The sequence below is a fragment of the Hyalella azteca genome, unplaced genomic scaffold, assembly GCF_000764305.2.
Source record: "Hyalella azteca isolate HAZT.00-mixed unplaced genomic scaffold, Hazt_2.0.2 contig16424, whole genome shotgun sequence".
In the NCBI taxonomy this organism is placed as follows: Eukaryota; Metazoa; Arthropoda; class Malacostraca; order Amphipoda; family Hyalellidae; genus Hyalella; species Hyalella azteca.
Genome location: NW_025946248.1, coordinates 27,159 through 99,247, shown reverse-complemented (window position 1 = coordinate 99,247; position 72,089 = coordinate 27,159). Strand labels below are relative to the sequence as shown.

The 72,089-nt window shown below is 37.5% G+C and overlaps 4 protein-coding genes across 4 annotated transcripts in view; 2 read left to right on the top strand and 2 right to left on the bottom strand.

The window, feature by feature from the left end:
* Positions 1-6,715, bottom strand: part of LOC108664506 (putative carbonic anhydrase 3) — a 15,388-nt gene extending 8,673 nt beyond the window's left edge. The window contains exons 1-2 of the mRNA XM_018151101.2: positions 6,664-6,715; positions 4,282-4,311 (exon numbers count right to left, since the gene is read on the bottom strand). Coding sequence (XP_018006590.1) covers positions 4,282-4,311; positions 6,664-6,709 — 76 coding nt within the window. The 5' untranslated portion in view covers positions 6,710-6,715. The remainder of the gene's footprint in view (positions 1-4,281; positions 4,312-6,663) is intronic.
* A 7,229-nt stretch (positions 6,716-13,944) lies between these two features.
* On the bottom strand, positions 13,945-19,831 carry LOC108664503 (putative carbonic anhydrase 5). Its single transcript, XM_018151098.1, has 5 exons — positions 19,804-19,831; positions 18,947-19,085; positions 18,571-18,743; positions 14,560-14,720; positions 13,945-13,965 (listed from the first exon to the last, which is right to left on the bottom strand). Exons 1-5 carry the CDS (start codon positions 19,829-19,831, stop codon positions 13,945-13,947), a joined length of 522 nt encoding a protein of 173 aa, XP_018006587.1.
* A 25,814-nt stretch (positions 19,832-45,645) lies between these two features.
* Positions 45,646-53,731, top strand: LOC108664505 (alpha-glucosidase). The gene is made up of 12 exons (XM_047884892.1): positions 45,646-45,763; positions 46,041-46,159; positions 47,066-47,245; positions 47,364-47,524; positions 49,322-49,447; positions 49,995-50,224; positions 50,485-50,701; positions 51,011-51,131; positions 51,801-51,936; positions 52,017-52,211; positions 52,700-52,855; positions 53,216-53,731. The coding sequence occupies exons 3-12, from the start codon at positions 47,143-47,145 to the stop codon at positions 53,286-53,288; spliced, it is 1,518 nt and encodes a 505-aa protein (XP_047740848.1). The 5' UTR covers positions 45,646-45,763; positions 46,041-46,159; positions 47,066-47,142; the 3' UTR covers positions 53,289-53,731.
* A 5,647-nt stretch (positions 53,732-59,378) lies between these two features.
* Positions 59,379-64,126, top strand: LOC108664510. Its single transcript, XM_018151104.2, has 6 exons — positions 59,379-59,552; positions 59,980-60,118; positions 62,002-62,120; positions 62,338-62,429; positions 62,883-63,002; positions 63,317-64,126. The coding sequence occupies exons 2-6, from the start codon at positions 59,984-59,986 to the stop codon at positions 63,379-63,381; spliced, it is 531 nt and encodes a 176-aa protein (XP_018006593.1). The 5' UTR covers positions 59,379-59,552; positions 59,980-59,983; the 3' UTR covers positions 63,382-64,126.
* Positions 64,127-72,089: the final 7,963 nt, after the last annotated feature.

The window sequence follows — 72,089 nt, the reverse complement described above, 5'->3', positions numbered from 1 at the left end:
ACACTTACTTTAGAGTATGTTTTTTGCAATAATCAGAGATATTTTCAATAGTTCACCCGAATTAACATTTTAAAGACCGATATACATTTATATTAGTCTTAAACTTTTATACTTTTTAATTGGACTATTTTCAGATTTAAGCAGGTACTAATAAATTGCCGATTGAATGCATGCAAATTTCAATGGCCTGGTAATAGGATCCCAGTCGAATTTTACATTCCTTTAGGGGCCGTCCAGAGTACACACAGACGGATCAGAGGTAAATCAGGCGCCTATCGGCCAAATACTTAATTCAGCGTCTATTTAGGAGCCGATTGCGGTAGTCGATTGAACGATGGGCCGCTTATACGTAATCAGACCGAAAAGACCAGCTGCTCAGGCTACTCGGTCAGTAGCTGTTATTTGAGCGAACCATGACCATCTCTCGCTCATGATAGGGCGTCGATGTATGTTCACGCGTACGTTCGTTAAGGGGAGCGTCTGGGCAAAATTTTTTCTCAGCTGTTTACAGACGGATCTCTCTGAAACGTGATACACATAGACAGCTTTTATTCATGTTCATTTTTCGAAAAAATGAAAGAAAACGTGAAATTCTTAGAAAACGGCCAAATAAGAGGAACTGTAGAAATCTATCTCCTCCTAGAGTTTTGAAGTTACAGCGATGAGACAATACCATTCGATTCGCAATCAAGATATCTATCCCCTTAAAGCCCCGTCCACACGTTCAAACTTATCGTCGTCAGTCTTGCATGTCATGTCAGGTTTGACGACAAGACGGAGCGTGTGGACGCTCAAAGTTTGACGTCTTGCATGACGGGTGGACGGAGTTTGAGGTTTGACAAACCTGGAAAAGACGGACGGGCGAGACCTTTGGGTTCATGCAAGACTGACGATAAGTTTGAGCGTGTGGACGGGCAACCGACTAATTGGTCAAACTTATACGCTATCTCAGTCTATATTGATGATGAGAGCTGTGACATTGTTCCTCGTTAGCTCTAGTCTTTCATATCCTAGGATATCCGACACTGGTTTCACGAATAATTTTGGCGATTTCATTGAGTTATATCGTAGTTTCCCAGGTTTATGGTAAATTCAATCAAAAAGCTACAGTTACAAGAACAAGAGAGCACTGGCCCATGCGGCATTGATAGTTAAGTGCAAAGAAGTTGATTATACAGCAAACAAAGGTTTTGCAACGAAGAAAATAAACTCTTTATCGAAAAGAATGTGCCAAAATGGAGTCGTCAATGCTGTCTATCAACCCTCATTGTGGTATTTTTTAAAACCATTTTCCGGACCACCGCGTACGTTTGCATCACTTTAACCTAATTATGGTGGCGCAAACTGCGCTCACTGCAGCGAGCAGCACTGCCTCCTCCATTGTCGCGAACGCACTAAAAACTGAAGGAAAGTTTGAGCGTGTGGACGCTCTTCAGTCTTCCGTCAAAATCGGTCAAACCTGGCATGACATGCAAGACTGACGATAGTTTTGAACGTGTGGACGGGGCTTTAGTCATACGATGGAACAAAATGAGAATTAACTTCACAAATTTTCTTATCATACGTGGTAGTGATTCAGTATTTCCTTTACGTACATGACAAAAATCAGGAACAAACTTGCTAAAAAGCACATGACAGAAAAAATAAACCCCGTTAGCTCCATGAGGTAAATCCATCTGCAATCTGACATGTAATTCTAAAATAATATGACAGCGATAACGAACGAATAGGTGGAATAGGTAATAGGCTGCGACTGTACGAATAGGTGTCGCAGTCGCAGCACCAGCAGCGGCAGGGCAGCAAACCACCGGGCGAGCAAGAAAGCTTTCAAAAATGATTAGTGCATGCTTGCTTTGGCATTATTCAATTGAAAATAATCCTACTAGTGCTCGTCATTAATGCAATGAAGGGCCAGTTTATAATTTTTTGATTCATAATGCATTAATTTTATGAAACTGCCCTGAATTATTCAATTTTTTAATAACTGTAAAATTCATAAAAGAAATTACTTTTAAAAACGGGGCTTTGAATTTTTCATTGCTGTAAAAGTGAATATATAATCAAATTACTTAGATTTTATAATGTTAAAATTTTTTATCTTTTCAGCCAGGCAATGAAGACACCTTCTTGATGAATTAAATAAGATTAGTTGCTCCACCAAACCTAATTACTGGTCAATTCCAGCTATGAAGCGCTAAAAACGGCGAGAGTCTCACATTATTAATCGCATATTATAGGTGCTGGAGTTTTAAAATCTGTTAATGTCTCCTATGTTTATATACATAAATCAAAATCATCGGTCTCACATGACCAGCATGAGTCGCCACTGAACTGCTATAATTTATATGAAAACTATGAAACTGCATTTTTGAGGTTGCAATGATGAAAACTATTTTAAAGCCTCTGAAACATCCAGATAGTTCTTTTCTTTTTCAATTTCTGGATGGAGAATTTCTTATTATTTTCAACTCTTTGCGTTTTATAGCTTGGTAAATTTATTATTGTCAACTGGCAACCTATGTGAGACTTTTATTCAGACTAATCTATTTTCTCCAGAGGCAACTCGAGTTTTAAAATCATATGATGCCGACGTCTTTTAAAGTTAAAGCCTTTAGTTAAATCATTGACTTGAATTACTGTAGAAAGCAGAGTGATGCATATAACAAAAATTTTTCGAGGATTTGACGATTTAAATATTTATCTTAAATATTTATCCTTCCTCAATGAATGCACTCGCTGTGCAAGAAAAAAACGAACCGGGCCCGAGAGGAAATTTTTGCAATCTACCAAGCTACTTACGTTCATTCGCACGTACGTACTAACTACTTCACTCCACTTCGTCGAAACTTGAGAAAATGGACGATCGAGTTGATTACATCTGAGGTCTTGGTTGGTTTTGCTAGTACTCACAAACGAAATTGGAAGTCGACATATATTTATTGTTTCGAAACTTGCTATTAAAGCCGCAACCCCCCTCTATGCCTGTTCCCGTTTCAATTACTCGAGCAGTCGTGCAACGTGAAATAGTCTGTAAAAGCACATCCCATTAAACGCTTGACTTTGACTGTGTCTTACCGTAAATGTTTGCCACATCTATCAGTATAATGTAAAATGGAATTTATTAATCTACTTTGCGCTAGTAAACTCCTGAAAACCCTAATTCTATATAAACTTCGTATTTTCATTCACGAAGGTGCAGTCATTATGGAACGCATGGTGCTGGTGATATGGAAGAATGCATATTGCTGGTGACGTGGACGAATGCATGATTGTAGTGACGTGGTATAAGGCATGGTAATGGTGACGTGGAAGAAATAATGGTGCTGGTGACGTAGAAGAATGCATGGGGCTGGTGACGTAGTAGAATGCATGATCCTGGTGACGTGACGTGGTAAAATGCATGGTCATGGTGACGTGATAGAATGCATGTTGCTGGTGACGTGGTAGAGGGCATGGTGATGGAGACGTGGTATAATGCATGGTGCTGATGACGTGGAAGAATGCATGGTGCTGGTGACGTGGAAGAATGTATGGTGCTAGTGACGGAGTAGACTGCATGGTGCTGGTGACGTAGTAGAATGCTTGGCGCTTTTGACGTGGTGGAATGTATGCTTCTGGTTACGTGATAGAATTTTTGTTGCTGGCGACGTGGTAGGATGCATGGTGCTGATGACATAGGGAATGTTGGATTCTGGTGAATGTCGCTTGTTAGTTTCGGCCGTACCTCTCTGGAAATATCGCCTAAGCTCGCGTGCCCTACGATCTCCTCAAGCGCGCAAGGTATTCGACAATAATCTGATTCGGTGTTTATTTTACTCCGGCAACCGGAACCTAAAATGGACATAGAGCCGCTAATTTAAGCGCTAGGCGAGCTTGGGTCGTTTTTGTGCCAGCGGCTAACAGGAATAAAAAGTTTGAAAGGGATATATGCTCTTTGCTGCGTTCTAGGAAGCCAAGGTGATAGTGATGTCGACTGGCCGATCTTGCGATTGGCCAGTCTTCTCTATTGTTGATCTATTAGTTATTAAAATAAAAATTAAATTACGACTGCCCAAGTGGGCCATATGCGTTTGATGGTCCCCGAGTATATTCTAGCCTGTCTTGAAAAACTGCTCCTACGATGGTACGCTATCATGCTAGGTTGGTCTAACTTCCAGGAAATATGAGTAAAAGAGAACAGTCTCAAAAAATCTCCAAGTCATAACAAAAACGACTTAAATTGAATATATATCATTCAAGGCTGAGAATTGGATTTATATTTTCATTCTTAATTGTACTCACCGGCATAGCTCCATTCGGATGCGATCGCTCCTGTGCGGAAGAAAAAAATCGGAAATATATTCAAACGTATATATTCAACAAGGTGAAATAAAATAAAAATCATATCACAATACAACTTTTGAAAATCTGGATGCATTTACGTTGGAAGACAATTTTTCCATTGGAATCACAGAGATTAGAATGTAAACACGTTACTAAACTGAAATTTAAGTGATAGGTTGTAACTCAATGCCTTAGGCAAAATGGGTAATAGGTATAGAAAGGAATTAGAAAAAAGGAATCTTCCATTGACGATCTCAGAGTGACTCGAATTTACAATTGTCAGCGCTCTATACATTAAGCGCCACCTGATTACAGGGTTCGTTGACCAATTTAGTGAGGGATAAGTAAGACACCATCTGTCTAGAGAACTTATCTTGATACGGGGTGGTAATACATGAGTGGTACGATACAGGTATAACTAAGGCGTCGGCCGTTAAGTCGGAACAATTCTAACGCGAGTTACATCGCGGCGCGCCCAGCCCGTTTATAGAATCACGGCTATCGCGTGATGTATCGCGTGATGTTTCCAGACGCTGACTCAAGTCTGGTATTTTTCCACCAATCTCTATCTCGTCTCAATTATATTGATCGAATCTTATAATATGAATATTGAATATAATGAGACGCCAGATTGACACCGGATAAAATGTTCGAATTACTTTTCTAATATACTAATATTACTAATTACTTTTCTAATATTAATTACTTTTCTATACTAATTCTGTAGATTGGATATGAATTGGATATGGATGGGATATACTGTATTCTTTTCGTTGGATATGAAAATTCGAATTCGAGGTATCGAAAGGACATTTCAGACGTATACCGTATCGCAATAACAATTCTAATTATGGAGAGCAGTAGAACATATTCATACCGATTTTGGCTAAACCTACTTCGGCCTAATTTCCCCGCTTAACTAATTCACGTTTCTTAATTTTTCCACCTAAAATAAACCTGCACGGACCTCACTTAACCTCACTGACTGGGTGGAAGTTGAACCGTAGAGGCAAATGAGCAGGTAGAGCCAGAGTCTTTGACTGTAAGAAGGTTGTGAGGGGAAAACGTGAATAGGTAACGCGCGAAGAGGTTGGGTTGGAGGTGGTTCGGTCGTATGTAAGACGGCCTGCTTGTTAGCGAGCATGTAGACTTGGCTGAAAACCTACAGTGCTATTGACTTTATGCAATGTATTACTGATCTGAATTACGGTGTTCCAGAGTAAAATGCATTTACTAGTTCTCAGTTCGATTGTATAGTTATTGCATGCTGAAGCGCAGGGCTTATTGTATAGTTAAATTTGTAGCCCACGGTTACTTTCCCATTGAAAATATATAAATACAAAAGAAAAAGTATTACAATATGAGAGGAAAAATAATGTTTTATATCCTTACAAAATATTTGTCATGTACTTGTAAAATAAAGTGAGCAATGTAAGTGAGGGCAAGGTGGCATAGTGGCTACAATTCCGAGTACTACTGTAAGATTGGGAGGGAGAGTTGCTATATTTCAATCCCAGCTCTGTGTGACAGTTTCCGGAGGAACCGGCGAGGAGGCCGGGCGGTTAAGCACAGTAGAATTGGAGCAGTGAGTTGCGAGTTCGAGACCGCAACAAGCTGTGAATGTTCTGCGATGTTAAGAATCGGCGATAGGCTTACGGTCTAATAAACGTCGAAACCGCTATTACCATTATTATATATCGGTCGATGATGGATTGTGTCCAACTGCATGAGTGGCATAATGAAATAAAACTTAATTTCTCATAAATAAGAAATAATATTATATCTGTACCTTGTCCACGATCATATAGCCGATCATTGTTGAATGAAGGTGGATACAGGCGCAAATTTTGTGTGCCCTTTACTAATCACGGCTAAAATCTTGTCCAACCATGCAATACTCTGAGGAGACTTTTCTGGATAAGTCATTTACTGAGAATTATGCACAACCGGAATTATCGGTCCTTGTGGTTATTTCATATTTTCTATTAGGGTTTTTTCTAATTGCATTGTACCCGTCATATTTTCCAACATCGAATAATTGGAATAAATTTACCGTCTTTTGCATAATTAGAATAAATTTACTGTTACCATATTTGGCCACTGTACAATTTTTGTTACTGAACATACAGAATACAACTATAATTGTAATGATAATTTCAGTGTCGAAAACTTCAGAGTTCTAATTTGGTCAGAAAATAAAATCGTTGAATGTGTGGATTTATAATTCTTTTAATAATAATTTATCTCATTGGGCGACCAGGTACCATTCAGAGCGGTTAATTAAAAATATTCAACTTCGTTGTACTGGTATAACTGTTTGATGTACATTAAGCGACTTACCGTTGATCAAGCATAAGGCAAAAACATGTAGAAGATGAGCAGCCATCTCGGTTTGCTGATGTAAGCCGACTGCGCCCTGGCGAACATCATGGAGTAGCTCCCGGTTACATCGCAGGTGGAAGTCACATGTTGACTCGTTTTTAATTCATGCCATGTCCCTGATGATGCTTTGTAATATCGAACTACTTTTAAGGAGAGCAAAGTGAAACTTAAATTTGATAAAAGTGTAGGAAGGTGATTTTTTCCTCATAGGATATGAATAACGAACATTTTATGCTGAGTGACATTAACTTTGAGTATGGTTAATCATTCCGTTTCAAATTTAAGCGATCAACCACGGGGATAAAGAGAAATAAGACTACAAATTCACAATAACTTCAATCCAAATGTTGCAGGTTACATTTAACTGCCTAGGAGTGGTACAGGTTTCTTTTTCCTGCGTCCTCCGGTCCAAATCTTTTTTAACATGAAGTGTAAATAATAAAAATTTTAGTGTGATTTGTTTTTTATGTTGTTTGTGCTTGAGTAGTGAATGGAGAGGTAAGTTTGTTAAATCACCGAGGGAACAGAAGAAAATCTCATCAAAATTTCGATGTAATGTTGAGTTGTAAAAATTATACAGTAGAATGAGTAGATCAAGGATAATCTATAGAAGGACGATTTTTTCCTATTTACAATAGCACGCTGAACAACAAATGAAGGGGAAAATATTGTAACCTGTTATAAAACTCTATTTTTTAGGTCTCCAATATAAAACGAGGGCAACAAAATTAACAGATTTGATGGAAAACCAAACCAAGTTTTTTTTTCTATTCGCGGTGCCGACAGATGTAACTAAGTTCTGTGAACGTACAAAAAAAGACGCATCTTTTGTTTAGGTCCCAGTAAGCAAATCTAAGAAATTTATGACTATACCAGCTGATAAACGGTTACGAAAAATATTCTTTTTGAATGTTAATGAACTGTTTGTTAATTGAAGGCATCAGCACGCATGATCGATCTATTGTCACATATATGAACCCACTGGAACCGCTAAAAATCATTATGATTAGGAATGCAAAATATGTTATATTATTTTTTGATTGAATGGAATGTTTATTAAATGATTTAGAATATTTTTCGTGTGAAGAAGTGAGATCTCTTAACGTAAACAGGTTCATATAAAGCTTTCAATCATTAATATAAATCAATTTCTATTAATTTTACTCTTATTGAAGTGTTTTCATCGTTTGCATTAATTGAATGTTCAATTGTATTTACACTAAGAGAAATATTTTGGAAAGATAAATCCTAACTTATATTTCAAGCAGTTATAACTGTTGAAAATCAATTAGAAATGCATTCAGGTATGTGGTGCCGTCTGTCCCGAACAAAAAGGGGCACCACCGAGGCTTCTGCCTGTATGGGTCTTTACACTAGCTAGCGTTCAAGTTTTCAGTTTCTGCTTGGACATCTGATCACACCTATTCCAGAGTCTAACCTGCATCTAAATTTTGTCCTGCATCCACAGTGAACCAATTTCAGATCACGTGGATTGAGTCGTTTGAGTAACGAAGACATGATGCAGAACACGGTACTTGAGCAATAACAACGAGATCTTAGAATACTGCAGCGTAACATGAAATCGGAATCCAGTCTGATTTGTTTGAGTGAAACCCTTTGGATTCCGATTTATTCAAGATCCGATCTGTAGTTATACGCGGTTATTCGGATAATAATTTTAGACTCAAAAACTCTGACAAATGATCATAACGGAAAATAGACGGTTGTCATTTAAATGACAGAATAGTTAATCATGGTAGCAGCAAATCACATGAATGGTTCATTATAGTAACAAGTTGGATGAGAATCGCAAGTTTTCAAAATACGTATTTGTTAAAGGGACCCGGACATGTTGCACCTGACGCCAATTTAGTATGGCGCTCACTTATACCAAGAATGAATGATGATAATCCATTTCATGATAAAAACCACTGATGACTTAAATAACATGCAACAAAATCAAGTCAACTACCAATTACATTTATGAGATGCTAATTTCGAGCTACTTCAACTCCTGTGTACCCGTGTGCATAAAAGCATGGCGCTGTGCCGTGGCATGAATGCATGGCGCTTAGTTTGGAATTATCTTAGTGCTAAAGTTTGGATTTATCTACGTCGCTCAGTATTCGCGGTTGGAAGTTCGTGACTTTTCTTTGAATTGTGAGCGTCTGAAACGTTGTCATCATTATTTCCTTGTTATATTTGATGAAAACCGAATATCGAGGCAATAAATTCCAAGTTTGTTTGATACTGTTTAGTTACAAAGCATGAGCTCATAATATAGATCATCACTCAATTACATGCATTTTTTTCATTTTATCTAGTTTTTTCATCTAAGTATGAACCTACTAAGTATGAACCTATTTACTATACCTACTACATCAAAGAAATACGAATATACATATATCATGAAATCTAATTTTAGGTTTGAATGAGAGGTATGTTTCCCTTGGAAAACTTAGTACACAGCAGAGGATTCTAAGTACCAACCATACATAAGCAACCGTACTATTTTCTTCCCAGAATATAAAGCTATGTTCTACCTTTTAGTATGTATAAACACGGCTCAAGAATAGTTCTTCGTTCAAAACATACTAGAAGTGAGAAACTGTGCGGGCAACTTTTCCAGAATTATTGTTTTCAGGTTTGGCGGGAGCGTTAACCCGAGCACCAACTCGCTGGGCGATGGCTCGTGTGATGGCCGGCAAGACAAGACCGGTATAACATAAGAGGGCGCGTGCATTGACTTCCAAGCTTACGTGTATTGCAGCTGCTCCGCCCAGTCTGCCTACAGGCTATACATTCGTACTGTAAATAACACTAACTCAGCAAATAACTATCCACTTTTCAGCCATCTATTTCTTTGTAGTGTGCTTTATTCAATAATGAAAGAAATATTGTTAAATATATATTCTACACTACGAAGAAATATTCTTTGTTGTGTGGTTTATTCATGTGTCAAGAAATATTCTGAAATGAAACAAACTGAACTGAAAACGTAATTTGCATGACTAGATGAAAATATAAATGAATGACTAGATAAAAGTTGTGAGTAAACTATCAATAGACACTATCAATCAGACACGAGCACTACTCCCTTGAATTTACACATAACGGGATTTCAGGACATTGAAATAGAATTACAAATAATCTTCGTTATTGGAACAGTGTCTAATAATGGAATGGTGAGATGACCGGTGAGTACATATGAGTACATATGAGTACGCGTATATTTGGTTAAGATGTTCGTATTCCACGGCAGATGCTTCAGCCGTGACGTAGCTGCAAAGTCGGTTGAGGTTGAGCTATTTTGGAACCACAGGAGAAGAAATGCAGTCTTCGCATACAGATCAGTTCTTAATAACGACCTCGTGTCTGTTATTCTCATCCATCTCAGAACTCGAACCGCTATAAAATCGACATCATTCTGTCATAATCGCCTGCTCAGTATGATGCCTCTGTACAGTGGAGGAGGGATGTTCTTGCTACCAATTATTATTTGAATCGAGGTTATTATGAAGATGGCTCAGGTAATTAATTATAAAGTGTTCAAACTCTGCGGAGATTTACCTGATATATTAAACAGGTTCTGTTCAAGTTGATTGGCGTATGACTCTTGTTATGATTATTGACGACATAATGAGTCATACAATGCAGACTGTTAGTCTTAAATGGCTTATCAATGAAAGCTAGTGAACTGTGTTGTATGGACCAGGCGAATTTTAAAAATGAAGATCACTGGCTGGAAGAGGTTCTTTACACGAAAATAATGGAAATTTCTAAGGAATTTTCGATAGATACTCGTATAATGCGCAAATAGACATTGGGTGGATTTTATGAGAGAACTTTAAACAGTTTTGAAGTTACTCCAGATGCAGGGCCGAAGTGTTGCTGGGGTAATAATCGAGATCTGAGTTTAAATAATGCGATTTATTAAATATTGTTTGAATTTTCACAATAATTTGGCTAGCCGATCTCCTTTTGTTGTGGCAACATTGCAGTTTGAAGTACCTAGTACTTTAACATAACTTAACGGACAAACGAGATAGTATTGTCAAAATTGCAGTTCGAAGTACCTAGTACTTCAACATAACTTAACGGACAAATAAGATAGTATTGTAAATTTTTCATGAGCCGAATGATTTCGGTCGAGACAAATAACTCTAACGCGATCGAAATGAATTCCTTTAATTGCTTTCATCTTCCGAGACTTTTCTTGAGTTCATGTCCGTGTTACAATTTCCTTAAGACTGATTAGCTGTTTCGGGGCCCGCCATACAATCTGCATTTTGAAACAGTAAGTAAAATAACTGTTGCTCATAGCTTCGATTGTAATAGCGTGAATAGTTCCAATACAAACTTCATGCTAATATAAACCGAAAGTCTTCTACATAACACAAAATTTACTCTTTAAACTTTGATATTGCAGAAGCTCTTGCATCAGTAGCATTGTTTAAATTTCATTTAATACATCAGCCAGAGTTCCATTATCCAAGGGTAAAAGGCAGGTCCAAGGTATGGTGCAACTATATTGCAAATCGACTACAAGCTGATTTGTGGTAGAAAACTCGAAGCTCATAATCTTAATGGAAATTAAAATAAAATCGTGTTAATCTATAACTATCCTTTATATCCTCCCTTGTCTGCAAAAAATTGAAGCAATGAGACATTATGTGTTAGAGAACTATATATAAACAGTGAGATATTATGTGTTTCATGAAAGACCTAATGCAGTGCAGACGAAATTTCCGATATCGAGCACCGTGTGGTGCATTTGCATGGCTGCGAGACCGCCAACGGCCGCGTGTTGCCTGGGTACCGCAATAAACGTCTCGGAAAATTTTACGGCCGGACTCGCGGCGGGGCTCCAAATTCAACGATTAAAGAATATCTCCAAGACTAGTGAACGCAGCTCGATGAAACTTGGTACACCTATTCATTAGGACCTAACGGTAATGTTTAGCTCGAGAAGATTTTTTAAATTTCGCCTTTATAAAGTTATCTGGCGATACCGGCCGAAATTCGCCGTGATCAAGGAATTTCTTCCAAATTACTGAACAGACTTGAACGAAATTTTGAAAATTTTTGATGCTTAGCTCATGAAAATTTTTTCGATTTTGCTTTTGTTCGCGACTTTTTTCCATTGCATCTTCATTCGTGAGTTACATAGCAAAACGTGCTTAAATTCAGTGATCAAGAGTGATCTTCTAAATAGTAGATCACTCTTCTAAACTCAGTGATCTTCTCAACTGCTTCACAGATTTGAACAAATCTTTGTATAAAAATACCTAACCTTCCAACGATAATGTTTAGCTCGTGACAATTTTTGATATTTTGCCTTCGTTTGCGAGTTATACGGCTATACAATCTTGGACAATGCAAATTTGAAAAAATCGGCCTCATAAATGCCAGTCGTTTCTCCGTATATCCGTATAACTCGCGAGCGAAGGCAGAATCTAAAAAATTATCACGATCGAGCTAAACATCACCGTTTGTTAATTAGGAATGTATAATCAAAATTTCGTTCAAATCTGTTCTGTAGCTTTGAAGAAATTCCTTGTTTACTGCCATTTAGGCCCGTGACTCAGGAATGAGGGAGAAATTTAAAAAAATTTCCATAAGCTAAACATTACCATCAGGTCCTAATGAATACGCGTACCAAGTTTCATCAAACTGCGTTCATTACTTTGGGAGATATTCCTTGATAATTGAATTTTGAGATTGGCCGTGAGACCGACCGCGAGTCCGGCCCTAAATTTGTCCGAAGCGGTAAAAAAAATTCATCGGTAAAAATTGTACAAAAATGAAGTGGATAATGGTCCCGTTCATTGATTCATTCTGAATTTTGACGTAAACAGCATAGTAATGCAATGCAGTTTAATCTGAGAACATTTGATTTAATATAACTAATTTGAAAGAATTGTATGATTTCGAGTTGCAATTCTTTTAACATAATAAGTTGAAATTAGCTTCGAAATTTAAATTAGCCAAGGAAAATATGCGTTATATAAGAATAATGAATTGAGTAAATAATTGATTGAATTTAACTAAATCTCAATAAGTGGCTTGATAAAATCATTTAACAAATCAATGCACATAATTGGCAATAAAACGACAATGAGAAGGTATCATTTAATTCCTGAAAAACTTTTTATTTCCAACGAAAATAATAAATAATTCAAAAAGTATCGATTAATTAAGGGGGAAAAATTAATGCCGAGGAAATAATAAAAGAAATAAATAGTGGAATCATCATGAAAAAAATTAGTCCAGACATACAATGTGACGGTAAAATTCAACACAAAATTTAATATAACAACCTCAATGTCATCAGATCGATACGATGAAATGAACGACAAGAAAGTAAATGCAAGGTTATAAAATAGCGAAAAAATGAATAACTACAACTTGATATTATAGATTAATGGCGAAACAAAAAACATGCTTACAGAATTAGTGTCACGGAAAGTATTGAACGCGCATTACTCTCGCCTTAAAAATAAAATGTCTCAGAGAGGAGGCGCATGCAGAGGCCAGCAATGACGAACTTCACATTTAGTTCATACTTTTTTCCGTAGATAAGAACGCTAGAGGGCTTAACAGCCTATGAAGTCAATTTCTTAAAAGTCGTAGCGCTGGGTGTCCACAGCCACAAAATATCTTGCTAAAGGTAAGCATGGCCATACTGCATCTGGCCAAACCTCTTCAGGCCCAACCTACGCAAGTTGCAACATTTCTCCACCCAAATAAAGCCTGAGCGGACCTAACCTAACCTCATTGGCTGCAGGAAGTTAGAAAGGCGGTCCAAGTGTGCTGGTAGAGCCAGTCATTGGCTGTAATAAGGTTGTGTGCCGGGACAGCGTGAAAAGGTTAGGCCAAAAAGGTTAGGCCGGAGTAGGTATAGCCGGATGAAGAACTGACTGCTTATGAGCGAGCATGCTTAAGCTTTGTCTGAAGACCTACAGCGCTATTATCTTTCGGCAGTGTGTCGCTTGTATGGATTACGAACATTTTTGGCCTACGGCTGCGCTCCTTACTCAGAGAACAACAAACGCAGGAGAGTAGAGCGGAGCGATTGAGGTGACGGCCGGTCTTCGCTGTAGACCAATTAAACGATAACCTCTCCGCTATCTTCGGGCCATTTCTGGCTATAATTTTGATTTGTTAATGAGCTAGAAAACTGGTTAAAACGTTCCGGTTCTTTCGGAGACGGCGTGTGGTGTTGCGGTGTCATGACGGCTAAAGCCACGAACGGTACACCTGCGCCGAGAGAAAATATATCATCAAATTAATTACTTCAAGACGCAGGTGCTGCCGACTATTAAAACAAAGACAGAAGGGCTGAAAAAATTAATAACTCAAAATTTCTGGCACATGCAAATTTTGAAAGCCGGCAACCGCTCTGTAGAATTTGCGATGAGGTGATAATTTGTGAAAATTGCCGTATAGTTGAGTATAAAATGTATATTTCTAAGGTTACTGGGGATTTTTGACCGACATTGATTCAATTATACACCTTAAGGTGGAATGAATAATGGTTTTAAAACTGAAATTTGATAACAAATTGAGAAATTATTTGAGTGGCTTTAGTAGTTGAGTCAACGGATAGATAAGATTCCGATAAAGATATTTGAGAGATACAAAGCAACTGACAATAATAAAGCTTACTTTGCGCTTATTAATCGGTTGAGGGGTCCGGAAGTTGTTCTGAAGTATGCCGCCTTGTTCGTCTTTCAGCGTTCGCAATTTCGTCAACTGGAAAAATTTCAATTAATTAAATACAATCGTATTTGCTACTGAAATATTTATAAATTTTGGCTCAAAATTTTAATTCTGTTCTTCATGCACGTGTACCTGAGCCCTGGAGACGTGGAGGGGCTGCGCGAAGACGGTCCAGACGACGGCCTCGTTGAAAACGCCCGTGGTGAGGCTGCCGTCGTAGCGGTAGTAGCGGCGAACGTCGTCAGGTAGCAGAGAAGCCAACGCGTACGGGTGAAAGACCTGCGCCATGTGATCTGTCAAGTACATAAAATAGTACTAATAATAATCTAAATAATAATCGCATTAATTTGACTTTACCTCTTTAATTTTATCCAATATTCTGCTAACCCAAATAAAAATTATGGGTGGTGCATCGATGATTATAGGTGGTGATAGTAAATTATAGGAGGCATAACGGAGGGCTACCACATCTGCCTAAAATCGACAATAAAACACCAATAAATCGAGATGGTGGCATGTATAGGTGGGAATAATCGATGAATCATCGATGATTTACAGGGTCTGAATCATCGATGGCACATTGCATCGATGACACTCTTGTAAGCCACCGACAACCGTTTGCCCAAAGCGCACAGTGCACGAAGGTAATTGCCACTGTAATTTATCCAACGTATAAAGGTGTTATTGGGTTGCGGGTCATTCGAGATCAAGACGAAACCATGACTTCGTTCTGTGTGCTTGGTTTTTAAGGTTAGGTTCTGTTAAGAAAACTTATTAAGATTTAGCGTGAATTCCGTAGGTTCGAGTAAAACTGACAGATAGAAGCAAGGTGTTCACAAATTTATCAAGCCAAAATGAANAAAAGAAAATAGTTTTTCAAAAGATGACTGCGAATCCAATTATTTATGTTCACATGAGATATTCAGTAAATTTATTGCGAATTTTGCGTATGCGCCAACCGGCTGTGTTGGAAATATTGCGATCAATTCGGACTAACTAATGTATCATTAGGTATGAATTTCATGGATCGATTAAGTGTGTTATATAATATATACAATCTTCTCAAATTGCCCCCACTCATCTAAACTCTAAAGCTACGTTGACATAGTCTGCAGCACCTAGGCATCTCTAAAGGGCAGCGGCTCTGCAGCGGAGTGCAGCCCTCAAACGCAGCGAGCAAGTCTAGGAAGCACACGTTCACACGAGCTAGGTTGACGCGCGTCGGCGTTGAACTTCCTACTAATCTTTAACATGTTAGGGTACGCACACAGTGAAAGCAGGTTGCCAGCGTGCTGGTTACCTGCTCAGGCTGGCGCCTGAAACCATAGCATACAGAAGCCTATTCGTACAGGTTTTCACTGTGAACGCTTGCATTATTATCCTATGTCCATTCTTGTGGCAGGTTGGAACAGGTTGCCCACGCGGGCAAACCTGTTTTCACTGTGTGCGTACCCTAAGAATGGAATAGAAGTGTCGGCGTTGAAGAAATAGGCCCATGGCCTGTTGAAGATTCTTGAACTTTTCGTGACTTGATTCACAAGGGATCCGGCCTTGGAACCCGATCTTTCCATAGCTGACGATTGATTGAGATAGCTGCTGGACTGCTTGAAATATGTAGTTTCGGGTAATTTGCTTGTCAACAAAAGTATGTTTTTTTACGCAGAGGGATCCGAATAAAAATTTGGTTTTCTATCGCCGACTTCGATAGTGAAATTAAATTATTTAGGGGAAATTTGCTTATACAGTCAGATAATTATTTCGATTTCAAGTCTAAATTTCTGCTAGAGTGGTACCGGTATCTTTCCGACGCAAAAGATTAAAGGTTAGGCTACAGAAAAATAGTGATTCGAAGTGGTGCAGGTAATTCACGCCTGTCATTTAAAATCATCGAGTGATATGAATTCCTTTTTTCAAGAATATTCTCCGTGAAAATATTTTAAATCAAACCGATGTCAAAATTTGTATAATGTTCACATCGTGAAACTTCGATGCTTATCAGTTATTTTCCGGTAGCCTTTACTCCGAGCTGAACCATTGTTCGTTATGGATAAACGAAATTCCTCTCAGTGGCTGTTTACTCGAATATAGCAGCATGTTCAAATGAAATTCTTGATGTAACCATCTAATCATCACGGTGTCTTTGATGAAATTAATGCTTGCAATACTTCATTTAGATATTTTAATACGACTCAGGTGCCAAGTCCTCTCCGATGGCTCAACGGTAGAGGCTTTGCTTCGCGTGTGGAAGACCGAAGTTCGAATCCTGCTGGAAGGGACTTTTTTCAAGTCGATTTCTCACGAGGCGTGTGTACGGTACTCAGATAATTTGTTCCTGATACATTTCTAGCATTGTTACTTGTACTGCCATTGTGGATTCTCATACGGAGCCCTTAGAATAGTGATTGTATGAAGCAATATTAGTAAATACGAAAGCATCGTATTTGAAACTAAATTGAAAATTTCTATCGACTTCACTTTAAAGGTGGCCATCGGTGGCTCATCGATGCGCCACTGGTGTCAATGGATAGTTATTGGTGGAAGAAGAGCTTTACGTGTAGGGGGGCCATCTGCAGGTTATAGGTGTGGGATAGGTGGTGCACGGCTGCACGCCACTCTTAATTCACTGTATAAATAATAGTTGCTCCACCTATGGCGTCCGCCGATAGCAATTATAAAAACGTAGGCGCTCCACTCACAATTTTTATTTGGGAATGTCACACAGCGAGCTGGCTCGGTTGTAAATTGGATCTGAATAAAAAAAAATCTATGCCCAGAGCAAGTGTAGTAAATTGTTGGAAATGAAACTAAGAAAATATGAAGCTTTGATAGAACTTGCATAAAATTTTACTAAAATATTAATGAAATTCAATAAACTTTCAAAATACGAAATAAATTTTAATGATAGCTAAACTAAAAAAACGAATGAGAATTCCGATTGTTTGATAATCAATTACTTTCAGTTCCCAATATGTGATGCTATTCTATTAAATGTTCTATTAAATAATGTCTACAAGAACTTGATTGAAGTTCGAACCACGTTACCTCCATACGTGGACTTACATCGCCTGCAAATTGCTACGGCGTGAGGAAATAAGTCCCTAGTTATGGTGAGTGTGTAATAGTGAATATTAAACAGGTTATTCTGAGCGACTTGAGAATATTAATAATTGGTTTATGAAATTTTGTTCTCACCGAATCATACACTGAGCCTGCTAAACACTCATTCTAGCTTAAAAGCTAGTATTGAGTACTCGTACCAGGTGCGATGTTGATCTTATCAATGGTTCATACATGTAATCGTTCATCAATACATCATACTGAATAAAGTAGGTAATATTGAACATAGGTAATATTGAACATGTATTATGCGTAGATGTTAAGAATGCTAGGAATGCGTAAAAAAAATCTATGCCCAGAGCAAGTGTAGTAAATTGTTGGAAATGAAACTTAGAAAATATGAAGCTTTGATAGAACTTGCATAAAATTTTACTAAAATATTAATGAAATTCAATAAACTTTCAAAATACGAAATAAATTTTAATGATAGCTAAACTAAAAAAACGAATGAGAATTCCGATTGTTTGATAATCAATTACTTTCAGTTCCCAATATGTGATGCTATTCTATTAAATGTTCTATTAAATAATGTCTACAAGAACTTGATTGAAGTTCGAACCACGTTACCTCCATACGTGGACTTACATCGCCTGCAAATTGCTACGGCGTGAGGAAATAAGTCCCTAGTTATGGTGAGTGTGTAATAGTGAATATTAAACAGGTGATTCTGAGCGACTTGAGAATATTAATCATTGGTTTGTGAAATTTTGTTCTCACCGAATCATACACTGAGCCTGCTAAACACTCTTTCTAGCTTACAAGCTAGTATTGAGTACTCGTATCAGGTGCGATGTTGATCTTATCAATGGTTCATAAATGTTATCGTTCATCAATACATCATACATCAATGTTATCATACATCAATACTCATTCTAGCATAAAGCTAGTATTGAGTACTCGTACCAGGTGCGATGTTGATCTTATCAATGGTTCATACATGTAATCGTTCATCAATACATCATAAAATCAATGTTATCGTACATCAACACTCATTCCAGCTTACAAGCTAGTATTGAGTACTCGTACCAGGTGCGGTGTTGATGTTATCAATGGCTCTCAGTATGTGGTCCAGGACGGGATTGTCGGTCGTCGAAAGCTCGAACAAGATTGCCAGCACCGCGAGACCCTGGGGTTGGCTCAGGGCTTCTTCCGACGTCAGGCCAACTTGAGAGTGCACCATGTGGAGCTCAAGAGGATACCTGGAAGAGCGGAAATTTGCGGGCACAAGTAAAACTTCAGCTACGATTTTCATGAACTTTAGTTTCATAATGATCATTCAGTATTGTCAAAAGTTAGCAAGAATTACAAATTACTTTACCCGCTGGGTTGTTATAATCGTCGTAAGTCGCTATAAATTGCAACATATGCTTTAAACCCGATCGGTGTTTGATTGAAGACTCACTGCACACTTTCAATGGTGTGTTCTGATCCCTGGGTCTCGTCCGATCCCCAATGGAATTCTAACTTCGTGAATTCGTAGTAGCCTGAGAGCCCTCCTCCAAATACAAGAGGCCTTGACTTGTACTCAGCTTTCACTGAAACTGAAATTAAAAAATAAACTTGAATACCATCTTATACATTCGGTGAAATCTTGAGTTAGACTCGTACTACACAAATTTCCAAATTGTAACGTCTGAAACTGCTCATATTTCCAATCCATTGAAATTTTCATAAATTGTATAGAGGTTACGCATGCACCTATACCGTTGCACTTTTATAGTAATTCAGAATAATTTAAAACCCATTCATGCATAGTTTTTGCATGGAAGGAATAGTACTACGAAGCGTCAGGACAGTAACTCGTCACTCCTGTCACTGCAACTGATAAAAACGATAGTTTTTATCAGTTAGATCAAGGTTCTTTCTTCGCAATGTAGAAATGTGGGATTCAGCTAAAAAATGTTGCCATAAGGTGTGTCAATGGTGTGCTGGTTGGGATGAATGAGCAAATCAATTAGGGTTTGATAGCTACAGCGTCTTAGAATTGAAACAATTGTGATAATAATTAGAATATGCTGAATTAATGCAATTTAGGTTTTCATTCGTTTTCTTAGAGGACGGACTTCGATGGAAAATTTTAGTATATGATATTGATTCCACTAAGTACAATGTGATGGTTAAGAATGGATGTTAGGATACAGATGACTGGATCAAAGCCATCGTAATGGTTGAGTTTTTTTAAACGAATTTCATTGCAAAAAAACTACCTGCAATAACATGATCTTAAAAACTGAGATACATGATAGTACGCATTTTTACGAGTGTAGAAGTCGTTGACAGCAGTCATTGAGTTAGGAACTGTGCTGTAGTCGATGAATTTCAACGGCAGGGTGGCGCTCAACCAGGACCAGGTTGTTTGCTTTCTAACGATGTTGATGGGCGACTGTCGCTGACCAGCCCAGAGCTTGGTGAAGTCCCAAAACCGCGGATTTCTGTCTAAAAATGCAGGTCAAGAATTAGCATTTGTTTTATAGCCTTACATTCATTCATTCTGCTGCTTTATATGCAGCACATAGTTAAGCCCTCCAGCCATGTTTTTATACATGTAAGTATATGATGAAAAAACAAAACCAATATGATAATAATGCGCGTAATATTTTCTTAAACATAAATGATTTTTTCACATGAAAAATTTCGTTCAAAACGTCCAGATCATGTTTTTCAGCTTCCAATTGCAAATTGTTTGAGGGCAAACATCACACTTTGTAAGATTTCAACATATATAAAATAAAAAATACACCTAATTGGGATCATGTATCGATAACATTTTTCACGGCCCGTTTTCTTTTTTGATGGGTGTGCTTTCACCACTGAACATAGTTCATGAATCGATAGCAGACGCATCGAGCATTGTTCAATATGCACCATCGCTAAGATTTTCTAATTCATTAAACCACCTTTTACGGGATTGAAAGTCCCTACCTCTGCATATTATTGATTTGATAATTCCTAAATTCCCATTTTTTATATACCAATCTCTACCTCGCAGTTTTATTTATTTCCTAAACCTACGTCCCTATGTTATTGATTTCATAATCCCCACAACCCATTTTATTGCGATAATAATCCCTGCATCCCATTACGGGTTCTGCAAATACTTATAACCCCCTATTAAGGTTTGCTAATACCTACATCACCCTAAACGGTTTCATAATCTCCCTTTGAGATGAGTTTGATAATATCTTCAATCTCCAACAACGGTTAGATCCTCACATTCTCCTATGACGGTTTGATATGCCCTCACATCCCCCTATGACGGTTTGATATGCCCTCACATCCCCCTATGACGGATTGAACTCTATGGAGCCATAAATTATATTTTCCTTTTAGCAATCGGAAGAATTCTCGCCTTGCATCATGCGAATGGAAATATATAAAAAAGGAAAAATTTAAAAATTCCTAATTTCACAAACTCTACAGAGTTGCGAAATTTGACAATATTTTCAATGGTTTCATTCGATTTTTATTGCATTCTACGTTCATCAATGTACCAAAAGTTCAATTAGATTGTTTACAACCAACATTATGCGATACATCATGACCCCTGCCATTTAGAAGCTTAATTTCAGATCCTGGCAACATATTAAAATTATTAACACATACGTGCGCTCGGCTGAACCCAGTTATTTTAGGCTATTTCAGATTTCTCGCAAACACACTAATTAAGAGCCCCGAACTTTCTGAACATTTTACAGACGAAGATTATTTATTTCGAGCAACATGTTGTCCGAATTCTATAATATATGACCAATCGAAACTTATTTTTTAGCGATGGAGCTATGAACAAAATTTCGCGAGAAAATGTCGTTATTAAAAATTAATTAATTATTATTATTATAAATTATACGTTATTTTCATTCTTTTTCTTCATAATATGAAAATCCTTTCCATGTGGCTCTTTCCAAGCATTCCAATGCTTCCTATATTTCTTCTACGTATTGCCAATTTTTGCAATATACTCCATACACATTTCAAACTAATAATTCAAGCCTATTTTTCCACAGTTTTCATGAAGTTGGTCAAAAAAATAGCTCTCTTTTCCACAGACTGTCAAATAGTTTTCCACATTAAAGTTCTCCAAACATTTCGCATTTGATTAACAAAATTCTTAGTAATATTTTTTTTCAAATTTTTTACATCTATTCACGCATCTTTGCAAATATGTAAGTGCAGATTCTATTTATTATACTTTATTTCTCCATACGTATTCCACGTATTTTCCATATAGGGCAACATGGGGCAGCGCGCCCCCCCCCTTTTTTTAAACTAAATTTTTGATTAAGTTTTAATTGATACGAGGTGATTCTTTGTTTTGTTTAAAGGTGCAACTAATGAGGAATGTATGATGCGAATTAGGCGCCTATAGAGTTATTCAATTTTTAATGAAACACTATTTTGTAAAAAGGGACAACATGGGCCCATTGCCCCACCCCTGGGGCAATGGACCCATGGGCTTGGGGCAAGGCGCCCACCCTTGGTCTCTTTACCACAATTGCATAATTTTTGTTTAAAAATGATAAAACAACACCTTACAGTTAAAAATAAGAAAAAATGTAATAAAAATATGACATTCATTCATTTATTAACAACTCAAAAAATAATATCATTAACATGAAAAAAATATACCCTTGGCTTAAAAAATCTATCACTGACGTGAAAAAAATATTTCATTGACATAAAAATATATATCCTTGACTTGAAAAATATATCCTTGCGATAAAAAATTCGTCCTGACATGAAAAAATGTATTCTTGACTAGAAAAAATATATTTAGTTGATCAGAAAAAACTTCGTTCTAGTTTTGCCCATAATCCAGATATTATGTGCAGAGAATTCGTACCTAATCGTGATTTCAGCTAACACCATAAAAACTCATCAACTTTTGGCTCATTGGTGTTGACTGAAATCAACTTTTGGCAAGGCAAGAGTCAATAACTCGATATGGGGTCATAAATACGCATAACTAGAAACTAAACCTGCTGTCTTGAGGCGTCAAATCGAAAAATCATGTAATATGAAGAGTGATTGGTAATTCAAAAGCTAGTCATAGTTTTGAAAAGGTCATTGAGAGAAATCTAATGATGTATAACGCAAGACTTCCCCATGGGCGCTTTGCCCCATGACGCGCGTGGGCCCGTTGCCCCCACTAGGTATCCTTTCAATTTATATCGTGTCAACATTTTATTTTAAAAGCTAATAGTCTAAACTTAATCTTAAAATTATCCCTATAAATATTACTTTCAAAATATAATTCACAGTAATTTCAAAAGCTTCATCTACAGTAACCAAAAACAGTTTTATTTAGCAGCAAAAAATTCTTATCTTGGCTAAATCAGTTATTCACAAATATTTTAATAACGCAAACACTTAGCAAAACTTGAATCCGTAAACTTCACCCCAGTGAAACTGTCGACCGGCGGTAGAGAACACGGACCAATATCTGCCATACTATAGCGAGGAACCTGCTATGGGCCCATGACCCGCAGTGGGCTCGCTGCCCCATGCATGTTACCTTACCTTCCGTGCATTTTACTAAAGCGGTGTACGAACGTCACCAACATTTAAAATTAAATTTTCAATGACATTTACAAAAATTTTCCGGAAATCCGCATTTGGTTCACTACATTCTAACCAATTGTTGTACAATTTCCATAGATTCTGCACGCATTTATCCATCTAATTTATAATTTTTCGATTTTTCTTATAATTTATAAAATATTGTTAAATTTTTCCAAAACACGTTTCAGATTTATTCGAATCTTTGTAAACCTTTGATCAAATTTTTGATAATTCTTTGGCTATCTTTATTTCATATAACATATTTTTACAGGGCACAAAATTATTTTCAAGTCACCTTCCATACATTTATAATCAACCATCTACGCACTTCCCAAGAATTTATAATCTTTCTCATACATAAATCATTCTCTTGAGATTTCGTTCATTTTTTATGCATTTTTGCATTAACATTCGATTTACATACCGGCATATATCTCATACAGGTTCCATCCATACATTCATTTTCGACACTTAGCGACATTTTCCATATATTTACCATTCATTCTATAAACTTTGGAAAATTACACGTAATCACTGATCATATTCCAAAGATTATCATGTTCTTGTCAAAACATTTCCCTTGAATTTGCCAAGACGTCTACACGAATATTCTAAGCTTAAGCCTCCACCGCCTGACATGAGTAACCGGAGCAATATTGTCACCAGCCTAGCTACTTCCCCACAATAAAACGTTCTAGTGAGCGCAAAATGACTTGCACTGATGGTTGCCGCCACGCACAACTTTAAAATGTTCTCTGTTGCGTACAAATTTAAGTTGAAAGGTATGTTCTCGGTGAGTGACATATTGCAGTAGAGGGTTAATCCGTACTGTTTGATGAATTCGCCATTCACTTGGTATACAATTATTTTATACATTCCACAAACTCTTAAATATTTTTTTATACATTATTCGTAAATTTCTGAATATCTATGAAACTGATGCTTCATTCCTAACGGGAGAATAGCAATTCCATTCAAAATGAGGAGAGAAGGGTTGTATAAAAAATTGAATTTTCAAAATTTTCCGAATGTATATTCAGGTAAAAAATGGAAAAAGTATGTTTTTTTATGAAAATATGAAAAATTCCTGATAAATTTAAAGTGATTGCATTATTTTTAATTTAAAGATCAAAAGTCGTGATCCTGTTAATTTGCATAACTATTATTTAATAGTTTAGACACTTCTCGTGGGATGCGGGTTGGCGACGTTCGGAATATCCAAGAATTTTGAGACGAGGAGTAAGTGTGAATAAATGCGGTTAAAATATTATAATAACATATTCAAATTATTGTTATTTATTGTTATGGGGAAAATGTGAATTTAACGCTAAATGGGGGTTTAAACGCCTTGCAGCAATTAGAACGCCTTGATTCCATAATTATTAACGGGATATAAATACTGGATGCCTGATCCCGGTTGAAGGGATTCTGATAGACTTGACGATTCGTTATGATGTTATTCGGGATAAGGACTAAGTTTATCAGAACGAGAGTTATGATAACTGGATTCAGGATAATTGAATTCTAAAGCCTCGGGGTTATCTATCATAGGCAACATATGCTGAACTGACATTTTTTCATGAAGTTCGATTGTTTAAATTCGTTTATTGTTCATTCATATCCAAGCTGGCTAGCGATTATTCATACCACATCTGTTCCTAACTTTTTATACGAGTAGAAGTAATTGAGCAGCCCAATAATTCCAGTAATTCCAGATAATGGACTGGAATTGCTTTATTCGACCACGTATTTTATTTTTCTGCATGTAGTTAAGTAAAATGTATAACAAATATAAGTAAATTACTTTGGAAAAGTCGTATAATCGACTTGTCAAAAAGTATTTACATATTTTTTTCGCTCGCACGGCGCATTAATCGAGAAAGGAAGGTATCAGGGTCACCTGCTTTTTGCTTCACTCATTTTTATCGTTATTGATGATCTCCGGTTTCTTTCATTGGAAAAATTTATCCTCAGATTTAGAGAAAATAACATGACATTATCCTATTTATTCCCAGAATTCACATCAAATTTAGGTATAATATTTTTCTACCCATGAACTCGGACTTGAACGTAAGTAAGTTCTGTAGTCGTGCACTCCGTTAGCCTGTTTAATACTGTACTCACTGTCATAGCTCCATTGGTGAGCGACCGCTCCTGTTTGGAAAAGAAAAGGCGTGAATAATTTTAAAACATACAATGGAGTCAGACATAATGTGCAATGAGAACAACAAAATATTTTAACTACTACATTATAATCTGATCTGGAAAGATTTGAGCAGCAAAGCGTCAAATGATCGGGAAGCAGGTGAGACTTAGAGCATTACACCAGGATTGCCAAAAAACAGAATCTATCTACTTGATTTGATGGATGACGTTAAATTAATTATCAATATCAACATAATACTAGTTTTAAAACGTGAATAAACACATTTTGAACCCCATATTTTAGACTTTTCTTCATGTAAAACTTTCATTCATACGGCGGGCATCAGCATTCATACTGCGCAATCCTGTATTTCCTGTATATCCGCTTTCCTGTATCTTGAAATTACCATTAAATTTGTCCGTGTCTGTTAAATTTGTCCGTGCCCGTGGCTTACCGTAGAGCAAACAGCAGACGAAAACAAGTTTCGCAACAAGAGAAATCATCTCGACCTGATGATGCAATTAACTCGCCTGGCAAGCGACAGGACTTCGAGCCTCTGCCCGGGACGCCGTCTGAAATGCAAGTGGGAGGCACATGTTGAACCACTACTTTTAATGGGGCATCCTGAACACATGCACTTGAAATAGAATAATTATTTGGAGAGAGTAGCACGAGCTCGCGCATGACGAGTGTATTTAGGAGGCACTTCTCGAGGATCGTGGTTCAATTATTTAGTGATTGGTTGTATAAAAATCAGTATATTCTAAACTTTCCGGAAAGTGTGGCGCCTGGAGGTAGAACGAGGAATTTACATAAGAAAATAACAATGAAATTTTTTTTCGAGTACACTTACATGAATAATAATGTTCATAAACATCCATTTGCAAATTCGTTTTAAAATGTTGCAAATTATTTCGAGTAAATACATATTCTTTTTGTGAAGATGTATATCCATTGCAAAAATTTAATAAGCATCAGGGTAATTATGAAATTATTACACAGTTTTATAACGTAAATTAACAATATCACGACTTGCGAGATGCCTGAAAGAATAGTTGTCCAACACCGGTAAGTTTAATAACTGAAAATAATTCAGAACATCTTAAATTATTTTAAGAAAGGTACCAATGAGCAAATAACATTTTCGCTTCAGTCTACTCAATTGATTAGTCTCAAAAAGGTTAAATTGCATTTAACTATACATGTTCAGTGTTGAAAGAAGTCGTGGACTCCTAAATTATTCAATGAGATTTTAAGTGTGAAATCCGTTTCGATCTCTATAATAAAAATGTATACACTTGAATTTTAAGGGTTACTACAGATAAATAAATTGAAAATTCACGAGAACGCTTCATAATTAAGAACGTTTCGGCGATAATAACTTTGTAAAGACGGACGACTAACAGGCTGACCAATGGCTATTCGATAACAATAGTGAACTTAGGTGAGTGAACTTCATTCTCCTGCCTGCATGAACCAAAATAATCGCAACAAATCACTCTGATTAGATTAATTGGGACATTAGAAAGAACAAGATTGGAAGCAACAAAATATTGAGGTGTGGCTAAATCACACTAAATTTGTATGTGTCTGGAAAAAAAAACATTCAAGTTTTTTTGAAATATTTTATCTGGAATAAAATTCCAATCTTTTGAATGCTAGTGAAACTATTAAAAAATATGAGTGTTATATAAAATATTTTCCTTTTTTCTGCAACAGAAAGTTTACACGGATTGAGTAAGTAAGTAAGGTAGAGTTGACAGTAATTGATTATTATAACGATAGAATGAGGTCTGGTATGCATTTGTTGAGTGTAGGGATCTTAGCTGAATATTCAGGTGTACTTTTGGAAACAGAGGGAGAATAAGAACCATAGTAACTAATGTGTGGGACGTAGAAAAAGTTAAGGTGTTGACGATCCCGTAGCAGTGTAAGAATTCAGAGCTGACTTGTTGTGGGATCAAAGCAAGGACTAGTTTAGTGAATTCAGACAACTGCAGAGGTATGTGTAACTGTCGATATTTATCAATATTGTATTTATTTGGTGTGTTAATACTATGTGAGATATCTGGTAGGGAATCACCCGACTAATTGTAACTTCGATTTTGTTCATGTAGGGAGAAGTCAACCCGGATAGAAGATCACAAGAGGCTATCAAGAAGACTCAGTGTTGTGCCTATATAATTTGTTACTATGATGTGAGAAACCTCTACTATGCTGTGCCCTAGCATATGAAAGAAGAGAGTTCTGTACCCTATTACGATACCCATGTTCGCGTTAACTTGTTCGATTTCTTAATTTAAGTGTTCACTTTTCGTTAATATTAAATTAATTGTGTTAACTCGAGATCATTATTTAACCTCGGCACGAAAGATCATTACATTGAGGCTCTATTCAATATTTAGCATTTAAGTTATTTCAATTGATGCATTCTAACTTATTACATTGGTATTTCTGTTGATCATCAGCTTTAACAGATAATGCATGGTACAACATTATTTGAAAGGAACTGGAATCTGGATTTTCCCTGTATTTTCGAAGGGAATCTGGGTTCACCCTGTATCCCTGGGTTCACCCCTGTTCTGGGTTAACCCCAGATTCAATGATTCAAACACTGGATTCAACCACAGGAATCTCAACTTCTATGCTGAATTCAAATGAACGGTCGCTAGTGGGTTCGAATTCAACCGCGCTTGAAATTTCGCCTCGAAAATCCCACGACTTTAACCCAGATTCCACCATGAACCTCGTCCCAACTTTAAACCCAAAGTTCGGATCTCACCAAACTGCGTGATTTTGCGGGGTTGGGAAAACCTCTGGCGAGATTGAATTTCCAACAACTTCAACGGTTAATACAACCTCAGCCAAACCCAGCCAGGTTCACACAACCTCGTCCGAACCCAGACCGGTTGACTAAACCGCGTCCGAACCCAGCCCGGTTCACTTAACCTTATCCGAACCCAGACCGGTTCACTCAACCACTTTTGAACACGCACACAACCCCGTTTGAACACACATGGTTAGGCTTTTGAGTTTAGCCCTCCGTGCCTTGAGTAGCGGGTTGAAATTGAAAAACTTTAGACCAAGCCTTTAGGTTTAACCATCATGTTTTGAATGGTGGGTTGAATTGTGTGGTTTGTGGTTGGGTTGAACTCACCCCCTCGTGTTGTGTAGCGGTGGGCGCACGTGGTTAGGTTGAATATCTCGCATTTATTCATATTTTCAAATTTTTGTACCCGGACTTTAATCTTGCGCACATTTGTACCACAAACTTTAATCTTACGTACATTTGTACCGCAGACTTTAATCTTGTGTATATTTGTACTCCAGACTTTAATCTTGCGTACATTTATACCCTAAACTTTAATTTTGCGTACATTTGTACCCCAGACTTTAATTTTGGGTACATTTGTACCCCAGACTTTAATCTTGCATTCATTTCTACCCTAGACTTTAATCTTGCGTACATTTGTACCGCAGACTTTAATCTTGTGTACATTAGAAGGCTAAAATTAATATAACGGCAACATTTTCAGCTCAATTTGTAGGCAGAGCTGGGCAGCGCTAATTTGAAATGTAGCGGCGCTACCGCTACCACTACACCCACTAGATTGTAGCGAGCGCTACCGCTACCGCTACAGTAAAATGTAGCGCCGCTACATTAGCCACTACAATGGCCAAAATTATTGGAAATCTCTAAATATTTATTGTTCTGCTATTGGGATTTACTCATAAACATTTAATGATAATAAAACATTTTCAAAACATGTCAATGCAACTTATTGCAATTAATCTAACCGAACTAGTACGGGTTAAATACTGTAAATAAAAGTTACAGTTATTTTTATGTTTACCTTCCCTACATGAATGTCTACTTTAATCTACCATCTGAAAATTATCCACATATACATATAAAAAATCAGTCTTTTATTTGTATATATATGTGGACTATTTTTGAGATTGGTAGATTAAAGTAGACCATGTAGGGTAGGTGTAGGGAAGGTGAAATATAAAAATAACTGCGTAAAAATAACTGCAAGCAAACTGAAGTTAGGTGGCTGACGTCCGTGAAGCGGTCGTGGACATGTGGTGGCAGCTGGCACGGAACAAGAACAAGTGGTAACTGGTAACAACTTAACAAGTAACAACTAACATGTTGACACTAGTAGCAGGCTGAGGTTGACAACATTACACCGAAATCTTTCGTACAGTTTTATTCTGTAATTTATATTATGTATGTATCATGCTGGTTTTAAAATAATATTTATTCCTATTGAGTAAAATCTAAAGGCTTTAGCTATAAATGTAGCGGTAGCGCTGTAATGGCAAAACCTCGTATCGCTACTTAAATATGCAGCGGGCGCTACCGCTACCTCTACATTGCCTTAAATGTAGCGCCGCTACCGCTACATGTAGCGCGTTACTGCCCTCTCTGTTTGTAGGTTTCATTAGCCTGCGTGCTAAGAGGAGTCCAAAGTATTTCAAAAATACGCAAAAATTAAAAAATTTAGAATGAAAGTGATAATATTAAAACAATATTTTAGAATTAACTCAACACGTTTTCGCGGGCTGGGGGCACACGAGGAAATGTTTTTATTTTGCAGTTATCCCTGGAATTTTCGTTTTCTATAACAGGTTACCGTTTCTTCACAGAAAACAACTGAACCTAAACTCACACAACCCGCCCAAATCTTGTAATATTTGAAGACTTACCGCGGTTATTAATTAATATCCGATGCAATATTATATATTAATAATATTCTATTGTTATCCACTCTGTAGGTCTGGGGTGTCGAGCGTTCATGAGGGCTTGGTGATTGATGTGATGATTTTGATGATGATGAGAGAGGGTACCGTGATGATGCAGGTGGAAGTCGGGGTCTTGATGATGATGGTGGAGGGCCGGAAAGGTGCAAGTAAGACACCGAATGTAATGTGATGCATTCAATGTGATGCACTAAATGTAATGCGATGCATTCAATGTGATACACCGAATTTAATGTGATGCCTTCAATGTGATGCACTAAATGTAATGTGATGCATTCAATGTGATGATATGACACATTCAATTTAATGATAAAATGTGAATACATTCATTTTGATAATGTGATAATTCAATCAATTAAAGAGACACATAGAATCAATTTATTTATAATAAGTTTATTTATTTAAACATGTAATCTTATTTATTTGAATGCATCGTTGGATAACTTGATTATTTCAGTTTATTAACTTGAGTTTTAAAATACATCGGCATGAGTTATACCTCCTACAAGTCTCGTGCAGCAGGTAAAAATATGAATATGAATGAACATAAAATATATATAATATAAAAATACAATATGAATGAAAATAGAAATATGAACAGCACATTCATGTGAATATGCTGTTATAACACTATACTATGAATATATATGTTGTTACTAGCATATATTGTTACTTCTAGCATTTGTTCTCTTACATGTAAACCTGTTATATTGTTAGTTCTAGCATTTGTTCTCTTACATGTAAACCTGCTATATTGTTACTTCTTGCATTTCTTCTCTTACATGTAAACCTGTTATATTATTACTTCTAGCATTTGTTTTCTTACATGTAAACCTGTTATATTATTACTTCTAGCATTTGTTTTCTAACATATAAACCTGTTATATTGTTACTTCCAGCATTTGTTTTCTTAAATCAAAGTTTAAGTAAACTATTCTGAGCTCATTTATGTGCAATTAATAGAAGATTAGCGTGTCGACAGATTTACTTCAGTTACCGCAAAAAAATAAGATTCAATTATGTTGCATTCAATTCAGACGTGACAAGACTATGAAGAAATTTCTGAAATTTTAGGGAGACAATTAGCTGAGCAATATAATCAATGGGGAGTTCAAATCGATTGTTGTTCAATATCGGCACAGCAGCCCGGGGTTGCGTTGTTGTCATGACAACAGCCACGCTCTATACAGGCGCCTCCGTGCCTTAGATATGAATACACGGTTGAAAAACAACTGAACTCCGACTTTTTGCCGTCCTATGGGGCCTATAATATGCTTCACCACCAGGTGGGTGTGGACCGTTACTGCTTCCCCACCAGGTGGTTGTGGTCCGTCACTGCTTCCCCACCAGGTGGGTGTGGTCCGTCACTGCTTCCCCTACAGGTGGGTGTGGTCCGTCACTGCTTCACCACCAGGTGGGTGTGGTCCGTCACTGCTTCCCCACCAGGTGGGTGTGGTCCGTCACTGCTTCCCCACCAGGTGGGTGTGGTCNACTCAGCTTGTCATTGAGTTTCAATCCGTCTAGCCCAAGCCTTGCTCCATAAGCCAATAGGGGAGTGCCTTACAATTCCCGGTCATTGGTGGGCCTGGCAAGACCATCTGAACTGTGGTGGGGACCATCCGAACTGATGAATTCCGTTATAATTGTTAATTATGGTACGCCATTACCTTAAAATTTCAGTCGGGCGCATCTCGAAGACTGCTGGTAACGCGGCAATGCAGCTTGAGAACTGTCTACGACGTTTTTGGTCTACAAATGCAAAAATTGGCGTCGCATTCACCAAGCTTTGCACCCATGTAACCACTCACCTGGGGCACCAACCACTCTTCTGGGGACACTAACCACGAACCCGGGGCACTAACTACACACGGGGGCATCTTAAAATCGTCGCAACGTATTGTACTAATAATTCCTGTGAGATGTGTATAAGAGACAGACCCCGGCCAGTGATTGGTCGTGGCCGCGGGCACGGAAGGCTCGTCGCTGGCCGCGGGCCACCGCTCATAAAAGCGACGCGCAGGCGACCCGCCGCTCAGTGCGGCCTGCGCCGGCGCCGGGTGAGGGTGTCGCGTCGCTGTTGCGCAGGTGCGTGACTGGTGGGCCGCGGTGAGCGGTGCTCGGGTGATGCGTCGCATGCAGGCGACCCCGTGACCCGCGAGGTCAGGCCGCCAGCGGTGTGGGTTTCTTGAGCGCATTTCCCTATGATTATAAATTAGAGTTAAGTATTAACTAGTGAACTTATACAGAGAGAATGAGTACTACTAGAGTAGGAGTAGCACTACTCTACGTGCATGTTTGTGGATCATTTAGTATCACGAACTTTAGGCTCCCCTCAGCAATACATTCGCTAATGGATAACTAATGGATCGCTCTTGGTAATTTTTCTTTCACATATTAAACAGGTGGTTCTCTTACATATAAACTGTTATTTTGTTACTTACAGAATTTGTTCTCTTTCATGTAAACCTGTTATTTTATTACTTCTATCATATGTTCTTTTACATGTAAACCTGTTATTTTGTTACTTTCAGCGTTTGTTATCTTAAGTCGAAATTTAAGTCATCTATTCTGAGCTGATTTATTTGCTATAGACGACATATGTGTCGACCGATTTACATTAGTTACCCATCAAGAAAAAACCTCAAAGAATGTTGCATTTACTCTAGAAATAACATGAATAGGAAAATGTAACAAAAATCTTGAGAAGACAATAAGTTGTGCGATATAATAATTGGGAAGTTTTGTTATATTGTTATTATATTTTAGTTAAAAAAGGCAGGGTTGCGGCGTTGTCATAACAACAGCCACGTTCTAAAGACCGCCTCCGTGCCTTGGCTTATGTAATGTTAACACTGTAGCTAATTTTTTGCCGTCCTAAGGGGCCTATAATACGAGATTCCCAGTACACTATATTGTGTGTTGGCTATAATTGTACACTATATTGTGTACTGTACCATAATTATTTCTGATAGTAACTAAAAATATATCTCGTATTATCTGCATGCAGTACACGTACGTGCCCTGCGTGCAGTACACGTGCCCTGCGTGCAGTACACGTGCCCTCCGTGCAGTACACGTGTCCTGCGTGTAGTACACGTGCCCTGCGTGCAGTACACGTGCCCTGCGTGCAGTACACGTGCCCTGCGTGCAGTACACGTGCCCTGCGTGCAGTACACGTGCCCTGCGTGCAGTACACGTGCCCTGCGTGCAGTACACGTGTACATCATAACCTGGAGATTCTAGGAAAGATTCTTCGTAAGACTAACTTATTAACATCTATTGAACGCGCTCTGTACATTTAACTATAATTTTTAGGCTTTGAATATACATGAAGCTATGACATATAAACTATGAATTTGCATTAAAATATGACATGATCTATGAATATACATTAAACTACGAAAATATGCATACATTACCAGAGGAAGTTTTCCACCGCATGCCTCTTACTTATTTTACCTCGTACGCGGTGGAGACTCAACCGAGTTGAAGTCTCTGAACCAGCGTTCAAAAATATTATACTTCAAGCTATTGCCATCTCACCATAAATAGGAAGTGAGAAATAAATCTACGCACACATACTGAAGACTCAAAAATAAATACCATTTTTCCGCCATTTTCTAGGGGTAACTTAACAAAATGTCACGAGGCGTAGCTCACGGCTGCAATACATGTCTTTGAGGCAGGACTAAACATATTCGATTCCTGTAAATCGGCAATCCGTGTCGCAAGTGAATATTAAAATAAGATAATATTATTGGTCAATAGCAAAATTGATTTGAATTGGGGCTTAAGGTTTGTAATTTCTATTAAATGATATCGCATACATAAATTGCAAACTGGATAACAATGTTAACAACATGGACACTGGCTGTGCCAAACTTTTACAAGTTATCGAACTTGTATGCTTTTAGTGCACGGAAAATACCAAATTCCATAGGTGGGGTTATGATGCGGGGGGCGGGGATAATAGAACCAACAACAGAAGCAGCAACAACAACAGTAACTACATCAAAAACGACGACAACAACAACAGCAACATCAGCAACAACAACAATAACAACAACAGCAACAATAACAAGAATAACAACAACCGCAACAACAACAGCAAAAACATCAACAACAACAACCGCAACAACAACAACAACATCAACAACAACAACAACAACCGCAACAACCGTAACAACAACAGCAACAACAACAACAACAACAGCAAAAACATAAACAACAATAACAACCGCAACAACCGTAACAATAACAACAACAACAAATACAACAACAACAGCAACAAAAACAACAGTAACATCAAGAACAACAACAGCAGCAACAACAATAACAATCACAACAACAACAACAACAGTAACAACAGCAACAACAACAACAACAACAGTAAAAACAGCAGCAACAACAACAACAACAGCAACAACAACAACAATAACAACAACAGCAACAACAACAACAGCAACACCAACAACAACAACAGCAACAACAACAACATTAATAACAACAACAACAACAGCATTAACTATAATAACATTATTAACAACAACAACAACATTAACTGCAACAACAACAGTAACAACAACAACAGCAACAACAACAACAACAACATTAATAACAACAACAACAACAACAACAGTAACAACAACATAAATAACAACAACAACAGCATTAACTATAAATACAACATTATTAACAACAACAACAACAGCATTAACTACAACAACAACAGTAACAACAACAACAACCACAACAACAACATCAACAGCATTAACTACAATAACAACAGTAACAACAACACCAACAACAGCGACGCGGCACCGGTTTTTCTGCCGCGAGTCTCGCATAAAATTTCAGTGAACTTTTATGTTCAAAAGAGTGAAATTCATTTTAAAATATTGCAAATTATTTCGAGTAAATGCACATTCTGTTTGTGAAGATGTATAACCATCGCACAAGTTTAATAATTATCGGAATAATTATGAATTCGATTCACTGTTTTATAACGTAAATTAACATTATTACGACTTGTGAGATACATGAAAAAATTGGCGTCCAACAACAGTAAGTTTAATAATTGGAAATAATTCAAAACATCTTCAATTTAAAAGGTCGCGATGAGCGAATAGCATTTTTGCTTCAGTGTCACTCAGTTGATTAGTGAGTTTAAATTGCTTGTAACTATACAAGCTGTTCAGTGTTATAAAAGAGGTCGTGGACTCCTAAGTTATTCAATGAAATTTTAAATGAAAAATACAATTCAATCTCTATAAAAAATGTATATAAATGAATTAAAGTATAAATAGACTAATAAAATGTATAAATAAATAAAAAAATCACGATTAATAACGTTTCGGCGAAAAACACTTTAAAAAGACGGAAGACTAACAGGCTGACTAATGGCTATTCGACAACAATAGTGAACTCATTAACGTTTAGTCCTTTCTCCTGCCTGCATGAACCAAAATAATTGCCACAAGTCACTCTGATTAGATTAATTGGGACATTAGAAAGCAAGATTGGAAGTAGAATATATTGAGGTGGTACTAAATCAAATTAAATTTATATGTGTCTGCAATAGAGGAAAAGTTCCAATCGTTTAAATGATAGTGAACTATTCAAAATATGAGTGTTATATAGAATATTTTCTCTTTGCTGCGACAGAAAGTATACACGGATTGATTTAATTTTGCATTTACTTCTGAATTGACGGTTTGGTTGCAGCCATTTATTTGTGAGCTTTAACATTGATGCTGCTGTCTCAAATTGTTCTGGGAAATTTGCCTTTACTAATCGACTAATTCAGACGAAATGCTCGTTCGGAAGATGATACCTCAGGGCATAAGTATTTGTTTTAATTTTTTTTGCAACATTATAACTGGCGGACGGCTGCAGACAAAATTAAGGAATGTAAAGTTGACGATAATTGATTATGAAAACGAACGAAAGAGGTCTGGTATGCATTTGTTGAGGCTCCATTCAACATTTAACATTTAAGTTATTTCAACTGATGCATTTCAACGTATTACATTGATATTTTCCGTTGCTCATCAGCTTTAAACGTTGCAGAAATTTCAACCAGGGGAGAAGATTCAATCAAAACGGCGGGCACTTCAACCAAAAGTGCATAGAATTCAAACCAAAGTGCGTCGAATTCAACCCAAAATGCGTCCATTTCAACCAAAAAGATTCAAATGATAACCGTCATGGTTTCGAACCTGAACCTGCCGAGGTGAAACCCGTTGGGTTGAAGGGGTCATGAGCCCCAGACTTGCTTCTACAGAAAAGCAAATTGAAGGACTGGTTGAAGTCTCAGGTTGAAAAGAAGGAGTATCTCCTTCGTCTCGAAGAGCACGCGCGCTGGCTGGAAGGTGTTCAACAAATTCCAACGCAACCAGAAGGTTGGAAAACTTTCCGGGAGTTGAGTAGTGGGTTGAAGTCTAAAAACGTTGGTTCGGGCTTTCGTGTTCGACCCCCATATTTTGAATTGTGGGTTGAAGTTGAAAACGTTTACCCGAGCTTTTGGGTTTAACCCTCCGTGTCTTGAGTAGCGGGTTGAAGTTGAAAAACTTTATACCGAGCCTTTAGGTTTAACCTCCATGTCTTGAGTGGTGGGTTGAATTGTGTGGTTTGTGGTTGGGTTGAACTCACCCCCTCGTGTTGTGTAGCGGTGGGCGCACGTAGTTAGATTGAATTTCGTGCATTTATTCATGTTTTCATATTTTTGTACCCCGGACTTTAATCTTGCGTACATTTGTACCCCAAACTTTAATTTTGCGTACATTTGTACCACAAACTTTAATCTTGCGTATATTTGTACCCCAAACTTTATTCCTGCTTTCATTTGTACCCCGCACTTTAATCTTGCGTACATTTTTACCCAAACTTTAATTTTGCGTACATTTGTAACCCAAACTTTAATCTTGGGTACATNAGACATAAAACACCCAACATCCCGTCCTACTCCACAATGCGACAAGACAGAGCCCATGGAGCTGGCGGGGGCCTCATCACATACATACATGAGAGCGTCTCATACATCGACACCACACAACAGACGCGCAGAGACATAAACGCAGACCAACACCTTGAACTTCAATCACTCAGAGTACAGACAGATGTGTATAAGAGACAGATTTAAATCACTTCTCCTGTTAAGTTTGTGTACTTACATACATTAAAATACGATTTTTCAAGTGTACGAATATTTATTTCCCCCCACTGTATTCAGACTGACCCAGTGGCGGACCCTGTATTCTTTGTGGTTTGAATAATATACAATGTTGGGGGATGTATAAATTTGTTAATAGAATGAAGTGGTGTTTTATTTATTATTGAATTTATAAGGTATTGTTCAAATTACATTTTCATTACCTGAACCAACGTACCATGTGACGTACCAACGTACCATGAGGCAATGGAGAATACTCCTGGACCAGTATCCAGAGAGGTAATTCATTTAGGATATTCGTGAATAAATGAGGTTAAAATTTCTAAAGCTGATACCGATAGTTTTCAGACATTTCCAACCAATTTAGAAATTTGTGCATAATACCCACACGGAGTTTATACAATTTAATTTAAACGGCTGATAGTAATATCCTTGATAGGTACACATGTATTTAAATCCATGAATAATATTAAATTTGTTATAATTTTACTTGTTGGACGCGCCGGGTTGACGTTGTAATGCCATTTTATATTTCCAGTAAATTGATGATGGCTGAAGTCGGGTACAGTGGGGAAGAGATAGACTTGGTAATGAAGTATTATGGAACGGAGGAAGAGCCAATTGCCGACTTCCCCTTCAACTTCATCAAGATGATATTAGCCAATTTATTTCTATTCGTGTGAACGATTCGGTTTCAGCGCTCCATTTTTATAAGTATAAATTCAACGCATTTGGCGTTCAGATCTTCTGGGAAGTTCTTCTGGTTTCAATAAAACTTTAATAATCTTTCTAGACGTAACAGAAGAAGTGGAACGATCAATTAAAGTATTCCTAATTAATACAGTACCACTAAAAACCACTCATAAAGATTCTTTTGGATCGTTCACCATCGACGCAACAAATTAGGACTATACACAATGATATAATAATTTATCGTAAATTTTTACATTTCCCTCACTATTATCGTTTGAAACATGTGCTCGGGTTTCGTTTTGACTTCGTTGACTTACAATATTTCCATGTTTGACCAGGAATGGAAAACACTTTCGTTTCGTTCGAGGATTCGCAAGACCCCTCGGGCTGCATTTGGGGCCCCGACCGTTACATGGAGTTCAGTCGCGACCCTCAGAGAACCCCAATGCAGTGGGACAACTCAACCCTAGCTGGCTTCACGGACGGACCCTCCTCCTGGCTTCCGGTTAATGAAAATTACGTCACATTGAACATTGCTCAGCAGGAAGCTGCCGACCAGAGCTGCATTAAAAATTACAAGCAGTTGACGGCCCTCAGGAAAGCTGAAGTTTTCTTCTCTTGCCTTCCCTGTGATTACGAATGAAATTTTCTCATACGTCAGGTTCGTTCTGTTTGCCAGAATCTGTGAAGAATGCGAATATATGCAAGTTTTATTGAGGTCAGGGAGTAAGATAAACAATGTCTTCTTCTTTTTCAATTGATTTAGGCTTAAGTTTGATTTAGAAGTTCAAAGATATGGTTTCCAATGGATGTTTTGTTTTAGTTGTACGACGTTTCGAAAGTAACATTATACAGTTTCAAAATATGAAGGTTTTTCAACGCTTAAAATAAAATTCTACAATGACGATAATTGAAACATTATGTATTAAGTATTCCTACACAAATATACGAATTAAGAAACGAAAGTAAAATATTGTGTGATTTGCGAGACATGAAATGTACATCGAGTCTCAGATATGTTACTGATCGATGTTTAATATATTTTGGTTGAATATTAGGTGGAGAGGGAGACATTTTGCTGATATATATGAAAGAGAGTGTCAGATACATCAGTGATGATAACTGTTGGGCGTCAGGTTCTTGGCCGACAACCCCACCTACTTGGTCCTCATCAACGCCAGCGAAGAGCAGGTCACCGCCAACCTGCACCACGACGCCAACTTCTTCTACTCCATATTTTTGTAGTTAATTTATGTACATGTAAGCCTTGAATATTTTATTGAGCCACATAATTGTTGATGATTTTGAACTTTCTTATTGTATCCTGCGCAGAACTGTGATCGACCTGAGTGCTGTACCTATGCTGGCTGGCGAGGGCATGGTGATGCAAGTGCTTAATTCTTAAACCCGCACTTCCACCTTCTTAATGAGTCAACAATTTCATCTTTAAATTAACATAACACCGCAATTAATACTTACTATGCATTTCAAAGTTACGTTCCTTTTAAATAACGAAGGTTGAGCTTCGATATTTGTTTGGTAAAAATTGTGACCTGTGTGTCCTAGTGGATAAAATCTAGTCTTTAGGTCATTAATATGGCGTGTCTAAGCTATTAATTAATTAACAGAGTTTCTTCTTGCAACATACATGGTTAGGCATAATTTAACAAAATTGCAAATTACTGTTACGTAATGATGCATACACGTGCCAGTCAATTTGTCAGGTTGAATTAGTGAATTTCTGGTCCCGTTCGTAAATCATCCATGCGCCCGTCCGTCAATAGTTTTCAAATGCACTAATGGAATGAAATTTAAAATCAGAACTGAAAATACACGAAGGCACGACCTTTCACTCTAGCAAAATTTAATGATAAAGTTGTCAATTCTGCAAGTCGGTTTATTCTATCATAAATTACAGATCCTCTTGTATAGTTGCGATGCAGAAATAGCGTTCGAAAAAAGGGAGGCATAAATCTAGTGTAGGCTAACTGCAACTGCTCACAATGTTCAACTTCATAAAAAAATCAGGTTATCAAACTTGAATAACATTCGTTATGGAATAAATTGAACATCGAACATGAACAACTTTTGTCGTTGAATACATTTTTCAACACGTTAAATAAATCAATAAATAAATAATAAGTGTTGTTAAATACTGGAGAGTGTCGTTAAAAAAACAAGAGTAACAATCGTCATGAAATAATGGGTCAGTGTTCATGAACAACTGTCGGCATGTATGGAGTTAAACATGAACAACTGTGGACGTTAAATAAACATGATTTTAAACATGAACAACTGTGGACCTGTCTCTTATACACATCTAGATGTGTATAAGAGACAGGTCCTCGTCCTAAAAGAATCCTACAATAAAAGAATCCTACCATATTGGTAGCTGGGTTAATCCTACACGTGAAGAATCCTCTTTATAGTTTAACTCAAAATAATTGATAAATTTGAATGACAAGATATTGGATAATTTTCGTAAGGACGGATGCAGCAAATGAACGACATGAAATTACTAGGGGAGGAATTCTCGTGAAAGTTACAGAAAACGAAACGTTGCACGAGTCTGAAAGATAGATCGTAATCTATGGTGTATATATAGAATATATGCAAGATTATAGGCAGTGGTTGAATATAATCCACTGGCAAAAAGCTTAAGTGGAAAGGGAAGGTATCCGTTGACGACGGATGTCCTCCGACGGTGCCCTGTTTTTTACAACACTTCTATTTACCTTCACTTCTTGTTTGCTTGTCTACTATACAAATCTTGTAATTAATATTTAACACACTTCTACCTGTCCAATCGATCTGAAATTTTGCATACTTGCGTAAAGTTGGAGACAATGCATGAAGTAATTGACAGAATAAATAATTTAAAAATTACAAAATTTTTATTATTTATATTGAAAAAATTTATGAATTATTAATTCATACATTATTCATGAATTATTGAATTCATTATTCATTAATTCATGAATTAGTTATGAATTATTAAATTCATATGTCAACAACTTCAACGGTTAATACAACCTCAGCCAAACCCAGCCCGGTTCACTAAACCTTGTCCGAACCCAGACCAGTTGACTAAACCGCGTCCGAACCCAGCCCGGTTCACTTAACCTTATCCGAACCCAGACCGGTTCACTCAACCACTTTTGAACACGCACACAACCCCGTTTGAATACACATGGTTCACACAACCTCGTCCGAACCCAGCCCTGTTGATTCAACGGCTTTGGAATCCAGCCCGGTTCACACAACCTCGATCGTTCGAACCCATCCCGGTTCACTCAACCACGTTTGAACCACACACCAACTCGTTTGAACACACATGATTCACACAACTTCGGCCGACCCCAGCCCGGTTCACATAACCTCGGCCGAACCCAGCCCGGTTCCACCCAAACTTTTGCGCGCGCGTTGGTTTGGTTATTCCCATCGACGACGACGAAACGTGGCAGCCAACAATGGGTTGAAAACAGCACCACTTTAAGATTCTGCCGCCGAAACTGATGAATCTTTTGCCGCTGAAATTAACGTCGTGGAAATTTCAACCAGAGGAGAAGATTCAATCAAAACGGCGGACATTTCAACCCAAAGTGCGTAAAATTCAACCCAAAGTGCGTCGAATTCAACCCAAAATGCGTCCATTTCAACCAAAAAAGATTCAAATGATAACCGTCGTGGTTTAGAACCTGAAGCTGCCGGGGTGAAACCCGTTGGGTTGAAGGGTCAAGAGCCCCAGACTCGGTCCCCCAGAGAAGCAAAATGAGTGACTGGTTGAAGTTTCGGGTTGAAAAGATGGAGTATCTCCTTCGTCTCGAAGAGCACGTGCACTGGCAGGAAGGTGTTCAACAAGTACCTACAATCTTACCTACATTTGTACCGCAGACTTTAATCTTACCTACATTTGTATCCCAGACTTTAATTTAATTTAGAAGCATAAACGTCAGATATTTTTTTAATAATTTTAAAAGTAAGTTGAAGCGCTAAATAAAATTGCCTGAAAAGTTTTAATAATTTGAGATCATTTATTAATTAAATACTTGAAAGAATTAATGTAATTGTCATGAATAGATTGATAACTAATATATGTATATAAATATATATTATAAATAGATATTCTGTGTGGTTCGAATAATATACAATGTTGGGGATGTATAAATTTGTTAATAGAATGAAAAAACTATATACCTGTATTTATTATTGAATTTATATTTTATTGTTCTAATTAGGTACATTTTCATTTCCTGAACCAACGTATCATGCGACGTACCAACGTACCATGTGACGTAACAACGTACGTGCGACGTACCAACGTGCATGTGACGTACCAACGTACCATGTGACGTTCCAACGTATCATGTGACCATGTGACGTACCAACGTACCATGTGACGTACCAACGTACCATGTGACGTACCAACGTACCATGTGATCTACCAACGTACCATGTGACGTACCAACGTACCACGTGACGTGCCCACGTACCATGTGACGTACCAACGTACCCCTGCAGATCACGATGACGGCGCACGTGTACCACAGCTACCGTCAGCCCAACAGTACCAACCGCTGTACCTGCGCCTCCCCGCACCCCTGGTACTGGGGTACTTGGCGGGGTACTTCGGGGAGAACTGTGGGTATACTTACGGTGGTACTTGGGGTACATTCAAGGGTACTTGGGGTACATTCAATGGTACTTGGGGTACATTCAAGGGTATTTGGGGTACATTCAAGGGTACTTGGGGTACATTCAAGGGTACGTGGGGTACATTCAAGGGTACTTGGGTACATTCAAGGATACGTGGGGTACATTCAAGGGTACTTGAAGTACATTCAAGAGCACTTGGGGTACATTCAAGGGCACTTGGGGTACATTCAAGGGCACTTGGGGTACATTCAAGGGTACTTCAAGGGTACTTGGGGTACATTCAAGGGCACGTGGGGTCCTCCTCTTGTAAAGTAATAAAGAGAACTGTCACCGAGACTGTAACAGTAGTAAAGAGATAATACTTTATATAAATTAATGCATCGGATTCCGTTAATAGCCTTATACGTCGCAAGCGAAGGCGAGATAGACCAAATAATCACTACCTAAACACCACCCTTAGGTCCTATTGTATATATGTATTTCATCGCGCTACGTTCATTAATTTGGAAGATTTTGTCAAGTTCGCGGTAAATTTGACTATCGGCCGCAGAAATACCGGTCGCTTCACCTATAGCCGAATGAATCGCAAATTAAATCTCAATTGAAAATGTTTGTGCGAGCTAAACACCATCGGCAGGTAATTAGGAAATATATTCTTAGTTTTGTTTAAATTTGTAAAGTAGGATAGAATATTATTTTGCTCACTGCCCGTATATGATGGAAACGAAGGCAAAATAAAAAATCATCTGTATATATAGGGACTTAAGGAGACCGTTTCGGTCAAAAATCGATAATTTTGGCTTCTCAGGTTTTTTCGGCGCATTTTGTAGCTGCTGAAAAGGCGCGTCTAACGAAGCAAACCGCATGTCTGTGCGTGCTCTAGTTTTTGCTTAAAGCGATTTCAAAGATATATAAAATGAACATATGTTAACAATATGCACACGGATTACTTTGAAATAAATTCTGTATATATAGATCAATATTCTCGTTGCAAAGTGTTTGCACTCGCTTGAAAGCTAAAAACGAGACGCGTTCAACAAAGCTGCTACCACGGATGTACATGCAATAATTTTTGCGTAATGCAGTGTTGAACTTTTATAAAATAGCCATTTTATAACAATATTTACTAATTTTCATTTGAAAATATCATTGCAGATCATTATTTACATTAATTGCAAAGTGTTGGCGCTCGTTTGTAAGCTACAAAAGATGTGCGTTCAAGAAAGCAAATATCACGGATGTACATGGATTGATTTTTGCGTAATGCAGTTTAGAAACATCCGTGCAGTTAGAATGCAGTTTGCGTAATGCAGTTTAGTGATATTTATTTATATAAATATCACAAAAAATTGTATAGATAGCTTATTATTCACGTTAAACTGGACAAGAATGAGTCTAAAGACGCGTGCTGGTACCCTAAGTGCAACTAATTGGCAATGGAAATGCTTGGGCTAAAATATCAAACAATTTTTTAGACATATCCTCCTTTTTTCAATAAATTTTGCTTATTTGGCTCCTCTGAACAATTAAAATTTCCAAAACGCGCCATCCTAAAAATCTATTTCCTCATATGATTTTCAAGCTACATCAAAGAGAGATATATCATTCGATTTGTAAAAAAAATCTCTAAAAACAGTGCGATCAATTTTTGATTTCGTTATAGTTTGGATTATATATTGGAAAAAGGGGTCGGAGGCAGGAAAAATTTGAAATTTTTTGGAAAATTTTAGGAAATCCCCCCTCTCTCCCAAACAAATTCAAAATTGAAAAAAGTGATAGGATAGTTCTTAGATATGGTCTTTCCAAATCGAATGATATGTTTCTCGCTGTCGCAGCATTTTTACTGAATAAGGAGATAGATTTCTCCATAACCCCCTTTTATCGCCGTTGCCTATCAATTTCACGCTTTTTAGCGCATTTTCTCTTTTATGGAAAAAATGCACTATTGTGCTCGCCATGTCCGTCCGTCCGTCTGTCCGTCCGTGACTTCACGTTTTCGTCGACGAGAAAATGCGCTCTCTGTCACTCACTGCAGTGAGTACTGAGTTATATATATATATATTTTTTTTCTTTTCGAAAAATAATTCATACGAACAAATGAGTTATCGATTTCTGTTTTACATATGTGTACCGAGTTTCAAGGTTTTTGTTTTTAAAAACATTGATAAAAAAATAAGTTTTTTGACCGAAACGGTCCCCTTAAACATCACCTGCAGGTCCTAATGAATGCATATGCAGTTTCATCGATCTGCCTTCATTAGTTTCAGAGACATTTTATGTTCACTGAATCTTGGAAACCGGCCGGAAGACAAGTCGGAAAAGTGTCCGAGAGGTTACAAATCCCAACATGGTGGAGCCAAGTTCGCCAAAAATTGAATTTTAATGTTAGTCAGGGGTTAAATGAAATTCAAGTAAATACTGGAGGATGAAAATTCAAAAACATTTGTGACATAGGTAGTGTTTTATCTTTCGTATTATTGTGCCATCTCTTACTGATAGTACATTTCCCCTGCGTCTTGCACGTCATGCTCAAGTCCAGCACCTGCATGTTTCTTAGCTGCTGTCAAAGCATGCGCATTGCGGCTGAGTTGATAGCAGATCGGCTATTCAAAGCACCAGTAGATACTAAAGGCTAAGTGCAGAAACAGTTTATGATTAATTATCAGAACCACGATGAAATTAGTAAAGTACCTTATGCTTATCCGGAATACAGATCTCTCACAGGTAGAAATGTCATCAACAGAAAATATAATTGATATTTTCTAAAAATAATTAAGTAATATATTTGCAGTACTCATGTAGGGAGCCCTGAGTGCACGATTAGACTCATAAATAATTAGGTATCACTTTCATTCGGATTTTATGAATTGCTTCAAGTCATTCTCAATTCCACGATCCCTCTTTAGTATACAAGGTCATTACTTGCAAAATGTTCGAGATAATCACGCTGCTTATCACTGACCAGCGTGGGAGTTCAACAGATGCAAACTAAACTGCCCAAGTGGGATGATTCTTTTTCTCTTATATAAGAACTGTCTTAATCTCCACAACACAACATAGTTACTAGGGCTGTTCTGTAATAAAGTTGTTCGGTCTTCAGAGTTTAAAACGTCGCTGTCACTTCAGCAGTGAACAAGAATGCCGTCTAAAAATTGTTATCTGAATACTGTATTATTTTCATTGATTGGCCTTACGGCAATAGGGGCTGTCCTTGCTACTCGTGAAGCGTAAGTAATTAAACCTCGAGAAAAAAGGCACTATAGTCATATTTGGATACTATTAAAGATGTTACTTTAGGAGCTAATAATTTTGTTGCAATTATGTAAACATGGTCTAGGAGCGAGACTATTCAAGCTACCTTTCTGTAAGGCTAATCAAGATCCAATTGAGAGACATCCACATGAGGATAAGTGAGGCCTGGCGTCTTATTACTTTATTTTAAGCACTTCGGCACATCTCAACGATTATTGAGCCTCATTATTCAATAGCAATTTTTGCTGGCAGTTGGGGTGGCACTCCGGAGGCGCGACGAGCCGTCGAGTTCTGGCAGGAGGAGGTCGTGTAGCAAGTGTACCCGCGGTCACTGCAGGACAGCGATGCGGACAGCGTGGGCGACTTATTAGGTAAAAATTGTGAGGGGTTTGCTTTGGTGCTACTGCTACGTAATATTTAATGATAAAATAATTCTTTAAAAAATCAAAGGGAATGGCCAGTCTAGTCAAGAAAAGTACAAGAATCGGCGACAGGCCTATCCAGGTCTATTTATTTAATGCCGAAGATACTATACTATACTATACTATACCATACTATACTATACTATACTATACTATACTATACTATACTATACATGACTCATGAGCAACGACAGAAGAGATTAATCGTCATGTCACCCTGAACACCTATGCTATGTCAACGTCATGATTGAAAGAAAAACTGATTCTCGTTCGGATATTTATTTTTCAATAATTTATGAACTTACAATATGAATCATCCCTATTTATTCATTGATTTAGGTACAATAAAGAGTTCAGATAAATTAAAAGATCCGCCGAAAATATATACATCGGTAAGAATGAGCTAGTCAAATCTGGACCAACAACATTAGAGAAACGTGGTAGTGAAGCATTACAGAGTGAAACAAAAGGCAACAAAAAGAAAAAATTTGAATGGTTGAAAAGAAATGTGATTTATCAGGTGTATCCACGATCATTTCGCGACACCACAAAGAATGGAGTGGAGGACATCAAAGGTTAGAGAATAAGCGTAATGGATGAAGTAGCTCGAGTGATGGGAGAACGATTTAAAATTCAGCTCTCTGCACCATTTGGCCCTAGATCATTGCTCCAAATTTAAGCGTACAAAATTAATCTATTGTGATCTATATGAACACAATTCGTCTTGATATTCGAAAGTAATCCTTCTTATGAAACTGAATTTGTAACAAATTATTCACTTGATTTTTGTCTATGGTAAGTTGTCGTGTGAAAATCCATTTTAGCTTCACTTACCGCGATACTGTCCCACCACAGGCATCGCGTCCCGACTGCCCTACCTCTCATCGTTGGGGATCGGTGTCGTATGGCTGAGCCCTATTTTCGCCTCCCCAATGGCTGATTTTGGCTATGACATCTCGAACTTTACGGCGATCGATCCCATTTTCGGGACAATGGAAGATTTTGACAGTCTTCTCCAAGCAGCGCACGACTTGGGTGAGACCAACATGAAGTTGACAGTTTACTGAACAAAATAACTTGGAATTATGGAGCATACCTCGTTGACGGAATTTTGGATGATCGTGTTTTGAAATTTTGTTACCGTTTGATCCAGGCCTGAAGGTGGTTATGGATTTGGTGCCAAACCATAGCAGCGACGAGCATGAATGGTTCCAGAAGAGCCTCGCCAAAGAAGACCCATATACCGACTACTACATGTGGTCTAATGCCAGTGGCTTCGATGAAGTGGGCAATCCACTCCCTCCCAACAACTGGGTTCGTTAGTTATAATAAATATCTAATATTTCTTGATTATTCACAATTTACAGCGGACTGTCATTAGTACGTAGTTTAATTTAGTTTTATTCGTTTTTTCTAAATTGTTGTAGTGCTCCTATCAGCTGCTCCTAGTAGAGGATGAAATTAATACATGCAATGTTGAGCCACAAGTCTGCATGCTCTGCTGTCAACATGACTGATTGATTACTTCTCAGAAGAGTAATATCTGATGCATTAACAATTACAAAAGTTTTGAATTATTAAGTTTGGTTCCCTGCCAATGATTCATTGATTCTGTTCATGAAAAAATCGCATCTGTAGGGTTAAATCGTATAAACAGGGGTTAAACAAAATAAAGGAAACACCTGAGAAATCCACAAAATATACCAAAATATACTTTAGTATGGTGTAGGTTCACCTTTTACGGCAATTACAGCCTCAATTCTTCGAGGTAGCAATTCATACAATTGTGAATTGTTTAGAAAGGAATTTAACCCATTTTTCTGTTAAAACTCCCTCCAGCTCTTTTAAAAACGAAGGCGGCGGGAATCTACTTCTGACATGCATCAGTAAAATCGACCATAAATGCTCAATAATATTCAGGTCTGGTCAAATGAGATTCTCAACTTCATTAGAATGTTCATCGTGCCATTTTTTAACAATTCCAGCAGCATGGATCGGAATATTAATTTTCATCTTGAAAGATGGCGTTCCCCTCCGGAGACAGTGCTCTAACCATTGGATGAACTTGGTCCTCCAAACTTTCAAAATAGTCACGGCTGTTGTTTCTTCCATGAAGAGAAATCATTGGTCCGCCAGATTTCCAAGAAATAGCACCGCTGATCATCGCAGATCCAAGGCCTTGTTGTACGGTTGGGAGGAGGCGGCCGGGATTGAATGACTTTTGGCCGTCTCCATAAATAAACTCGGCCAGATGTTTGCATTTGTATTTGAACCAGAGTTTCCTAATGGCAGTTCTTCTATATAGTTCAGATATGTGCAGCTCTCAGCGGACATACTCTATGGAAACTGGGTTCTGAAGGTGTCCATTGAGGTCTGCAGTAATTTTAACAGCCGTGGTCTTTCGATTGTCCCTCGCAATTTGATTTAGGTACCGACGGTCTCTCTCAGACATACTTCGACTTTCGGCCAGACCTGTGCCTTGCTGAGAATGTTTTGTTTCTCTTTCAAAAGCAGTCATTACTTTTGAGACAGTACCTTTAGAAACGTCAAGCACTCGGGAAGTTTCTGTCACACTAGGACCTACCATTCGGGCACCAACAATTTGGCCTCTTTGAAAGTAAGAGGTTTGCCATGCATAGATCATAGGATAGGTTATAGACATGAAAATTTACTAGAAATATCTGTGCAGGGATAAAATATCAATTAGTACAACAATAAACAATAAAACATAGAAAGATGTCACGTTTTCATTGTTTATAACATCTTCAAAAATTACGAAACCAAAATGTCAAGTGTCTAATTTGTCTAATCCCTGTTTAATTATCCGCAATAAGCTTGTGTTGAAGAAGGCTAACTCTCAGGACACGATTTCATTCTTACTGAACAATAAAACATAGAAAGATGTCACGTTTTCATTGTTTATAACATGTTCAAAAACTACGAAACCGAAGTGTCCTGTGTTTCCCTTATTTTGTCTAATCCCTGTATTTACTTGATTATCCTCAATAAGCTTGTGTTGAAGAAGGCTAACTCTCAGGCCACGATTTCATTCTTACACTCATAATGCGCTGAATATTACGTGTAATTCTTGTGATTAATATTTCTTTATAGTTGAGTGTTTTTGGAGGCCCGGCTTGGAAAAGGATGGAAGGAAGACAACAGTTTTATTTGCACCAATTCCTAGAGAAGCAACCAGACCTCAACTTCAGGAATCCCGCCGTGCAGACTGAGATGCAAGTGGGTTCCAGTTTACTGTACAATCATGCTTGTATATACTACTTTTACATATAAAACTTAATTTAAGAACATGACTCATGTCTATTAGAATAAAATTATATTATATTATATTCATAATGAACATGCGCAAAAAATAATTTAGAATATATTGTAGTCAATTTAAAATGCACATAATATATACTGTAGATTTTATATACAAGATACCATTCGGTAATTCCGCTACCGAGAAATTCCAGTTGTTAATATTGATGGAAATATTTACAGTTTCCATTATTCGAGTGGCAAGAATGTTTAAAAAGTGTTGTACATAGGTACTGCGTAATTAAGTTCTTTCAGCGCATTAAAAACTTCAACATTAAAGTTGGCGAGATAATTAATTTTTTTGACCGAAACGGTCCCCTGAAACATCACCTGTAGGTCCTAATGAATGCAGTTTCATCGAGCTGCCTTCATTTGTTTCTTCAGAGACATTTTATGTTCACTGAATCTTGGAGACCGGCCGGAAGACCGGTCTCTCCTATTAGTTAATAGTCCCACGCTTTAGCAGAACGTGATCAAGTTCTGGATCGACAAGGGACTCGACGGTATGAGGATCGACGCAATCAAGCATCTTGTGGAAGTAGAAAATTTAACCACTGATGAGCCTTTGTCTGGAGATCCTAACGTTCAAGATCCAAATGAATACGGATACTTGGCACACCCTTACACCACAAACCAGCCGGAAACCCTGAATATCATGAGGCAATGGAGAATACTCCTGGACCAGTATCCAGAGAGGTAATTCATTTAGGATATTCGTGAATAAATGAGGTTAAAATTTCTAAAGCTGTTACCGATAGTTTTCAGACATTTCCAACCAATTTAGGAAGCTATGCATTATACCCACACGGAGCTTATACAATTTAAATTAAACGGCCGATAGTAATATCCTTGTTAGGTACACATGTATTTAAAATCCATGAATATTATTAAATTTGTTATAATTTTACTTGTTGGACGCGCCGGGTTGACATTGTAATGCGATTTTATATTTTCAGTAAATTGATGATGGCTAAAGTGGGCTACAATGGGGAAGAGATAGACTTGGTAATGAAATATTATGGAACGGAGGAAGAGCCAATTGCAGACTTCCCCTTCAACTTCAACTTTATCGACAATTTCCACAATAGATCGGACGTCACCGGGTTTTCTTTGAAGTTCACCGTGACCGAATGGCTGGACAACTTGCCTGCGGGAAAATGGCCTAACTGGGTGGTAGGCATTGTACTAACGCTTTCTTAATAAATTAGAAAATTTTCAGTTAGAATTGGACTACTATGTTTTATGGTAGTTGAGGTTCTTATATTTATTACAAAAAACGTGTGGAGGTTTATTGTTATATAGAGTAATTTTGTTCGTGTTTGACTAGTGTGTTTATTTTGTTTTAGACTCGAGTTCCATGTTAACAATATTTGATCCACGCATAAAAACAAAAATTTAATTATTTCCCCATGAACTGAATCTAATAACTGATCAGACCAGAATTACCAAGCCACAAAATAAGCGAAGTCCTCGTCCTGCCAGCTTGGTAACCACGACCAGACTCGCATAGCAACCCGCATGGGCAAGGACTTGGTCGAAGCGCTCAACATGATGACGCTCCTGCTGCCCGGGACGCCGGTTACCTACTACGGCGAGGAGATCGGCGAGTTTTTTATTATTGTGTTTAATACTTGTGGTGTTAGAAGCCTTTGCAGCTCCGAGCAGGGCTCGGTTATTTTATATCCCTAGTAGTGTAAAAGGAACTGTAGCCTGAGGTGAGGCTCAGTGTCGCACTTCCCGAGGAAGATTTTTTTAGTATTGACGTGGAGAAGGAAAGGATGTCGGACATGACTATAACTTTTCTTATTCATTATTAAGGAAAAAATTAGAATAGAGAAAATTATTTGCTTTATGTGAGAGTAGAGGCTGGAAAATAAAAAGGCTTTAATGATAAATAGGAAGTACAAGATGATATTAGCCAATTTAATTCTATTCGTGTGAATGATTCGGTTTCAGCGCTCCATTTTTATAAGTATAAATTCAACGCATTTGGCGTTCAGATCTGGGAAGTTCTTCTGACTTTAATAATCTTGCAAGACGTTACAGAAGAAGTAGAACGATCAATTAAAGTATTTATAATACAGTACCACTAAAAACCAGTCTTAAAGATTCTTTCGAATCGTTCACCATCGACGAAACAAATTAGGGCTATACACAATGATATAATAATTTATCGTAAATCTTTACATTTCCCTCACTATTATCGTTTGAAACATGTGCTCGGGTTTCGTTTTGGCTTCGTTGAGCTTACACTATTTCCATGTTCGACCAGGAATGGAAAACACTTTCGTTTCGTTTGAGGATTCGAAAGATCCGTCGGGCTGCATTTGGGGCCCCGACCGTTACATGGAGTTCAGTCGCGACCCTCAGAGAACCCCAATGCAGTGGGACAACTCGACCCTAGCTGGCTTCACGGACGGACCCTCCTCCTGGCTTCTGGTCGAGGGTCGACCGGAGGTCGAGGGTCGAGGAACCCGCGACCCTCGACCTTCACAGACGGACCCTCCTCCTGGCTTCCCGTTAACGAAAATTACGTCACATTGAACGTTGCTCAGCAGGAAGCTGCCGACCAGAGCTGCATTAAAAATTACAAGCAGTTGACGGCCCTCAGGAAAGCTGAAGTTTTCTTCTCCGGAGAGCTTGCCTTCCCTGTGATTACGAATGAAATTTTCTCATACGTCAGGTTCGTTCTCATTGCCAGTATCTGTGAAGAATGCGATTATATGCAAGTTTTATTGAGGCCAAGGAGTAAATAAACAATGTTTTATGCTATTTCAATTGATTTAGACTCAAGTTTAATTCAGAAGTTCGAAGATATGGTTTCCAATGAATGTTTTGTTTTAGTTGAACGACGTTTCGAAAGTAACATTATATATTTTCAAATTAAATGAAGATTTTTCAACGCTTAAAATGAAATTCTGCATAAACGATAATTGAAACATTATGTATTAATCATTCCTACCCAAATATACGGATTAAGAAACGAAAGTAAAATATTGTGTGATTTGTGAGACATGAAATATACACGGAGTCTCAGATATTTTACTGATCGATATTAAGTATAGTGTCTGATATTTTGCTGTTGAATATTAGGTGGAGAGGCAGACATTTTGCTGCTATATATTAAAGAGAGTGTCAGATACATCAGTGATGATAACTGTTGGGCGTCAGGTACTTGGCCGACAACCCCACCTACTTGGTCCTCATCAACGCCAGCGAAGAGCAGGTCACCGCCAACCTGCACCACGACGCAAACTTCGTCCTGCCTCCCACGGCGCTGCTGGTGATGCGCACGAGCAGTGATACTCGGCCTGTTACCGTGCCGGGGTGAGGCTTTGTTACCGTGCCGGGGTGAGGCTTTCTGTGTAGGCCATCATGCCGGGGTGAGGCTTTCTGTGTAGGATAGCATGCCGGGGTGAGGCTTTCTGTGTAGGATAGCATGCCGGGCTGAGGCTTTCTGTGTAGATAGACCATCATGCCGGCGTAAATTCTTTCGTTTTTTCTTATTCATCGAGCTAAATCCTTGGCTGGTGAAATGCATCGTCAGTATTTTGAAGTCATGTCAATTATCCAATCATCTTCTACTCCATATTTTTGTAGTTAATTTATGTACATTTAAGCCTTGAATATTTTATTGAGCCACATAATTGTTGATGATTTTGAACTTTCTTATTGTATCCTGCGCAGAACTGTGATCGACCTGAGTGCGGTACCTATGCTGGCTGGCGAGGGCATGGTGATGCAAGTGCTAAATTTTTAAATTCTTCCACCTTCTTAATGAGTCAACAATTTCATCTTTAATTCATCATATCACCGCAATTAATACTTACTATGCATTTCAAAGTTACGTCCCATTTAAGTAACGAAGGTTGAGCTTCGATGTTTGCTTGGTGAAAATTGTGACCTGTGTGCCCTGGTGGATAAAATCTCGTCTTTAGGTCATTAATATGGCGTGTCTAAGCTATTAATTAATTAACAGAGCTTCTTCTTTCAACATACATGGTTAGGCATAATTTAACAAAACTGCAAATTACTGTTATGTAATGATGAATACACGTGCCAGTCAATTTGTCAGGTTGAATCAGTTAATTTCTGATCTCGTTCGTAAATCATCCAGCGCCTGTCCGTCAATAGTTTTCAAATGCACTAATGGAATGAATTATAAAATCAGAACTGAGAATACACGAAGCCACCACCCTTCACTCTAGCAAAATTGAAAAAAATTGTCAATTCTGCAAGTCGTTTTATTCTATCATAAATCACAGATCCTCTTGTATAGTTGCAGATGCAGGAATAGTGTTCGAAAAAAGGAGGCATAAATCTAGTGCAGCCGCAGATTATGATAAGTCATGTTCAGTACAAATTACTGAAAATTTTCCTTTGTAGAATTAGGCAAGTTCTAGCCATAGAAATTTGTATCACAGTTAGCGGGTTGCGACTGGTGCGACAGCAAGGTGCCCTCACTGTTTTGGTAAGGAACTATTTATTTTTGGATACTTATTACGTATATTATTACTACTTTCATTCTAGAGTAGTTTTGTTGGAATGATGAGTAATTCATGATTATTCCACTATTCTATTATAATTTACGCTTGTTCATTTGTGTGTTAATTTGTTTACAGAAACCGTTTGCGGCATGTTTAATAATAATGAAGAACCTAGCACAAGTTAATGACATATATCCTGCAACGAGTTATTTCAGCAGTATGGGAATTTAATACGAAAGACGACAAAGAAAGTGGCTGCTAATGTAGAAGTCGTCTTTATCTAGTGTAGGCTAACTGCAACCGCTCACAATGTTGAACTTCAGAAAAAATCAGGTCATCAAACTTTAATGACATTCGTTATGGAATAAATTAAACATCGAACATGAACAACTTTTGTCGTTGAATACATTTTTTAACACGTTAAATACGTGTTAAATTATAAAAAAAAAATAATAAGTGTTATATACTGGAGAGTGTCGTTAAAAAACATGAGTAACAATCGTCACGAAATAATGGGTCAGTGTTCATGAACAACTGTTGGTATGTAAGAAGTGAGTTTGATTTTAAACATGAACAACTGTGGACGTTATATAAGCACGATTTTAAACATGGACAGCTGTGGACGTTAAATAAGCATGACTTTAAACATGAACAACTGTGGACGTTAAATAAGCTCGATTTTAAACATGAACAACTGTGGACGTTATATAGGCATGATTTTAAACATGAACAACTGTGGACGTTATACGTAGTATAAGCATGATTTTAAACATGAACAACTGTGGACGTTATACGTATAAGCATGATTTTAAACATGAACAACTGTGGACGTTAAATAAGCATGATTTTAAACATGAAAAACTGTGGACGTTATATAATCATGATTTTAAACATGAACAACTGTGGACGTTATATAAGCATGATTTTAAACATGAACAACTGTGGACGTTAAACATGCATGATTTTGAACATGAACAACTGCAGACATGAAATAAGCATGATATTGAACATGAACAACTGTGGACATGAAATAAACATGATATTGAACATGAACAACTGTGGACATGAAATAAGCATGATATTGAACATGAACAACTGTCGACATGAAATAAGCATGATATTGAACATGAACAACTGTCGACATGAAATAGGCATGATGCGCATCAACGATTCATGGAACAGAGCAGCAGCTGTGGTGGTGTAAGAGGTTGCTTTTCTGGTGCACCTTTTATGTGTATAATAAATTAATAATTATATGAAAGACCTGAGGTTAGTTCGGGTTTAGTTTGTGATCAGATGATAAATGAGGCACAGAGTAAAGAACAATAGAGTACTTATTGATAGAGTAACACAGCTTACAGTTTATGGGATTACAGATAAAAAAATGAGTTTAAAACATTTGTCTACGCTCACGACTCGAAGGGGAATAAGTCGTTACTACCATAAGTCCTATACTCGGACTTATAGTCCTATACTATAAGTCCTCCTATATAGTAGGGCTATATAGGAGGACACCTATACTATAAGTCTTAATATAAGTCCTATACTCGGTAGTTCCCGTTCTTGACTGACGCTTCTCGTTCTGCCAGAGAGCTAACGTATATCTCGTTCAGTGAGTGACGTCGTTACTGAGACAGACAAACGATCGAACCTATCTAATTTCGGATGGCAGCTATCAATTCGGATGGCAGCTTACACGTCCTCCCTGGGGAAGAATGGTCATCGTCCTTCACCCTAAAAGAATCCTACAATAATAGAATCCTACCATATTGGTAGCTGGGTTAATCATACACGTGAAGAATCCTCTTTATAGTTTAACTCAAAATAACTGGTAAATTTGAATGACAAGATACATATTGGTTAATTTTTGTAAGGACGGTTGGAGCAAATGTACGGCATTGAATTCCTGGGGAAGGAATTCTGAAAGCTATAGAAAACGAAACCTTGCACGATAATGAACGATAAATTGTAATCTAAGGTGTATATGAAGAATACATACAAGATTATAACCAGTGGTTGAATATAATCCACTGGCACAAAGCTTAAGTGGGACGCGAAGGTATCCATTGATGACGGATGTCCTCCAACAGGGCTTTTTTTCAAATGAAGACACGGTTTGGTTGGTGACGTCACAAGTGACGTCAGCCGGCTTGACGTGTTGGTTGACCCACTACCTAGTAAAATACTTGATTGAATGAGTATATTCACCTAGTAAAATACTTAGATGAATCGAACTGCATGAAGTTGGTAGCCAGACTCTTGTCCTTGTCGATAAAAATATTATATAACATAAACCAGCGCAGAAGGCGTATTTATTACTTTTACAATAGATGAAACTCTAAATTTAAATGAATATACCTGGATTAGATACAAATTTAAAATAGTATTAGGGAAAAAATAGTACTAAATACTATTAAAAATAGTATTTAGTGTTATGCATCGCTCATCGTGTTCCATTAGATCGACTCCATTGATTTATTCCTTGCCATATACACGTGAAATCAAATCTTATGCTAGAAGACACCAGTTCAACCATTTGATGAGTTCTTGATCAATTGAATATCTATTAAGGCAATTTTCTCATAGCAATTGAACATTTTTATAGGTTGTTGAATATTCAATTTATTTAAACCCCTATTGGGGCAGTTTTAAAATATAAAATGAACGTCTACTTAGGGAATTGATAGAATTAAAATATTCTTTTATTGAATCGATTTAGCGTGGATATAAGGCTCCTAAATATAGATTGAAGTTCTCGCAAGAAATATATATCAATATATTCAATCTATATGATGCTTCATGAATAGAAGTTGAAGAAATATTTGTAAAAAGACCTCTACGCTCTACGGTTGATATTCGGGATACCTGAGTGGCAATTGTCGAGCCGCGAAGTTTTTCTCTATTGGATTGCATTACATCATTTGTAAATATTATCCAGGAATTTTATACACTCCTTCCACATTGATTAAATAAAATAAATTAATTAAATTCATTGAAATAGATTAAATCGTATCATGCTTATTCTGGGTCTAAATTCTTTACACCCATTAAAAGGAAATTAAGCAATAATCAGAGGAACACCGACGAGACGCGCGATGTTAAACTTAAGTACATCAATTTATTTCTACAACTACAGTCTCCTGGGATGACTAATAGATTTATAATATGTATTATAATGAGTTATAATATGTTATAATTTGATGACATTCCGAGGCGCATAGATTCTAACAATTGCGAAATTAACAATTTGCAACAAAACAATAACAATTCTTAAAAATGCTCAGGAATTTCATTCGCCTATTTGATGAAAATGAAAAAATGTAGTTAAAGAATATTATTCAATCTATATTATTTAAAATGACATTCAAATTGAATTAAAATTAAATAATTTTAATTACGCATTAAATATACGAGTAATATTACATATATGCTAAGACAAATGGCGTTTTATGCTCATTACTATATAGGCCGTAATGAAATGATAATTTTATAATAATGTGTGTAATAATCCATTCAAATAACCCACGTCATGAATATTTAAAATATTATAAATAACCCATGAAACTTGAATATTTTTCTTATGCATTGAATAGTTTCCGTTTAATAAACAGTTGTTTTTTATCTCACATTAGTCAGAAACCACTGATTTTCTGGATTCATCAATTATAAATAAGGATAAAAGTCACTACCACCAATACGAAAATTATAAAATATATTTTTCGCATATAGTATTACATAAAAATATAAGATTCTGTGTGATTTTTATCTGGTTCTTAGTTGCTCTGAATAAATAAAAGCTTCTTGTCGTTGGTCATGTGCCGTTCTAAAATAAAATAGATATTATATTTTATATTTTACATTCAATTATGCGAATACAATTCATAAAAAATGAACAACAAGATCAAAGAAATGATAAAAATTTTCCTAGTGAATTCATGCTAAAAACAGCTGAGCGGCCGACAATTGGAGGCGGTACAAGATTTTATTAAATGATAATGGGATAATGACATGAAGAACCGTAATGTTAGCAAAATACATTCTATTATACTAGTTACCCATAAAAATACCCATAAAAATACCCATAAAAATTCAGACAGTAAGGCACTTGAAAAGCTTTAACTTTGCAGAAGTAAATATTATGCCCTAATTTCATTTAATTTACTTTTGTGTGCAGAGTCCTGTAAGTATGTTACTCATGAGATTTAAAAAGGTTTTTTTCGTTCTTGAAATTCCTTTACCCAACCCGCGTGATCTCATCCAGTGATCACTACTGTGATTGTCTAAATAATTTAATCAGAGCGACAAAGTTATATTTCATATTCAACCCTCTCTTCCCAAACGGCTCGTTTGATAAAAATATCATATAGGACTAAATTTGTAGCCCAAATTTCTCGATGTTATCGAACAAATGGCCTTGAAACTGAACGCTGACAAAAGGTAATAAAATCTAGTCATGGAAATTTTTTTGAAAAAGTGTTAGGGTTGAGAAGAAATTTGGTGTCAAACGAATGGAATTGAAAGGAATCTGTTTTTTTGGGAAGTTGATAAATACGAGTTGCTGGAAATGGTCTCATTACTTTAAATGAAAACTTCTATAGGATAAAAAATATCGAAAAAGTCGAACTAATCGGAAGAAGTTCGACTTGTGTTGTAGAAGTTGAAGGTCACATAACCGATCTGCTGTGGTGGTAACGAACTCGTGGCGATGGTCCCGAGTAATCATGCAGGTGTTAGACTTCGATACAAACACCTGTGGTGTGTTCACATGATCGCACCTGATGGACCGCACCGCCATCGCATCTGACGCACCACCGGTGCACCTGTTGCACCAACGGCTCACCACCACCATACACCAACACTAACACATGAAAACACCAACACATGATAACACCAACACATCACTAAAACCTGATGCACCTCAGAACACAAATTATGCACACACAACAGCCGCGTTGCAATTCATCATCAACACACATGAATGACGCATCATCAACACACCGGAAGTGATGAATCACTATTGCTTCGGTTATATGAAAGGAGTATATATATTACCTTGAAGACTATGCACAATTGCACATCCAATGCACCAGAACCAAGAAACTCGCTTAAAATTATCAACACCTACCTTTCCGGTACCTCGCGCTAGAGGAGGTCAGTGAACCAATAAGTCCAACATCAGCACCTCAAGAAATTGAGATCCTGTAGGTAAGACGCACCCAAGTTTGTTTTGGGACACAACCAAAGACCATGCTGAAGCACCGCCCTCGACGGTTATCAAGCGCCACCCACCGGCGACGTCGAGAAATAATCTCATGCCACGTAACATCTCACATGCTTCACTGCAGCAGCCACTCCAGGCTTTCTCTCATTGATCAACATCATCCTCCTCCCACATTACCTCAGCCCTGGTGTGGCTACTGTGTGTGCGCGGTATCATTGTTACCGTGGAGCTGAAGTGCAGTGCAAGTCAGTGCTAGTCAGTCCCTCACAACCACGTATACAAGACAACTCACTAGTCACCCTTCCCTTCACTCAAGGTGTGCAGCAAACAGCTACAGTATTTTAGCAGTCCGTGATATTATAAGTAGTGAAAATTATTAATTTCGCTTGTCGTCGATTTTTTGGCTATAAACGAATTGATTCGCAGTTATGAAATATTTACATTGTGTCAAACGCGGCGGTTTTTGATTTCTGTGTATTTCATGACGCCTGCAGTGTTATTAATATGCAGATTCTATTACTTGAGTCATACCTCACTTCCATACACTTTTACCATGCGATTAATAGGAACAGTTATGTGGGTTGAACATGTGGATGAATTAAATAAATTAAAAATTCTGATTTTTTAAAACTCATGTCGGTTGTGTTAACTATATGTCACCCAATACAGCATAGAGGTACTGTATATACACTATCATTAAAATCGGCACTAAAGTATTTCCTGTTCTTTTTTGCGCCCGACAGAGACATGTTGTTACTGGTCGCCGTGCTGCTGCTGGCGGGCTCAGCTGCCGCAGAGTCGCCTGGACCGAGCAACCTCTTAGGCTGCAACAACGGCTGGAAGGCCAGTGCATGGATGGCTGGAACAGGCAACCTCAATACGGTGCGGATTTCATGCTAATATACATGCAATTTGCTATGAAAACCGCCAATAAAATCCGAAAACTTTGTTAATACACATGCAGTTTGCTATGAAAACCGCCAATAAAATCCGAAAAGTTTGCTAATATACATGCAGTTTAATCAACGCTGTTTGAAATTAAAAACATGACCAAAATGCGTATTATGCTCTCTGAGGCATACTTGGACGGCCGGCGATGTTAGTTCCACTTAGAGTGTTATTACTATGTGTGCTTACAGGCATTAACGTGTTATAAGTATTTGACGAGTTAAGTCTCATTTAAAATGAAATGACAATAGTACATTACGTTTTTTCTTACGCCCTGCGGCATATCTGTTGAGGGGTCCCATATAGATGATGATTTCTGTCCGTGGTAGTGCTCATATCACTTTATTTCTGTTCATGGTAGTGCTCATATCACTTTATTTCTGTTCGTGGTAGTGCTCATATCACTTTATTTCTGTTTGTGGTAGTGCTCATATCACTTTATTTCTGTTTGTGGTAGTGCACATATCACTTTACTTTTGCAACAAGTTCCATTTCAAGAGACAAAGTTCGAGTAAACTTTTCCTTTTCTCTTTCGACGGTAGGAAATTTGAATGACAGCTTCACTGCAAAATTTATTCGTGGTTATCGTTTGCATATTGCATATGAGTAATTATAATGCAACTTATTTAGTTCCAAGTGCGAATTAATGCATCTTATGCATAACAGTCGAAAAATTAAGGACAATCACCTAATATGCGTTTCTACTTCTACCATAATTTTGTTCATTGTTCAGACTTTATTCAGTCAAATATTATTCATAATTTTTATTAAAATAGGTTAATTAAAATTATATCTATGTCAGTTTTTAATTTTAGTCGATATCGATTTGTTATTAACAGCACGGTTGGATTTCAGGCAAAAGGAAAATTCTTAAACTCTTCGGAAATGCGAGAGGCAGCATGACGAGTTTGTGTAAATCTTTCAAATCGAGTAAAAATAAATCAATACTTAAATTAATTTTTTAAGCAAATCGCGTTGAGTTTACCGTAGAATAGTCACACCAGATACGGAATCAATTGCAAAAGAATAATATGTTTTTGGAAATTACTTTTTAAAGACAACACTTCGAAAGAATACACTGTCTCCTGTGCTACACATCTACAATGAATTCCTAATTTTATTTCCATATATTACAAAAATTGAATTTTTAATTATTTTTAATATATGAAAAAAATTTAAATTTTCAAAATTATTTTTTGTATCAATTGATTCAAGCATTGTCTCCGACTTTACGCAAGTGTGCAAAGTTTCAGATCGATTGGACACGTAGAAGTGTGTTGAACATCACTTATAAGATTTTTAGAAGACAAAATTATTTTTTCAATTTTTAAAGGTACAATTTTCTTTAATTTTTAAATTTATATATTCTGTCAATTGATTCCTGTATTTCTCCGACTTTACACAAGTGTGCAAAATTTCAGATCGATTGAAGAGGTAGAAGTGTGTTAAATATCGATTATAAGATTTGTAGCAGACAGGCAAACAAGAATTAACGTTAAAGAGAAGTGTTGTAAAAAGTCTCTTATAGGACTACAAATATTTTTGCACAGAGAAACTTTAAGCAGTTTAAACTAACTTAAATATCAATTAATTGACTATATCGAAGGCATAAATTATGATTAGAAATGTTCATTTCCATTTATGATGTTGCAACATTAAAAAAACATTTTTATAGTTCTGTTGAACGAGAAATGAGTTGAGTAGGTTTATAGTTTTTCAATTCCTTTTCCCGTAGCATGGAATTTTTTTAGTTTACAACGCCTGAAATCGTGATTTATGTATAAATTTGTTTAATTAACATAACTTTTTACCGACAGGTAGCTTCCACCGGATTGTACAATATCGTCTACAGGGATGGCAAAGCTGCGGAAAGCGCGTTTTCGTGCCCCCAGCTTAGCCTTAATGCCGCCGGTGGAACTTACACTTATAATTACAAGTAATAAACGAAGGAAATTAATGTATTTATCTCCGCTATATATACGAATGATCTTAGCACCAAAAATGTGAACATGGGAAATTGTTGTGCATAACAGGATCGAATATGATCATTTTAACTATATTTATAAGCGCATGGAGAGTCTTGAAAATAGTGAACTTTTAAATTTTATTGTACCTTATGGAACATTTATCTGAAAATTTTGATATTTCCGCAGAAATTCAGCAGGAGCGCTGGTTTCTCAAACCGGCAACTTGACGTGGACGGCAGACCCAGGATACTTCGACCTCCAGGGCATGAAGACTGGGCGTAAGAACAGATGAAAATACTCAATAAAAGACTCTATTAATAATTACAAAAATTATATCTGATGTATATACTAGTTGTCATCGCCAATGTTGTATATCAGTGACTTTCTGTTGTTTTAATCATCAAAAATGTTTTATGAGACGGTACTCGATAGTGATATGATATAGAATTCATATTTTCACCAATGAAGTCACATGTGTCCTCTGGTAAATATGTATTATAGTGACTGCAACAATTGGCTGGTTTAAAGTATTCTAGCACGTTTGAATCTCCTAACACAATTGTTATGCTAACTCTTTTCATGGAAAAAAGAATTGGCCGAGGATGAAGAATAAAAATATTCGAGAGAATGAGTTTTATTCATAGAAGTTCGTGTTCGTATTAGTGAACGGATAAGGAAATACTGAAAAACATTTTACAGATAAAATAGCTTATTTGTTGTCAATGTTACAGACCTGGGTACGGACTGCGGATGGTTCCAGAGCACTTGCACCGCTCGGCTGTACCCCTTCGATGCCGCGCCTAACGGGCTCCTCCTGAAGGCGTGCACAGGATGGTTCATCTTCGCAGCCCGTACGTCCAATTCTGGTCTAAATTTCAAAAAGCTTGTCTATTTTAAATTTCACGATGATGGATTCAATGTTGTTAGCGCACGCTTCAATATTTCCTATGCTATCATCTGACGCGAGATATTATTACATTTGACAAATCAATCCAAAATGTGAGTGCACTTGCATTATTTTTAAGTAAAATAATAAATTATCCACCCGAGTTCAAGATAATATTTCCTTGATTGACTTCACACGTTAAGAAACTCAATGAAAAGGTACAATAAATTTTTTACTCCTCTCCGTCGATATTGATGTCCAAATCACATATCTTTTCAGAGACCGCGTACTACCTCGTGCCTTCATCCACGGCATCCACCAACAATCCCTGCAATAACTGTTGAAGAAAACATCCATGGTTATGCGGAATGTCTTTGAGTAAAGCTAAATGACAGCAATTTCAAGCTAATGTTTTCAATATGAGCAGATAAAGCGACTGTGACTGTTATTATTGGTATAAATTGGGCATCATAGAAAACGTTTTCGATAATTTACAATCCGCCAATCGCTCCAAAATTAACTTCTCAATATTTATTCGATGGCTATACGTATGCCATCCAGCCAAAATATTCTATCTAATAATAGTTACATTTGTGTGATTAGGTTATTGTAGAGAATAATCAGTTGCAGGGGAAGATATATGATTTTTCATGTCTTTATAAAAATTTGGTAATGGCTGGCTAAGTTATCCTTTATGTGGGGGTTTAGGTTTGTAACGTGATGGCAAACCAGGTTGTTTATTATGAATATTTCATTTGAAGCAATAACTGATCCACTTCGGCAGATATTTATTGTCATTGATTCATTGATCCCAAGTCGAGACAAAAGTTTTAATAATGTGACTATCCTCCTATAAGTAATCTGGATCGTTATATAAATAATCTGGATCATTATATTAATAATCTGGATCATTATATAAGCAATCTGGATTATAATAAGTCTCTGTTGAGATTTGTCCCTACTTAAATAAACACTGGCTTTAGGTTTCATTGTGGAGAGTGAACCTAAAGCTAGAAACATCGAAATACTTAGTAATTAAGACTCATCCTGTAAATACATTCATCGTACGAAAATACATCACTATTGCAATATCGTTCATTATCCTTTAGCTTGTGAGGACAATATAGCTTGAGGCGCGATTATTTCAACAATATAACACTAAACATCGATTCACCACATTAGAAATAATAAGTAAGTTTTTAATTATAAGTAAGCAATTTTCAACCTAAATCTAAAATTTTGGGTGCGAAATTCCTAGAATTGTGCTTTATATGACGGTTATCTGAATAATGGTTTAATCAAAACAAGTTTGGCCAACATTTAAATGTCAGATAAATAAGATGCGATGTGATAAGTTCTGGATGTGATGAATAAGCTTTGAATTGAATTACAACTGAAGTTCATCCAAACTTTATCGAAGGCTCACTCTGTTATTTATCAGGTTAAAGAGAGTGAAACTCATTCATTTCATTCTGAACAATAGCCTCAAACATATGATCAAAATAGAGCGTTGGCAGCATTGACAAGTGTTTGCAAGTTGGGTGGTGACGTAACTCTTGTATATATGCTTATCGATCAGTTCGCCAGGTATTGCAGTACCAATATGTATGCTATACAGAACAGTCATTTTAGCTTTGAAGTTTCGTATGAGATCAGTTAAAATTATCTAAAATTATTACGCGGTTCCGAATCAACACACCAAATCTGCCGGGCTTTAGCCATATTGATAAATAAGTGGTAAATGTGACTTTTTATCTATACAAACCTCGCCAGTATTTTCATAATGACTATATTCCATGTAATTATCGTTAAAATGTACATAATTTGTAAGCAAAAATGAGTTACGTCTATTTATGATTGTTTGGCAAATGAGGTCCTAGGATATGTTGTGATTTGCAAAGCAGCCGCTTCCAAATCTTCTATTCATAACATTTTGAAGATCAAGTCAATAATATAGTAGCGAGATAAGGTCTAACTATCTAGTTCTTGCTGCTCGAGTTTTTGTTCGGAAACAGATTTATCAAGTGACATTTATGGCTCCTGACTAAAGTCATTTAGGCTGTAATTTTAGGTCTTAGGTAATTTTAGGTCTAAAAGCCATTTAGACATAGGTCTAGCTACCGACGTTCATTCGTTTAAAAGGCTGCCGGCGTTAATAAGTTTAAATGGATGCTGACGTTTATAAGTCTAAAATGGCTGCTGATGTTTATAAGTCCAAACTGGCTGCCTACGTTCACACGTCTAAACTGGCCGCCGACGTTCAATTAAGGTCAAAAGGCTGCCGAAGTTCATAAGTCTGAACTGGCTGCCGACTTTCATGCGTCTAAAATGGCTGCCTGCGATCGTACGTCTAAATGGCTGCCGACGTTCAAAGTTCTAAAAGGCTGTTGACGTTCATAAATCTTCATTCAGAAGATCTTCTAAAAAATGAGCGTTGTTTTTCAAAACAAAATATGGAAAATTGTTCATATTTGAGATAGTTATTTACGAGAATTATTCAAGGATGTCTAAGATCCTTAACGATTCACGGGAAGTTCACGTCTCATACAAATTTGTTAAAATCTTTATGACATAAAATACACAGAACAGTTAATCTTTATTAAACACACCCAAGTGTGCAGTAATCATGGTAAGGAAGACTGATGCTGTTAAAAAAAATCTATTTTTCTCCATTAATTTTCTTCATGAACTAGAAGGGCAAGCGGCTTTGCTCTCAATCTCATTAGAGAGTTCTCTGCAATTTGCTTTCTGGTGTACGTCGTCTCTTTTTGACGACCTGACTGCCTTGCTGTAGTGTTGTGCAACATTCAAAAGATGATATTGCAGTGCCACGTACTCCATTGCAAGGTTTACAACATACTTTTTTATTGATGCTTCGACATTTTCAGCCTTTGTCACTCTATACTATAAAGTGCATTTCAATAGATCGTAACCATAATAAAATAATGTTCACATTATCGATTCATTTTTCTTCATAGAACCCTTCGATATGCTTTATTTTTTTTTTAAAAAAGAAAATGATTTTCGATGGTTTAGAGCGTGGTTTGACGTGCAAATATGAAAGACAGGTAAATTTTTTATCTTGAATTCAACTGTGAGTCTATAAAATATAGGAATGGTAGGACTAGTTCAAATTTTCATTATTGAATTTTGTCGCCTCAATTAATGTGGTAGCCGCGAAAAGCGAAGTAAGAATTTTCTAAACGTGTATGGCACAATCTTCACATTTTAAGTTTTAGAAGGTTCATTCACAGTATTCATCACTTGTCATAAACATTTCAAAGAAATTGATGTTTCGTCTGTTTTTATTGATTGTAAATTAATTCCCAGCATTCGTCAGCATTTTCTAGTTTTTTTTTTAATTTTATTCAAAGTTGCAAATGTATTTGCCATGGTTGTGATTATTCTCTCTTCAATAGAATCTCATAACCTGTTTTTGCCGAATGTCAAGTGACCTTGATTTAGAATCTAACATAAAATCAACGTACAATTTTTTATTTAATAATTTTTGCTAGTGTAGAATTGCATGCAAGTTTATAACAACTGTAAATAATTTTTTCTACTTTAGAATTATTGTAACCTCAGCTTGAACCCAACTTAATTAGTGGGGTAAATCATCAGTCCAGCTTTTATAGGAATTTTATGATAGCTGCGTAATTGGACAATTCAATTTCGATATGCATATCTACTCCATTTACAACATGTGTTCAGGTTATGATGGTGGTCGTCGCATAGAAAGCCATTTCTGAGCCCAAAAACGAAAGTTTCTATAGACTAGCTTAACTTAATCGAGTCGTAAAGGGTTTTACTAGTAAGTTATCCGGTGATCAGAATGAGGATTTGCGAGTTAGGGAATTCTCAGGCACGCAGGTCTGAAGCCGCTTCCTGAAAACGATTATAGGATGGATCTATTGATGGATCCAACAAATGATTCTAACTGCAAATTTCATCCGTTATTGTACTCAGTGCGTACGCAGGTCAGTGAGAGTGAAGTGCTTAACTTTGTGTCATCATGACGAGTTACTCGCATCCCGGCAAACATTCCACGCGTCATTAAAGTCTCCTTATTTTTCTGAATATTTCCTTCGTACACTCGCGTTGCTGGCGAGGAATTCCAAAGGTAAGACGAGCCGCCGATCCTTCAGAGTTGCTACACAGTTGTGTGCCCTACTCATACTTTGTAGGTACGAGTAATATGTAAACTAGACTCCTGCGTTTGCGGTACTTTTTTCCAATCGAGACGAGACGAGACAACGGAATATTCCCCGTTTTGCGAAAAAAACCGGGACTATTCTCAGCACTGTGGGAATTCCGAAGCAATACCGAGACGAGATGAGACGTCCCGGTTAAAATAGGAGCTTTAAAATCTCCCGGAATTTTCATCTTTTTCATCTTTTCCTTAATATGTGATTTGAATAATTAATTGTTTCAGACATTCTCTGATCAACATTTGTCTATTGACAACGTTTCAGGTATATTAATATGTAAAATGACTTCGCTATTGCCCGTCTAGCAAAGTTGAAGGGATAGGGTGAAATGTTCGTCTACTATTCACATGTAAGTCTCGACTTTTAAAATTCAATGAAGCCTTGTCTTCATTGCAGATGTTCTCAAGTTCGTATGATGGCACAATAGATCTTTGTTTTGGCCGGCATTAAGTTTCTGGAGCCTTTGAGGACATGAAAGAGGTGTCCACGCATGCTCGATGTGTTGCCATTATTGAACTTGTAAATATCACCACAAAGTTTGCACCGACAATTGACCTGATTTATATTTCGGTTACTGATGGGTCTCTCCTGTTCTATGCTCCTCAAAATATTTTCAGCTACCAATTGATATTCGTGGCATCTTGCAGGACCTGAGTAAGCCCAACGTTTAGTTACCCTTGGGCTGTATGCCATGTGTTCAGTCACTAACAACCTAAATACGCATCAACTCCCGTTTTGCTTAGTTACCCGTAAAATGTGTTCCGTATGTTCAGTGACTGCCAACCTAAGTCCGTACCAACTCCAGTAATGCTAAGTAATCCTTGGAATGTGTGCCATGTGTTCAGTCACTACAGATCTAGATCAGCCCGGAGCTCTGTATTGCCAAGTTTTCTCTGGGATGCGGGAAATGTGTTCAGTCAATAGGGACCTAAATCCGCAACAACAGCCTGTAATGTTGTAACTCGTAGGATGTATGTTGTATGTTCAGTCGCTATCAACCTGAATCAACACTGAACTCCATGCTACGTGGCCATCCCTGGAGTGGATGCCATGAGTTCGGTCACTACTTACCTAAATCCTAACCCACTCCCGTACTGCTGAGTTTCCCTAGGAATGTGTACCACGCGTTCAGTCCATTGAGACCAAAAGCAGCACGGAACTCTGTACTGTGAAGTTATCACTGGACTACTCTACATGTGTTCAGTCACTAGGTACCTAAATCCATACCAACCCCTGTAATGGTTAGTTACTCCTAGACTGAGTGCCGTGTATGCGATCACTGATAACCTAAAGCTGCAAGGACTTCACAGGAGTGCGTGCTATCAGTCTCAATCTATATTGAAGCGTACCGTGAGTTTCGGGCATAGTTTTTTTTTTATATTTCTGAGGTGAGTGCACTGTGCAGTTAAGTGTCGCTGGCTTATACATCAATGTTATATTGGGAGCCCAGGGCGAGAATATTGTGTTTCTGAAATATTATGACCATCGTTTTAAATTGAAACCTGCCTATCATGTCTCTAATATCATATTCCTTGATTCCATTTGATTGCCTCTTCGTTGCTGACCTAGAACCTCCAGTCATTCTGCATTTAATAGAGTAACGCAGATCAATAAGAAATCAATTCTCATCAGAATATATAGTCTGTTCAAAAACTCGGCATGTGTCTCGTTTTATTTAAATTTCCATAAGCCTATTAATTAGTGGCAATAACGTGTCGGATGTTCAGTGACGTCACCTGTTGTATAATCTTAGGGTTAGGGTGGGAGTTGGCTTCGGAGAGTGAAATGTTGACTTTACATTTTAATAATAATTAATTGTGGCTTCATCTGAAAATGAATTAATTGAATAATTACCTCTTTCATTCAGCCATATGACAAAATTATCATGAATATCAATATTTAAGTAGAGTGAAAGCGAGTTCTATCTCCGATGCATTTCGTGCAACGTATGATATTGAAGATAAAGTTTGAAAGCAGAGATAAATTGTTTCGACAGAATTGCTGACTGAATGTCATTAGTAAAACAAATAATACTCAGCGGCAGCGCGCTTGCGCGGTGCAATAGGAGCGGAACAACCATGCGCTCTAATACAAGCGGGCCGAGACTCGGGAGCAGCGGGAGCGCACTTGCGGTTCGTCTCAAAGCGATAGAAGCGGGACAGCCTGGGCGAGTGCATTAGAGCGCTTCAGAGCGCCTCCCCCCTGGCTAGTGAGTAGCGCTTGGCTTCCTGATGGATGTAAATGACCATCCAATACCAAGCATTCCACTATGATTGATGGTGAAAACCACAAATTTTTTAGGATCAGTTCATTCAGAATTTCCTCACTTGCTCAAAAATTTAACAAATTTCTTTTATATTCTATGATAATGCTGGTATCCATTATACTTTACTGGTCTACTTATATAACTCAGAAATGAACTTGACGGAGAGTCTAAAAAATTCTCTGCTTTGACACTATTGGCATGGCTATTTTTTGAGATTATGAGCATGAGGGATGGAGAATGTAAGATTCACATAACAATAAATAGGCTAAGACATAAATAATTGCTAGAAACCTTAAATAAAAAATTAGAGGCCAAAAAAATTATTGCGTGCTGCACAGGCCAGTGACGGCAGTGAGGCAACAGGGACCGATGCAATTTTTTCACAGAAGGCTGCAGATGTCACTAATTTTGTGATTTACAGAGGTCTGGCATTTACTGTCTGAGAACTATTAAGTAAATATTAAGTGACTGTGTGTATAAGTGTATAGTGTATACTGAATTTAGTGAGTAAGAGTGGCTAAGTCAGTAAGTGACAGTGGTATGACTTCAGCAGGTGTGGAAAAGTGTGAAAATATATGCTCTCATAAAAAAGTCAGGTTTTTAGTTTTTTTTTCTATTTAATATTAACATTATATCATACCGAGCATAGGTTGATTCGTTGATAGGTATGAATTTAATACTTGCAGTTATAAAATTATAAACTGGGCAGCTGTTGGTCGTGTTGGGCGCAGTGCCTATAGTTGAATTAGTTAATGGATGGGTCATGCTGTCATAATAGGTGGTGCATCGTGTAGTTGTTCTACGAGACAATACCAATATTCAATAGCAACTGCCAGTTCTTCTTTTCGGGATGTCAACGCTGACGCTGGGTGGACAGTGGACTTAAAGCCACAGGACAACTGCAAAGATGACCGTTGGGCCTGAGAGCTTTTGCAGAATTGCCAGTACGTTTCACAAAAGTCACAATCACGGGATAGTCCGAGATTGTACACTGTAACTCAGTATTATATTACGCGGATTCATCGTTCGTAAGGAACCTGAATCCACCTAGACTCCTGTACTGCTTTGCTAATCCTGAACTGTGGTGCTATATGACATATGTTCAGTCACTGCCAACCTAAATCTGACCAGATTCCTGTATTGCTTAAGTACCCCTATAATTTATTTCACGATGAATTCTGAATCAACCAGCGCTCCGTATTGTGGAGTTTGTCAAAGACTACAGTTCACGTGTTCAGTCAATAGCAACCTAAATAGCTTCAGTCAATAGCAACCCCAGTCCACGTGTTCAGTCAATAGCAACCTAAATCTACACCGACCTCCCAGGCGATGATTAGTTGCCCCTGAAATGTGTGACAGGTGTTCAGTCACTACCAACCTAAATCCGCACCAACTCCAGTATTGCTCAGTTACCCTAGAATCTGTGTCATGTGTTCAGTTACTGTCAATCTAAATCAGCACCGAACCGTATTTTGTGATATTAACTCTGGACTGCGCGTCTTGTGTTCAGTCACTTGAAACCTTAAGCTACTCCGATCCTCCGTAATGCTTAGTTACCTCTAAAATATGTGTCATGTTTTCAGCCATTACCATCCTAGATCCGTACCAGCTCCCGTACTATTCAGTTACCCCTAGAATGCGTACCATGTGTTCAGTCACTATCAACCTAAAGCTGTACGAATTCCCGTATTGTATAGTTACCCGTAAAATGAGTACCGTATGTTCAGTCACTACCAATGTAAATCCATACCAACTCTCGAATAGCTTATAGTTACCTCTAGAATGTGTGTGCCATGTGTTCGGTTACTAGAGACCTAGATCAGCACGGAGCTCTGAAATGTGAAGTTATCTCTGGACTGCGTGACATGTGTTCAGTCACTAGGAACCTAAATCCGCACTAACACCCTGCAATGTTTAGTTACCCCTGGAGAGTAGTATACCATGTGTTCAAACACTAACAACCTAAATCCGTACTAACTCTCAAACTGCTTGGTAATCCCTAGAATATTTGCCATGTGTTCAGTCACTATCAATCAACACAAATCAGTACCGAACTCCATGTTGCGTGGTCATCCCTGAAATTCATGCTATGTGTTCTGTCAGTAGGAACCTCTATCCGCACTGACCCCATACTTCGTAGGTACCCGATGCAATGGGTAACATGTGTGCAGTAAATATTAACCTAAGTCCTATCCCACTCCCGTAATGCTTAGTCACTGAAATGTGTGTCTTGTGTTCAGTCACTAGCGATTAATATCAGCACAGAGCTCTGTTCTATGAAGTTATCCTTGGACTGCGTAACATGTCTTCAGTCTCTAGAAACCTAAATCTGCACCGACTTCACTGAAATACTTGCCATCAGTCTTAAGATATCCTGAGGCGTATGCTCCTTCGTTGTACTTTGCAGAATTCTAGGCAACATAATTTCGGGTATAGGTAAATCTGAGGAGTGTGCACTGTGCAGTTCAGTGTCGCTGGATTATACATAAATTTTACAATGAGAGCGTAAGACGAGAATATGATGTTTCTAAAATGTTATGACCATCATCTCATATTGAGACCTGCCAGAGGCCCCGAT

Coding starts and splice junctions, on each gene's coding strand:
- LOC108664503 (XM_018151098.1), bottom strand. CDS start 19,831: ATGACTGCTGTCAACGACTTCTACACTC. Junction 19,086..19,803: donor TGTCAACGACTTCTACACTC/GTAAAAATGCGT, acceptor TTTTAATTTCAG/TTTCAGTGAAAGCTGAGTAC. Junction 14,721..18,570: donor TAACATCAACACCGCACCTG/GTACGAGTACTC, acceptor TGTACTTGACAG/ATCACATGGCGCAGGTCTTT.
- LOC108664505 (XM_047884892.1), top strand. CDS start 47,143: ATGGCTGATTTTGGCTATGACATCTCGAACTTTACGGCGATCGATCCC. Junction 47,246..47,363: donor CCAAGCAGCGCACGACTTGG/GTGAGACCAACA, acceptor CGTTTGATCCAG/GCCTGAAGGTGGTTATGGAT. Junction 50,702..51,010: donor GAAAATGGCCTAACTGGGTG/GTAGGCATTGTA, acceptor TCGTCCTGCCAG/CTTGGTAACCACGACCAGAC.
- LOC108664510 (XM_018151104.2), top strand. CDS start 59,984: ATGTTGTTACTGGTCGCCGTGCTGCTGCTGGCGGGCTCAGCTGCCGCA. Junction 62,121..62,337: donor ACTTACACTTATAATTACAA/GTAATAAACGAA, acceptor ATATTTCCGCAG/AAATTCAGCAGGAGCGCTGG. Junction 62,430..62,882: donor CCAGGGCATGAAGACTGGGC/GTAAGAACAGAT, acceptor TCAATGTTACAG/ACCTGGGTACGGACTGCGGA.